General features: G+C 43.8%; 2 protein-coding genes across 3 annotated transcripts; both read left to right on the plus strand.

Moving 5' to 3' along the window:
- Positions 1-4097: 4097 nt before the first annotated feature.
- Positions 4098-45742, plus strand: mta1 (metastasis associated 1). Its single transcript, XM_066674600.1, has 18 exons — positions 4098-4425; positions 17723-17790; positions 18145-18238; positions 28146-28272; positions 30689-30752; positions 31984-32101; positions 33684-33786; positions 34037-34136; positions 37012-37200; positions 38095-38169; positions 38275-38333; positions 38465-38592; positions 39697-39848; positions 40596-40785; positions 41933-42022; positions 42739-42891; positions 44595-44752; positions 44856-45742. Exons 1-17 carry the CDS (start codon positions 4398-4400, stop codon positions 44705-44707), a joined length of 1851 nt encoding a protein of 616 aa, XP_066530697.1. The 5' UTR covers positions 4098-4397; the 3' UTR covers positions 44708-44752; positions 44856-45742.
- A 1894-nt stretch (positions 45743-47636) lies between these two features.
- On the plus strand, positions 47637-58965 carry tmem229b (transmembrane protein 229B). 2 transcript variants are annotated; one of them, XM_066684587.1, is made up of 3 exons: positions 47637-47807; positions 50596-50698; positions 56766-58965. In XM_066684587.1, the coding sequence occupies exons 2-3, from the start codon at positions 50692-50694 to the stop codon at positions 57368-57370; spliced, it is 612 nt and encodes a 203-aa protein (XP_066540684.1). In that variant the 5' UTR covers positions 47637-47807; positions 50596-50691; the 3' UTR covers positions 57371-58965. The 2 variants fall into 2 exon arrangements, with proteins under 2 accessions (XP_066540684.1, XP_066540693.1); XM_066684596.1 differs by lacking the exon at positions 50596-50698.
- Positions 58966-72089: the final 13124 nt, after the last annotated feature.

The raw sequence follows: 72089 nt of genomic DNA on the forward strand, positions 1-72089 counted from the left end.
TACCAACAAGTCATACTTTTCACATTGTTATTCTTTAACTGTTTGACATGAACGTGTAAACTGAGTCTTAGCCAAGACCCTGGTCACTTTGCTGAGACTTTACAGTAATGCTAGGATCCAGCGCCCTATCTAAATACAGTGATGTAGAGCTTGGTTAGTGATGGGCTTGACCAGCTAAACCCCCCACCATATCTTCAGTTTGATTATTTGATAGGAAATAAGCTCTACCTGAAACACTCTCCAGATCCAAAATGAGTGGGTTAGTTCCACATAAGCACTACAGTAAAGTGCCTATAACTACACTATATATCCTGCTCTTACACAATGTGCATAAAAGGGAGGCCTTCTGCTTGAATAAACAGCAAGAATTTTGTCCAAATGAAGGGCACACACACATATACATGCACACTCAAACACAGATCAGCAGTATGGAATTGGCTTCATTTTGAGCGTGCACAGACGGTAGGTCAAAGCCTGCCATTGGCTGAGGCTTATCACATGACTGCAGATTACAGCTGGAGGCAGAGCTGTGTTGGTTGGGGTTTCATATGGTGTAGATCAGACGCACACCACAGCATTCCTCTTGGCCCTCACCAATGATAACCATTGAACGAGCCCTTCTGCCTCTAAACCAGGACCCTCGCTTTAACGCTCCAGATGAAGTCCTTAGCACCCTAAGGCCTAGCAATATCAAGCAGCTTTAACTTATGAGCAAATACAGTAGATAACAGACATCACAGGTTTTTATATCTATTAAAATATGAATCCTTTTATCAAGTGGCATTAGATATGACATGCTTTTGCATTAGGAGAGTATTTAATGTGTATGTGTTGTTGGTAAAGCCTGTGTCTATGCAGTTCGTTAAAGAAAGTGGAGTAGCACTCTTCAGGCAGAATTCACTGAAATAAATTAAATTCACTGACCACAACTGGCCGCCCTTTGCTGGATGCTGGCCCTTCGCTCTGTAGCTACCCTCAGTGCTAATGTTGTTTCTGTCCATTGTGCTTAGAATCGCTAAGTGTTTCCTTCTGTCGCGCTGATCTCCTAGGGCTCAAATTATCCACATTCTGACTCACTCTTTACTGAACAAATCAGGCAACTTTACCACCCACAAAAAACTGATTCAGGTTTTCCTTTAACTGAACATTAGGTGTCTGGTCTGGGGATGTAAAGGTTAACATGTGATTATGATTAAATGCTCCAGTTTAATACAATTCTCCAATCTCACCTTCAATAACTATATTAAAGCTGCCACCGAATCAGGAGAAGCTCATCCATTCTTGCTTTTATCTCAAGTAGACTGAACTACTGTAATGACGTTTAAAATACTATTAAACATCTCCAGTTTGAACCAGAACCAAGAGAACAGAGCACATTGCTCCAGTTGTAGCCTCAGGTTCATTAAAAAACAGTGTTTAAAGTGCTGCTACTAGTCAAAAAAATCACCCAATGGTATCAGCCTGTAATACAACTCGGATATGTTTAAAAAATATAAAATATTAGATCCATTGACTCAGGTCAGCTAGTCAAACCCAGAGTCTAAAGCAGCATTTAGCCGTTATGCTACATATGTATAGCTGGAGCAGACTGGCAGAAGATCTAAGATCAAATGCAGAAACGCCGATCCAGTTCACGGTCACGGTGGGTCCAGAGCCTACCCAGAATCACTGGACGCAAGGTGGGAACACACCCTGGAGGGGGCGCCAGTCCTTCGCAGTGCGACACACTCATGTGAGGGACTCGAACCCCCAACCCTAGGATCCTGGATCTGTGTGACAGAGACACGACCTTCTTCGCCGTTGTGCTGCCCTGCACTGTCATTTCATGTCTTCATTTACAGTTAAATTAACATTTTGATTGTTATATAATTGTAATGTGCAAATGCCATTCTGTGGTCGTAGATCTCTGGAATGTTTCAATGTTTTTAATACATTTTTTTTGTTATAATAATTTTTTATTTGTTTTATTTCAGTTTTCTTATTTGTAAAACTCTTTGATCACAGTGTATGAAAGGTACTTAATAAATAACTAAGCCTTGCATTGCAGGTTAGAACTGTGCCCCTTTGGCTGAGCTGAACTACTTGAAGGTCAAGGCCTGTGTTTATAACAAAGACTGAGATGGGCTAGTCTTAATTCTGAGCACTGAATGTAGAGATGCAGAGGGTCAGTCAGTTGTGGCTGTGGTCATGTCCACAGCGCAGTGACCAACTGCCTCTGACTGGTCTAAGTCTGTTATATTAAATGTCTGCATTTAAAATATTGTAAGAGTGTGCTGCTGATAACACGGGCTACAATTAAACTGCAGTTCAGTGATACGAAAACAGCCTTATTTCAAACTGGGATTTCAATATAAACTAAGCATTATAGCTCTAGCAAACCTAGCTTTTTAGCTGTTGTTTTAGTGCTAGTGCTACCACTTCATGCAAGTTTTCTCTGTAAAGTGAACAAATATTATCAGGTCAGGCATCAGGTGGTCTACAGCAACATCTATCATAGTCCTATTAGCTCTTGTACATATGCTCTGCCTGTTGCCCCTGCTCTGTGTGTGTGTGTGTGTTTATTTGGCCTCGAGTGGTTTTTAATTAAAAGCTTCATTTATTATTCTGCCCCTGTTAGTTTACAAAAATCGAGCTGGACTTCAGCAGATTTCTGGCAAAAGACTTTGCCGTGTAGACATGAAGTAGCTAGAACACAATCCCCCACCAGTATTCCTTGACATTAATGCTGTTATTTTATTTGAGTCCCTATATCCCACTGTCCCCTATGGTTTTTGACATGGTTTTTCTCACTGAAAACTCCCTAATGCTTTAAAAGTGCAGTATGTCATTAGTCCCCCCTCTATTTCCACCCTCCCCTCCATTCACTCGGCTGCAGGTCAACAACCACACCCCAGTTGATGGGATTGGTTCTTTAGGTGTGTGAGGTATGAAACCCTGTCTGTCTGAATCCGTGTTTTTGAGACTGTCTCTGGGAAGCTGCAATTTCAAAGTGGAAATGATAAGCTACGACACTGAGCGCTTATACACTCAAGATATGACTTCTAACGTAAAAAACACCACACACATTAATGACTACACACCACATACACACATGCTAACAAGACTAAACACTACACACACACACTAAAATGAACACCACCACACGCTAACAAGACTAAACACTACACACACACACTAAAAGGAAAACCACCACATGCTAACAAGTCCAAACACCACACACACACACTAAAATGAACACCACCACACGCTAACAAGACTAAACACTACACACACACACACACACTAAAATGAACACCACCACATGCTAACAAGATTAAACACTACACACACACACACTAAAATGAACACCACCACACGCTAACAAGACAAAACACTACACACACACTAAAATGAACACCACACACCCATGAAAAGAAACACCACCACACACCAACAAGACTAAACACCACACACACACTAACAAGACTAAACAACATACACATACTCTAAAAGGAACACCACCACACGCTAACAAGACTAAACACTACACACACACTAAAATGAACATAACACACACATTAAAAGAAACACCACCACACGCCAACAAGACTAAACACTACACACACACTAAAATGAACACCACCACACACTAACAAGTCCAAACACCACACACACACTCACACTAGAAGGAACAGCACTACATGCTAACAATTCTAAACACCGCATACACACACAATAACAGGACTAAACCCAACCACACACACACACACTAACGAGCCAAATCCCTGGATTTATGTTGGAACACCTGCTAGCTTATAAAAGGGCTGTTAGCCAGATAACTTAAGCCCAGCAGACAAGGGGTTCGGTTTTGGGTTTAAGTTTAATCTTTCCAAACTTAAAAGTCCTGCACGTATAGATATGGATCTCCTTTGCCTTTGTTCAAAGTGTGTGTTTCCAATCTGAGAGCAACAGTTGTTTACTCTGTTGTTTTGCCTCTAGTGGGTCTGAAGTAGCACAACAGGGATTGTTTGGGTCTTTCTGAAGGAGGCGGAGACTGAGTTGGACGGTGATGCTCCCTCTCTCTCCTCTCTCCTCCTTCCTTCTCCTCTCCTCCTCCCTCCTAACCCCAGTTTCTCTCTCCTTCTTTTTCTCGTCCCCCTCCTCTCATTCTTTCTGGCCACCCGGCTTTGTTCCCTTCCTTCTCGCTTCCCCGCGACCTCCTGAAACTAACCGCGCAGAGAGGACCGAGAAGGAGGGAGGTGGGGGGGGACGTTTCAGAAATGGGCGCCTGTCTCTTTAAGACCCGTTGACTGCTCCGTATTGATCAGTCCTCCATTTTCCAGCGCTTGGTGCTCAGTGTTGTCGGCGGCGGAGGAGAGAGAGAGCCGTTCACCTGGAGCTCCAGAGCGGGGGCGGACATGGCAGCCAACATGTACCGGGTCGGAGGTACTCAGCGCCTTTTTTGCTTTCCCTCTCGCTGTCTATCTCTCTCTTTCCCCTCCCTTCGCCTCGGCCTCATTTACGTTATTTTGTTGCGCTGAGCACTAGCCCGCCTGCTCTGTCCTTCCTCTTCATTTCTTAAAGCTCAGTTGCCTCATGAGCGAGAGCCTGAGGAAGATGATGGTGAGGAGCGGGGTGAAGACCCAGGACCCCACTTTCCAGACCCCTCCGAGGCTTATTCCGGACACTTTCTCCGTGCTCGTGTGCGTTAGCGCTTCTCTGTAGCTGCTCTGTGGTCTCGTTCAGGTTTAAGGAATCGGCGTTTACTTATTTTATGGCGTTTTCAAGCTTTATAAAGTTAAAGAACGATGTTACTCCGCCTCGGAGAGCGCCTCGCCGTTCCTCCGGTGAATAAACACGAGCCGAGCTGCCTTCAGGGAGGTTTGTAAATACTCTTAAAATGTCTTACGCCTCTCCCCAGGTGGCACTTCTCAATGACGTGAAGTAACTTTAAGTTCAAGTTAAAGAAAAGTTGGATAGAAGTGGTTTCCACCGCGGGGAGTAAGATGAGGCTAAGTCAGCCTTTTGGAGTATATTCCTAAGCAACAATCAACCATAGCATCACACTTATTGTCCATTTGATTTGCTCCACTGACCATACAGGTGCACTTTAGTTCCTCAATTACAGAATGTAGACCCTCTTTGGTTCTGTGTACTTTCTAAGCCCATTTTCTCCCTGTTTTTTGATACTTTAGGCTATGATTTCAGAGGTGGAGCATTCTCAGCGCTGCAGTGACACTGATGTGGTGGTGGTGTGTTAGTGTGTGTTGTGCTGTTGCGAGTGGATCAGACACAGCAGTGGCTGCTGGAGCTTTTAAACCTTGTGTCCACTCACTGTCCACTCTGTGAGACACTCCTCCCTCATTGGTCCACCTTGTAGATGTAAAGTCAGAGGCAGTAGCTCATCTGTCGCTACATAGTGTGTGTCGGTCGTCCTCTAGTCCTTCATCAGTGACACAGGACGCTGTCGGCTGGATGTTTTTGGTCGGAGGGCTGTTCTCAGTCCAGACACAGAGGGGTTTAAAAAATCCAGCAGCACTGCTGTGTCTGATCCACTCGCACCAGCACAACACACACTAACACACCACCGTCACGTCAGTCCAGCACCCAATCATGACCACTGAAGTACAACATGAACGTGGGCAAGTAGAGTATGCAGATCAACAGAAGTACTACTGTCTGTGATTATAGAGTGACAAAGTGCTTGTTTGGTCAGAGGAGCTGATAAACTAGACAGTGATTATAGAAACAAGGAGGTAATTCTAATGTTTCGGCTGTTGTTTGTGTATCCTTTCCCTCCACAATATAACTTCGTAAAGACTCACCCAACGTTCTCCTGCTTCTGTGTGTGCTGCGCTAAAACCAACTGGACAGTGTTGCACTTCAGCGCAGAATGGTTCCCACTCAGAAACAGTATAAAAGTTCAGGGTAAAAGTCACTTTCAGTTTTGTATTTTCTTTTATTTCTGTGCAGTTGCCCCCCTTTTCAAAATCCCCATTATCTTAGAGTGATTCACTCTTTCCAGACAGAGCTGCTCAACGACTCTACTGGAAATCCCTGTAGTTTTTCATATTGCAATATATGACTACGTGCAGCTTTAACCCTGTGTTCATCTGAGCAGAATGTAGATAGGGTCAGTACTTAAAGAACACTGACCAACTGCGTGTGCCGTTATGAAGAGAACGTGATCAGTCGTGGGTAATTGGTTGAAATGCACGGATGTTGATTTTTTTTGGGGCTGATATGACTAACCAATAATGAGCACTTTGGTGTAGCTGATACTGATATTAATTATATCATTTTATCTACGTACTTTAGATTAAAACAAAACAAATCTTTTTATTATGCGTTTTCATAGGACAACCCTTTTCTTCAGTATTTGTACAGTTCTGTACATTTTTAATTTTATATTTAAGTTAATTAGGAGTAGTTCATTGATACTTTAATACAAGATTATTTGACGGTTCCACATGAATAGTTTCCAGAGGGGCGCTAATTAGAGCAGCACCATTCCCTGTAGTTTAACCTGCAGTGTGCATGTGTTTTTTACCCCGCTCTTTGAAAATCAGACACTTCGCATTAGTTTTACCCTCAAACCGGCAACAAATACCAACATCCTTTGTAGCAAAGGAGAGATTTACTCCCAGAGCTTGTTCTCTACAGAAACGTCCACACGGCAGGCATAGCTGTGTAGTTACAGGTATCAGTGCATATGCGCAGTTGTCAGTTGTAATATATATCGGCAAATAACATATCAGTCAAGGATATATTGTGCATTGAATGCTCTGAATGATACACATCCAAAGACAGTACCATGTTCTGTATTGACTTCTTTACCAAAGGATAGAAATGCTATTAAACTAACTTGGTTGCCTTAGTCAGCCTAACTAGACTAACTAAATCTAACTTGTTGCTTTAGCCAGCTCTCTCTCTCTCTCTCTCTCTCTCTCTCTCTCTCTCTCTCTCTCTCTCTCTCTCTCACACACACACACACAGGGCATGTCCCACAGTTAGTCTGTGAAAGCTACAACAAACCGCTTCCATTAAAGTTGAGTAAAAACTGTTTAAAATTTGAGCTAACGTGAATAAAGCCTTCATAAAATACCCCTCATACGTGGTACTTGGCAGCACCGTAAAATGTGACACACTGTACGCATATACACTCCAAACGGGGCCGGGGACACAGATCGGGTAGCGACACAGTGTATTAAATATTGAACGTCATTGCACACATGGGTTTTGATGGTAGGTTAGATGGTAGGCTAGCAGCGGGGCTAATGCTGACTGAACTGTTTTCCTGATTCGCACATTTATAAACAAATGGATGTACACCACTGACAGTCAGTCAAAATGCAGTTAATACTTTGGAGAATATGACTTACCTGTAACATAAGCGAGTTTCACTTCAGACTCGGGTGAGACCACAGCACTTCCATCTGCTGCCTGTCTTCGTCTCAGGACTGATGTACGTACTTGCTCCCTGTCTCAGTTTTTATAATGAGTGTGTTGTGTTATGAGTGTTGGTGTGATGAAGCAGGGACAGAAATAAATGAACCCCATTGAGATGCAAATGTATTTTGGAACTTTTACACAGCATGGTACCTGTTCTATTCAACTCTACTCGGCTCTACTGGCTTTTTTGGGACTTGGTCCCTGGCATTGCAGTGTTTCCATTGCAGTGTTGCCAGTGTAGCTAGTGACGGCACAAATCTCTAAAAGGAACAGCGGGCTTTGTAAAACCACAACAGAGAAAACGTTGAGCATTGTTTACTCATGGTGTATTGGCGTGTTGTTGTTGTTTGGGACTGAACACAGCTCCGTCATCAGTTCTGACAGATCAGTTAAGTTTGTCCTTCCTTGTTGCAATGTCCAGCTCTTGCTGGATTCTTTTGATCCAAAGAGCGTTTAACCCTCTTCAAAAGACCACGGCGTAATTTTACGAGCTGCCGTCGTGAGTTGGATAAAAACAAACGTGATCTCTGCTGCAGCTGGAGTTTTTTTTGGAGAGTTGGTGCTGGTCGTCTGCGTTGCGTGGCGTAGAGTGACGAATCTCTGGGGACAATCAGCGCTCTGCAAGGTTTACACACCACGGTTTAGTCCCTACTCTGAGTTGCTAACAAAAAAAAAGTTACCCTTACCCCTCACACTAACTCTAACCGTGTAAAGTTGAGGTGAATAGCGACCATAAGTGCCATAAGTTTTCAAAAAGTGCCATTTGAAAGTAAGGTTTGAATGACTTTTGGTCTGTGTACTGTTTTTCTGCCCGACAGAATTACACAGCATCACATCCTCAGAAATAAGGCGCGATGGTGTTCAGTGCTGTGTAGCGTTCTCTTCAATACTTTCAACTGTAAATTCATCTAAATGGCTTCAGATATTTTCATACTACCTTTTCATCTAGAATATCCAAAAGCCCATATACACTAGCTGCATCTAGGTGTGATTCTGATATCAAAGCCATTAACAGGGAATATCTATCACTTTGCTGCAGTATCAGTCCCTACTCCTGGGTATTGGAGTGTTACTGAGCTCAGGTGCGATTTTGTTCTTCGTTGGCAGCACTTCAGCTCGCCCCAAACGTCTTTAATTGTGCGCCTTCACTACGACAAATTATCACAATTGAACCCCAGTGTCAGCAATGGGCTCATCATAAATGAATGCCTGGAGATGTTTGGATTTAGAGCATAGATTAATGGTTTCATGGTGGATGTCTATCACTGTGACTTTGACCGTATGTGAATATCATCACTGTCCAATGGAAAATATGTATCTCCAAAACAGTAAATTTACAGGAGGTATGAACCTTAACTTTCAGTGGAAGTTCAAGTAAGTTTGGAGCATTTCTATTGGTCCGTTCAATATCATGAAATTGTCACACAGTGTGTAGGAAATCTGCTGTGTTCAAATGATGTAGTAAATTAAAAGTTGACAATAATGGAGATGCATGTTTTTCATCGGACAGCGGTGATTATATATATATTTCAGTGAAGGCTTGGAAAAGGATCATGTTGTGGCTTGGGACTGCACTTGCACTCTTCTTTCCAGTATTTGCACCATCCTGTGCAGCTGAGGCTGAAAATGGCCTCAGGCTCTCAGACCAGCAGAGAACCTCTATGGACTTCTGTACCTTCAGCCTCTGCAACACCTGATACATATCGACGTCTTCTGTCCCGCTTCTGCCTGGATGCTTTTTCCTACACCAGTGCAGCATTGTACTAACAAGGTCTTCAGATTTCAGTAGTAAACCACAGTGAAGACCAGTAAAATCATGCTTAAACACTATAAACTATGTATTACCATATTATTAGCGCTCATGGTACTCATTACAGTAGAACATAATATGCAAATGAGCTGTAATCCAGATATTCATTGCCAAATGTTTGATGTGGCTTGGAAAAATCACTTGTTCAGTGTGTGTTCACGTTAATGTGTGAATCTAGAGCCCACCAGCCCACACACTGTGAAACAAGGCTCCCTCCCCCCACCCAAATCAATTTCTGTGCGCTGCCTAAGTCAGAAAACATGGGGTAGAACGAGTCGTTCTGTTTGTTCTCCACTTCTGACGTCGAGTGACTTTAGAATTGCCCCGCTCCCTCGCTGGACCCGCGTTTATGTGAGAGCGCAAAGATGAGGTCAAACACAGCAAAACGGACACAAAGAGCGCAGAGAAATAAGGGAACCAAGCGAGAGTGTCTAAAAACCAGAGCTTCTGCTCCTCACTGCTGTGCGCTCAGGGTCGGGGTGAACAGCGAGCGGCTCATTATCATTTAAAGGAACAGCCGCTGAAAATGGCGTTCTGAACAGGGCTGTTTACACAGGGGGAGAACACTGCTGTGGGGTTTGAACCGGCTCTGGAACCCTTTTTTGAATATGTTTCCTTTAAAATAGCATTAATAAGGCCTACACATTAGGCATTCTCTGTAGTATTTCACGCCCATTTACAGAGGACGTGCTGTGGATGCGCCTGCTGTGTGTCAAACTGCAGAGCGATCATAGGATTTCATACTGTTTCTAGGAAAGTGTGGGTCCGAACATCGGTGCTGGTTTCTTAAAAACTCAGACGCTGTGCTTGTGAGTAATGTTGTTTACCACTACTACAAACGCTTGATTTTGATGCAGTGGGTGTACAACTAAATGGATGCATTAATTACCACCTTTTGAGATTAGCATATTGCAGAGCCCAAAATTGCTAATAATGATTAATATACCACTAATTGTAGAGCTGAGCTGAAGTGAGGGAGTGAGTGAGTGCTTTATTCTTGAAAAAAGCATTGTTGTGGTTGCCTCCACCCTCGATGCTGAGTTAGTGGAGATGCCCAAGGTAGATCTGAGCCACACAAAGCCACACTTCTCCTCCTGAATGTTGAAGCTTTGCGTTTGAATGCAGAGCAAGCATTGGAAAAACAATGCCTTGTGGAGTGGAGACAAAGCCTGTCTGAGTGCTCTCTGTTCTTCTTTGTCTTCCCTGCACACCATGGCAAAGGTAGCCTGGCGGAATTTCCTCTCGCAGCCCTCATTGTGCTTTCTTGGCTTTGTTTGCCTTCTCTCTAGAGTCGAAGCTCTTCTCAAAACTCCAGAGCAGAGTTGACTGTGTCAAAATAAAGCCCCAAGGAGACCACCGTGGTAAAATGCAGAAATAATTGAAGTGTGCAGGATTGCAGTTCACAGACCTGTGGTGGGGAGTGGAGTGTTGGGCCACATGCAACTTTGGGCCAGTGGAAAATGAGAAGTGTTTGCAGCTGCAGACTGTTCTCTGCTCATGAGACCGTCCTGTTCATTGTTCACCTGCTGACCCTGAAAGCTGTAAAAATGAGAGTAGCTTACCACCTGCCTAGCCGTCCTATCGGTGTTGAATTGTCTGTGCAATATTCTCTTTCTCTCTCTCTCTCTCTCTCTCTCTACTCCTTAGACTCTATTTACACCTGGTCAATTCGCAGGGTTAATACCTGTAATGCAGCTGGGGGAGGGGAGCATGGCTAATTGCATGGTCTAGGCCTGTGTTTACAGCAAACACGAAGGAGATCTGGCTGTAATTCTGAGCACAGAATGTAAAGCACCGGATGGTCACTCAGTTGTGGCTATGGTCATATCCTTGTTGCAGGGTCTGGCTGCCTCTGATTGGTCCGTTGAGATGTTAACATTGTTGATAATGTAAGAACAAAAACTGCAGCACGGGGATTTGAAACTTACCTTTAACTCAAAAAGGTGCATTTATTCTAGTCCTTAAATGCAGTACGTCTCTTCTTGACTATGTACTTCGAGTCGTACAACAACCAATTGCTCGAGTTTTCCTGTGCATTCTAATAAATATGGTGTATATAATTGTTAATAACTTTGCATACCACAAGTCATCTTTAAGATCTTTTTAGATACTTAGCAAATAAAAGATTCCAGTTATATCAAAGCTAACTGTAGTATTATGATGAATAATGACAAAATGAGTTGGAGAGGGACTGAAATCACCATCTTAAAATACTTTTGGATACAGTTATTATCCCCAAGAACAAGCTGTCGCTGTGCTTTTTTTTCCTGAGGGAACTCGAACACAGTGACCGATAAATTCTTTTTACTTTTAGATTATTTCTTTGTTGGATAAAATAATGTATACCATTTTTTAATGGTATACAACAGCTACCACAGGACAGCACAGCTCCAGGGACCTGGTGGTTGTGGGTTCGAGTCCCGCTCCGGGTGACTGTCTGTGAGGTGTGTTCTCCCTGTGTCTGCATGGGTTTACTCTGAGAGCTCCGGTTTCCTCGCACGCTCCAAAAACACATGTTGGCGACACAAATGTGTCCATAGGTGTGAGTGCATGTTCTGAATTGCCCTATGAAGGACTGGCGCCCCTCCAGAGTATGTTCGTGCATTGTGCCCAGTGATGCTTACAGACAATGAACAGTTACCATAAAATGGCAAAAAGAGTAGGAGAATGTTTGCATTTTGAATTCAAATTCTATGTAAGAGATGCTTTAAAATGTATTTGTATACCTCACATAACACATGGTTAAAATGAGTTTGGCTCACCTCCTGAACTTTTAGATTTCTGTTTTTAAAAAAAATAAATAATAAAATAACACAGGGAGGTGTTGGATTCACAGAGAAGCTGTTGATTTGAGAGGTCCAGCAGCACAGATCATTGGGTTGTCGGGTTTTTCTCTTTTGCTTTTCCCAGTTCCAGCTGTTTGACAATTTGTTTATGGTACAACAAAACAGCTATTTGTCCTGCAGTGTTTCCAGTAATGTACGGTGGTCTGCTGGAGGATGATGACTGTGTATCACATGAACGTAGTAGTGTGTATTTGTCAGGTCAGTTTTGTTTGGTTTTGCTTTGTTTTGTTTCTCTTTTTTAGTAAAAATCATGTCGCTCGTTTGTAGCCAACCCTGTTGAAGACTAATGATCGCATCCCTTGTGCGTGTGAGGATTTTCAGAGGTCTGACGAGTGCAAGGGTGACGATTGGCATGCTGCGTGCGAAATTGCAGGCTGCTGACTGCCAAATGGAGCATCAGGGCCAGGATGCTCTGCCCAGTGCCCACCCTTCCCACAGCCCCTCCCTAACAGCAGTTATCTCACCAGTACACTTGGGTGATTGACAGTTGAAACAGCATCTTTATCATTTATTCAATAGTTCTTGTGCTGGCAGAGACTCTTAATAAGTCGATTTGGCCCTTGATAATCCGAGGCTGTCAGTTTAAGTTTCCACTTGTTCATATCATATCGGCTCATGTAGTTCCCCCATCCCACTACTTTTTGTTTTTGTACTTCGAGATCTACTGTATGTGCAACGGTGAGAGCATGCGTCAGGGTGTGTGTGTGTGTGCGTGTGTGTGGGGAATACAGTGTTGACTAAATACTCAGCTTGTGGTTTAACAGGGTGAAGAGTGAGGAGGGTGAAGCAACTAATGGAGTGTAGGGATGTTTTAAAGAAGAAGAGGAGAGTGTAAGAGAAACCCTAAAAGTTTATATATATATGGGAACATAAGCTTAAATTAGCTGATTACCATTGTAATGGATGTCCTGAAGTGGGTATTGAACGCAGTATGTTCACTTAGACCTGTGCAGTCTGTGGCCAGGCCAGGGAAGTGTTGATGTCTGTCTGTGTCTCTGTCGTTCTCTCTCTTTCTCTCTGTTTGTGTCTCTATCTGTCTCACTCTCTCTCTCTGTGCCTGTCTTTGTCTCTCTCTCTCTTTCTGTGTTTCTATCTCTCTGTCTCTTTCTGTATCTCTCTCTCACTCTCTCTGTGTCTCTGTCTTTGTCTGTCTGTCTCTCTCTCTCTCTCTCTCTGTGTCTCTATCTCTGTATCTCTATATTTCTGTCTCTCTCTCACTCTGTATCTCTGTCTTTGTGTCTCTATCTCGGTCTCTTTCTGTATCTCTCTCTCTCTTTCTCTGTACCTCTGTCTCTTTGTGTATGTCTCTGTGTCTGTCTCTCTCTCTCTTTGTGTCTGTCTGTGTCTCTATCTCTCTCTTTCTGTATCACTCTCTCTCTCTGTCTCTGTTTCTCTCTCTCTCTGTGTATTACTCTCTATCTCTGTCTTTCTCTCTGTATCTCTTGGTCTCTTTGTCTCAGTTTCTCTCTCTCTCTCTCAGTTCAGTTCAGCTTGGTTTATTGACATGACTGTTTTAGTAACTGATGCCGAACTAAACATATTTTTATATATTTTGGAAAACAATTAATTAATGGAGTAATTATGTAATTAAGCATATTATCACCAATTAATCAACCAAATAAAATAAATATAAAATGATAATAGATAATAATAAAATCAGACAATCAAATAAAAAAAGCAATGATAAAATATTATTGAATAAATGTTATTGAATAAATATTATTAAATAAATTCGTGAAGTATTAAGTGAATACGTTACTAAGTATTTACATTCTTATTTAGAGTGTTAAAGGTGGGGGGATAGTTCTGTGTGTGTGTGTGGGGTGGTGGTAGTGTGTGTGTGTGTGGGGGGGGGGTGTTGCTCACTGTCTTTTGGCGGCGAGAGGCGCTGTGTGTCCTTTGCTGAGTAGGATTTGTAATAATTCTGATTGAGTCAGAATTTCCAGATTTGGTGGATGGTTTTTAAGTTTTTGGGTGAAATTTTCATGAATAATTCAGAATTTTTGGCAGTGGAGGAGAAGGTGCAGTTCTCTCTCTGTCTCTCTCCATCAATATTCTGTTTTGTTGTGCCTCAGGCACTGCGTCTTCCCCCTCTTTTTATGTCCAAATCTCTGTGTTTGAATAAAGTTTATTTATTTATTTTATTTATTTATTTAAATGTTTTTTCTCCACTCATTCTACAGATGTCGCACCATGTTGATGTGTCTCCCTTCCATTGTGTCTTTCTCTTCCTCTGCCCTGGCTATACTCAGTCTGTCGGTCTCTCCGTCAGCGGCTCAGCAACGTGCTTAGATTGGATCACAGGAAATTCGACTGCACTCTGACGTCACAGGCTGTGGTTTGTGCTGATTGGTTGTGCCCGGCAGTGGTGGGGGGTTGAGGGGGGGGGGGGGGTGTGGAGTGGAGCTATGTGGGCGCAGGCAGACAGACAGACAGACAGGCAGGGACTGTGGGAGGGCTGGCATGGAAAGCCATGAGAGACAGAGTGGCATTGCCTCCGGGTCTTCTGTAGCTCCTCAGCATGTGCCACACAGGCCTCTGGAGACTCTTGCGCTCACACTAGTCCATGTCGGGTTTTGCTCGAGTCCTCGAGGCCTAGGGTAGAAGTTGTGCTCATTAAAAAAAAGCAGCAGAGAGGTGCCGTCTGCACAGTGTCTCAGTCTCGAACTCTCTGGACCGCCATTTGAGGCAAAACAGACCTTTTGAGTTCATGTTGATGCATATCCTCTGTGTGCACATGTTTTCGTTTGTTGTAAATGTTCATTTGGTCATAGTCTGTAACCACTGTGTGCCACTATAGCTTTTGTTTTTTAAATTTATTTTCTCAAAATATACAAGCGCAGTAACTTTAAAATAGAATTTGTTTGACATTACAAGTGTCCCTTGTGTTTCGTATAGAGAGTTAAAGTGAGTTGATGTGCAAATGGTGCCTATGTCTGTACTGCTTTTGTGCTTCAGAGGTACAGAATATTTAAGGTGATTTTGGGCTACTTTGTTTCAGTCATTTTATATATGTTTGTAAACATGGACCAGCCCAGGACCGTGACCCTAACCAGAATAAATCAGTTATAGAAATGGGGATATTTTTTTTAAACCTAAAATACTGGAGCAAAGCTCGTTTCTAAGCAATGCTAAACCAGATAGAGGGGGGGTGGGTATTCTCCATCAGCATCAGTTCCGAATTTCCGTGTGTGTGTAGAACCTAGGTGTAGGAATATACACAATCTCATTTAAAGGGGACATATGAAAAAAAAACTCAGTTGTTCATTGGAAGTACACATAAATTAGAGGATCTGGAGCCCACCAACACACACACTGTTAAACAAGACCACCCAGTTGGTTTTCTGTGCGCTGCGTAAGTCTGAAACCATGGGGTAAAACGAGCCGTTCTGATTCTGCTCCACTTCTGACGTCAAGTGTGGAAACTTTAGAATCGCCCCGCCCCCTTGTCTGAGTCTGTCCAATCACAGCGCTGGACCCACGAGCAGAGAGACATAGGAGCACTGAGTAAAAACTGAGAAAACAAGAACGGAGAAGAAAAAAAATGAGCAAAAACGTCTAAAAACGCTCTTCACTGCCGTGCACTCGGGGTCGGGGCGAACAGCGAGCGGCTCATTTTCATTTAAAGGAACAGGCGCTGAAAGTGGGCGTTCTGAACAGGGCTGTTTAGACAGGGGGAGAACGCTGCTGGGGGGTTTGGACCAAAGCAGGTCACAGACGTTTCATTAAGAACCAGAACTGTGTTCCACTGTGGTAAAGGCTGAGAATGTCTTCTTCAAAGATTAAAAAAAGAGGAAAATAAACAATATTTCACTGATATCAGCTTTGGATGTCTGCTCTATGCAATGTAAATATCACTCTCACATTTGAATGCAGCATCTGTTTCCTGCTTGTATAGGCTTTGATTAAAACTACACTCAGTAAACCTGACGCACCCATCAGTGCTGCTTTGTCTTCTGCCACAGGAACATGGAGGGTGTTTTGCAGGATTTCACAGTTTAGCCTGATAACTAAAGCCTCAAGTCAAAAGCTTTCTGTAAGAAAAGAGCTGAGGGATTTTACTATTGGACAGTCCTCAATTCTGGGCTTTGGTTATGTATCTAACTCATAAATCCTGCTTTATGGGACAGCCCCCCCCCCACCTCCCCGATCGACTGCTAACAGCATAAAGTGACTTAAATTCCCCCGTCATAGACCGTTTTCCTTGGAAGCATGAAAAGACCGATTCGAGCGATCATCCAGGCGGACGTAGTGTTTGGATGTGTGTGGATATGTTTATTTGGCCGCGTCCCCAGGCTCATTTCTCTGTCTCGGAGGGTGAACGTTACTACCGAGAGGTGCAGGGTACGTGCGCATGTGCGAATGCATGCAGCCCACCATGTGTGGGGTGTAATCTGCCAGAGGCCCTGGCTCACACAGGGTTAAGACCAGGCACCCCACCAAGCCTGAGGCCTGCAGGGACGTCCCACTGAGCCGTAAGCCTGCACTCAGCCCACACGGCCTGGAGCGAGGCCAGGAGCGCGCACACATGCTCAGAGACGAGGGGAAAGGGGAGCAGAAATGAGAATGAAGGTTGAAAGAGGAGTACAAGAGAACGAGGTGTTCGTGGAGCCTAATGGTTACAAATGGATTCTAGCACATGCTGTTGGTTCTTATATCACTCATCAGATATTCTCTGTAACTGTGGTCACGACTTGATGTGCATTTTGAATATTTAGTGCTTCTCTTTTCTTATACTCTCAGGCAAACTCACTGTGGTGGGACCCTCAAAGGGATATATTCAGTACTTTTAGTTAAGCTTTATAAATGTACTATTTATTTTCTACATTAATTGTAGATTTGTAGTTCTGTAATGAAGGCTTAAATATATTCACTTTTCCTTCAGTAGGGGAGAATGTAATGTACTTTCAGAGATCACAACTGGACTTTAAAACCACTGCTGTACATTTTATTACAAGTAAATTTATAACGTTCTTAAATATAGTGGACAATATTGTACTAGAGCTGGACGATACGACCGAAATTTATATCACAATATATTTTTAAACGCGGGACAGTTGGCGACTCTAATCACGTGCCCTCACGCTCCAGCTCTGAATCTGACTCGTGGGTGTTTGCGGAACAGGAGTGCGTGTCCGCTACGGTGGCCAGCAGAGTCAGATCACGGCATCGTTTACGAAGCGTGCTGCAGGAAGAGGCGGGAGTGTGAACTTGTCGCCTTCAGATCGAGCTCAATACAGCTGATACGGATCAGTAAAATAAAATTTTGTGTGTTTTAAGGCACCTAGAATATCCTTGGAGTCTCTGAACTCAAGTAACTTGCTTGACCGATGTGTGCAAGACGTTTTAAATGTAGGAGTGCAGCTATGTTGCCGCTTTGAGAGCTGCTGCTTGCAGATAATGTCATACAGCTCGAATCTGAACTGGAGTCACAGTGGTAGAGTTCGGTTTGGTGCTGCTCGCTTCAGGAGCACAGGCCAGTGCAGCCATTATGTTGATAATTGTAAAGAATTTGTGGATCGAATCCACGTCTGTCACAGAAAATTGCCTGCAGCTCTCAGCAGGAGAAACTGCAAAGTTCTGGTGAGCTGCCTGTGCACTGTCACTGATGACTGTTCTCTTTCTCTCCCCACAGATTATGTTTACTTTGAAAACTCTTCCAGTAACCCACTGCTGATCAGGAGAATAGAAGAACTCAACAAGGTGAGGGATGAAAATCTGTTGGGCTGTGCAGAAGAGAATATGTTGCCAGACTTTCTACAGAACGTTTGCCCAATGCTTTGTGCATCATGCTTTCTACCTGCTTCTACTTCAAACGCTGCCAGGGCTGAAATGTTCCAGCTTTTATTTTGTCCTCCTTTGAGTCCTGTCTTTTATCCATACCTCGCTGTCCTCTACGTTTACCTTCACTCGGCTTAATTATGTTACTAGCTTGCTGGTCACTTTTAGTCTGCTTCGTATCATTCAGGAGCAGCAGAAATATTTTATATCTGCGATATAATGTCATTTAAATATTAGTGGCAGGCATATGCTGACACCTATATCTCTTATTTACAGACAGCAAATGGTAACGTGGAGGCTAAAGTGGTATGTTTCTATAGACGCAGAGACATCTCCGCCACACTCATCGCACTGGCAGACAAACATGCGCGTAAGTACTGAAAAAGGCCAATGACTGCAGTGTTCACAGTTCACACAGATGGCAACAGAAATCGTCAGTCGCTGGCAGCAGAAATGTAGTGGTTTTCAAACCTACAGTAAAAAAAATTAATGAAAGAGATTAATGGAGAAAACAAGCATTCAAGACCTCCACCTAAACATACACGACCATCAGACTGTTCCTAATGCTTTCATCTTTAGAAGATCAAACACGATCCTGTTCATCTCGTTTCAGACGTATGGGTCTGAAAGGATATGTAGGTAACAGAAACAGATGACTCCAGACCGCCCCGTCTCTGAAGTTGCTGAGGGTTGCTGGAATCCATGCATAACCCTGCATATGTCTTCAAGGATCTTAAAGCAACTCTCTGAAAAAGAGGAGGAGTTGCATTAAAGACATAGTTTGAAATATTCTGTTAGATACTGTGTTTTCTACCTGTTTTTACTGACCACACCCCCAAAAATGTGAGTAGAAATATGGCTTTGACATTTATTTATTCATTAAATTTGTTGCAAAAAATCTAGAAAGCAATGATTTGTGATCAAGGATGGTTGGAAATTGACAGGGAATCAGTTTGTTAATTATACATTTTGCACTGATACAGTAGAATGGTCTGGTGTCGGCACAGAAGGATTTTAATTGGATTGGGGTTATTTTTTTTTTTTTTTTTTAAGAATTCTTTTGTGAATTTTAAGCACAATCTCTAAAATGTAAAAATGATAATTCTGAGTGATCCCATATCCTTCAAATGTCTTTTAGAGATTAAATGTCTTTTAGGAATAGTGCTGGACAATATTACAATATCGATATATATCGCAATAAAAATGTTTATATAACAATGATATGACTTTTAAACCCATTTTTAGTATTTCAGTACACGTTATTTACAACATCTCTCACAGAACGACGCTCATTGTTCATCACAATTGCGCACAGTGGCGCAGCAGGTAGTGTCGCAGTCACACAGCTCCAGGGACCTGGAGGTTGTGGGTTCGATTCCCCCTTCAAGTGACTGTCTGTGAGGAGTTGGTGTGTTCTCACTGTGTCCGTGTGGGTTTCCTCCCACAGTCCAAAAACACATGTTGGTAGGTGGTTTGGCGACTCAAAAAGTGTGTGTGTGTTGCCCTGTGAAGGACTGGCGCCCCTTCCAGGGTGTATTCCCGCCTTGCGCCCAATGATTCCAGGTAGGACCCACCACGACCCTGAACTGGATAAGGGTTACAGACAATTAATGAGTTAATGATTGAAATATTAATAGGTTATAGGGTCATATTTGATGTCATATTTCTTGTTTGTTTATCAGTGGATTTATACTGTTCATATCGATATCGGGATCATATTAAGAAATATATTGTGATATAAATTTTGGCCGTATCGTCCAGCCCTATTTAGGAACATATGAAAGTTAAAGTAAAGCTTCTTAAAAGTTAAAGCTTCTTAGTTTCAGTAAAGACTTTAAATATCATCTCTAATGACAAACTCATTCTTGCAAAGTACTTATGTCCATCTTATGGCAGAGGGTTTACTTTTTAAAACCATTGTGTAGCTTTGTGTTAGTCAAATCTGTCCCGACGTGTGGCGAAGTGTGAATGTGATGTAATCATGGTGGTAGCTGCGAGACTGCTGGGATTATCCAGCCGTTCTTGCTTTAAGCAGGGCCTGTCTCCAAAATGGCTGCTGTAAAATCATCGTGTTCGCCAGCGTGTGGTTCGTATGTGTGGGGGTTAGGCGAGCTGTGAGTGGCTGTGAGCGGCACTAGTGGGAAAGCAGGGAGTCAGCGCGTGAATGTAGAATGTATGTGTGCGTATATAAGTCAGAGAGAAGAGCGAGTGTGTGACTGACTGCGTGACTGCGCACATATGAGCACTTCTCCCGTAGCCCACACTGCAACCTAGTCTGATCCTGAGGCGCTGGAGATGTTTGTTCATGTGGACCACACAGAAGCAGTTAGGAGGACCGTGGTATGTGTGGTGGTGGTGGTGCTGCTGTGGGTGTATGCTGCTTTGTGTGTGGATATATGTGTGTTTGTGGATTGTGGGCCTCTCTGCAGTGCCAGCAGTCCCTCCGTGGACTTTCAGACATTTGCAATATGTGAAAAATGCACGGCGGGAATGGCTGTGGACCGCATGGGTGTGGGCTACATCCTGACTGCTTTGGAACAGAAAGAAGAAAAGAGGAGAGGAGAGGAAAAGCAGAAAAGAGGAGGGGAGAAGCAGAGAGGAATGTGAGGACATGCAGCAGAAAGGGGAGGCGAGTCACAGGGCAGGAAGGGGGGGAACAGTCATGGAAAAAGTAGGAAAAGTGAAGATGGAGGGGGGAAATGGGGAGCGGAGAGAGAGAATTCCTTCTGAGCCTGTAGATGCTGAAGAAGTTTGAACAAGTGATGCTCCAGTTGGACATTGTGGATCACTGATTCTGACCTTAGTGTCTGTAAGGAATGACTGATCCACTTTTCTAGAAACACTGTCCTGTGTAGAATTGCGAAAGTGAGACTGTATTTATCTATTTTTAGAGCATTTTTACACACAACCTATTCCATCCAGCCCCAAACCCCATATGACCATCTCCCAATCAGAAGACTACAGTTCATCAACATACAGAATACATTAATAAAGACCTGTTCACACCAAGCCCAATATGTTTTGAAAAGTGTGTGTGTGTTATTATATATATCTGAAACTGACGGGGGGGCGGCACGGTGGCGCAGCAGGTAGTGTCGCAGTCACACAGCTCCAGGGGCCTGGAGGTTGTGGTTTCGATTCCCGCTCCGGGTGACTGTCTGTGCGGAGTGTGGTGTGTTCTCCCTGTGTCTGCGTGGGTTTCCTCCCACAGTCCAAAAACACTTGGTAGGTGGATTGGTGACTCAAAAGTGTCTGTAGGTGTGAGTGAATGTGTGTGTGTGTGTCTGTGTTGCCCTGTGAAGGACTGGTGCCTCCTGCCTTGCGCCCAATGATTCCAGGTAGGCTCTGGACCCACCACGACCCTGAACTGGATAAGGGTTACAGATAATGAATGAATGACTGTGACGCTGCATCAGTTTTTCAATTAGAACCTCTTTATGTTCTGCATTGTACGGATGGGCTAAAATCAGGCCATCAACAAGATTATTCGTAGCAGAAGACAATTATTTATGTAAAACAACAACACGCTGACTATAAAAACCTTGACCACCTGAAAGTGGTGCAGGAACTCTTGTTTTTCGGGACAATGGGGAGAGTTCAGTGTGTGTCGTTTTAGTTTCAGTGCTTTAAAATAAATAAATGGATTTTCACTCCTACTCAAGGAGTCAATTTCCTTTTCACCATCCTCCTGTAATTTGAGTGTTGAGACAAAAACGCATCTGACTTGTGTTAACGGTGTTAAAAAAGGTGAAAATAATCATATTCGGTGTGAATAGGCCTTAAGTGGCCAGATATTCAAACTTTCAAGGATGGTGGTGCGCTCTTCCGTTCACTGTGGATGGTTTTTCTAGAGTGCGTTGGGCACCACACTCTGGAGTCTGGGTGTCCTGTGTTTCGTCCTTGCCTCAGTGTTTTCTCCCTGTGTCTGCCACTCAGCCAGTGGGGGTTGTACTGGCCAGTGCCCTGTTAGTGCCTGGGTGGTGCCACTGCGCGAATGGGATCAACTCTTTATAGCTTTAGCTGGCTGTAGAGTAGTCTTTGCACACTGTGGTTTTACACTATTAAAGTTAAAGTTTAAGGATACATCATTTGGATATCTTACAAGATTTCAATGTCCGGGCTGTTAGTGGTTACTAAACTGCCCCAACGGCACAGTGGTGCAGCAGGTAGTGTCGCAGTCACACAGCTCCAGGGACCTGGAGGTTGTGGGTTCGATTCCCGCTCCGGGTGACTGTCTATGAGGAGTTGTGTTCTCCCTCTGTCCGCGTGGGTTTCCTCTGGGTGCTCCAGTTTCCTCCTACATTGGTAGGTGGATTGGCTACTCAAAAGTGTCCGTAGGTGTGAGTGAATGTGTGTGTCTGTGTTGCCCTGTGAAGGACTGGCGCCCCCTCCAGGGTGTATTCTCGCCTTGTGCCCAATGATTCCAGGTAGGCTCTGGACCCACCGCGACCCTGAACTGGAAAAGGGTTACAGATAATGAATGAATGAATGAATGAATAAACTGCCTCAACACATTTACGACACACAGGTCTATTGCTTTTAAGCACAACAAACTGTTTAGCTGGTGAATGTTCGTAAATGTAAGAGTGTAATGAGTGTAAAGAAATGTAATGATTTAGAGATACAAAATCTTTAAAATGCTCGGCCTTAGAGATTAATCATCAGAGATAATCACAGTCGCTTTCAACTGGTGTGGAGAAATGAAGCTAATAATCTGTACTTTTCTTTTTCAAAATAACATTTTGCAATGCTGTTTTCAATTTTCTCCTCGTTCATGTTGTCTAACAACTGTCTGGCTGTTTCAAACAGCTCCTTTGGTCAAAACTGCATTGTAGAGAGCTGACTAGAGGCAATGGTGTGGGTCACAGAACACAGGCCACAGTCAGCCACCAATGCTCACTTTCAGTCTTATTGTCTGTGTGTTTGTTGTGGAGAAGTTGAAGAAGGCTTGAGGGTTAGAGTGAGTCCCTTTTTTTTATTATTTTTAAGCCCTGCCCCTTGGAACTGATTTAGAAGTTTTAGTGGTTAAAATCTTTCCTTAAGAAAAGGGACGACCATTCAAGGGCCTGATGTCAGGTCTTCTGGACTTTAGCGTAGTTAAATTAAAGGTCATTACGTAGCGTGACCAGATCTGAGATGGTGAAAAAGAGGACACATCTTAGGGGTGGTGGTGGGGGGGTGATGAGGACATGCCCCTCACTGCCGTTGTTTGCTATGTGTGCTTTTAGGTCCTTTACACCTTTATTTCCTACACAAAACATGGGAATTTCTTTTTTAATTCACCCGAGAACTTACATTTACGTTTCGGCATAGCTGCTCGAGAAGAGGGTAGGTACATGAGCTTTGCCTGACGTAAACAAGGACTACTGACGTGCAGACTGACCGATTAAATGTTTACAGAGAAGGTTATCGACCAATAACGGTAGCTCTACAGTCAGACCGTCCAATCAGAAGATTTTAGGCTACTTCACCACGCCCCCTTCTCACTCAAGCGAACCAAGCGGAGTAGGGGAGGGAGGGACTAGTTTGTGAACGAAACTTCTCGAAATTCTATGTAAGCTCTAGAAAAACAAAATCCCGGATGTTTGTGAAATTCCTGGAAAAAATTGTTGGTAAACGAGGACATCTGGTCACCCTAGCATTACGCCTACAAAAAGCATTCCACAATCATGTATTGTCAATTCAGCCTGCTTATACATGGACTTCTAGTTCCACCTTAAATGCGGCTGTAGCCACAGACACTAGACTGTAATAGCTTCAGCATTTTAGTTGGAACTGGAAATTCTGAGATAATACTAAGCTGAGACTAATAACTAAGTTATCGTAGTATTTTTAAAAAGAAAATACTGACGTTTATGGCTTTCTTTGGAGGCTGTCGACGCCAACTTGCTGGTGATTCACAAGGCATTCATAACCCTTTGTTTGAAGCGTGCGCCTCGGTTTGAAAGCTTATAGTCCTCCCCTCGGCCCTACTCCTGTTTCCCAAGAAGAATTGAGAAGGCTAAACGGAGGGGTAGGGCTGAGGGGTGATACCCAATCGGCAATGGCAGACTGTAGTCCATCTGTTGCTCTGCATACTGACCTGCTGGTGGTGTGTTAGTGTGTGTTGTGCTGGTACGAGTGGATCAGACACAGCAGTGCTCAGTGTCACTGCAGGACTGAGAATGATCCTCCAAGCTAACAGCATCCTGCGAGTAGCGTCCTATGCCCACTGCTAAAGGGCTAGAGGACGATCAACACAGACTGTGGACAATGAGTATATAAACAAGGTGTTTTAATGTTATGGCTGATGGGTGTATACGCTTTACTAGTAAATGAAATGAATGCCAGAACAGAAGACTAGTAACAGATGGGGCCTCCTTGTGGCCTGGTGCAGAGATTTTGGATCTTCTCTTTAGGATCATGGGAGAAAAGGTATGAGTTTGACCTGTACATTTCAGTCAGGCTGAGGATATCTGGCATAATCTTTCCTCTGTCCCTTGTTAAAGCTTGTTTGTAGACTCAGTCAGCAGTGTGTTTGCTTGAGTGTATGTACAGAGACACACACAATTGCATGTGTGTGTCTGTGGTGAGTCACAGATTAAATATTTTGTTCTCTGTGATGCTGGCTCCTCCTTGCTGGGGCTTAAAGCTTTTTGAACTGTACATCCGCCATGTTTTCACGTGTGCGGAGGCAGAGAAGGAGAGGGACTTGGCCCTGGACTGAACTGACCACTCCCTGTAGCCTCCACCCTCACTCTGACGGAGTGTTGCATGCAATTTCTGCGTAGAGTCAGGCTTGATTTCTCAGTTCGGGGAGATCCCACTCTAACTAAACATCTCCGGACCTTTTCAGAATGAGTCCTCTTGAGTGGGTCTTAAAGACAGATGATCTCCTTGAAGCAGATGTAGTGCTTTATGGAGCTTAACTGACATAAGTGTTTGAAATCTGTACTTGTCACAGTAAACAAAGAAACCTTATATTCATATTCGTTATTTAATAAATGTGTATTTTAATTGAGGTGTGGCATGGTGGCACTGTGTGGGGGCTTGGGGTCCTGGGATGCATCCTCTCCTCGGGTCACCCTCTGCGGAGAGCGTGGCGTGTTTTCCCTGTGTCTGCGTGGGTTCCCGCCGGACGCCCCGATCTAAGGTGGATTGACTGCAACACCCACCGCAGCCCTGATCAGGAAAAAGTGCTTATTCAAAATAAATAAATTAATGAATAGCCGTTAATACAACTTTCTCAAATTTAAGTTTTCAAATGTCAGAGGTGGGCTTTTGGTGAATTAGGTCAAAAGTGAACCAGGCAAAGGTAATCGCAGCCAGAGTCATCAGACTTGCGTAATCTCAGACTCTCTTTAAAGCCACTAATCACAGAGCATTCTCCCCCAGAGTCACTGTCCATTTAGCCAACTTTCATCCTGTTCTTCAATGGTCAGAACAGCCACAGTGCAGGCAGACTATTATTAGGTTATTCTCAGTGCTGCAGTGACAGTGACATGCTCGTATGAGTGGATCAGACACAGCAGTGCGGCTGAAGTTTAAAGCTCTCAGTGTCCCTGCTGGACTGAGAACAGTCCACCGACCAAAATCATCCAGCCGACAGTGTCCTGTGTCCTGTGATGAAGGACTAGAGGACGACCGACACACACTGTGCAGCGACAGATGAGCTACTGCCTCTGACTTTACAGCTACAACGTGGACCAACGAGGGAGGAGTGTCTCACAGAGTGGACAGTAAGTGGACACAGGGTTTAAAAACTCCAGCAGCCACTGCTGTGTCTGATCCACTCTACACCAGCACAACACACACTAACACACCACCACATCAGTGTCACTGCAGCGCTGAGAATGATCCACCACCACATCACACCTGCTCTGTGGGGGCCCTGAGCGCTGAAGAACAGGGGGAAAGGGAACTAACAAAAAAAGTATACTGAGAAATTTGTATTTATGGCTTTGATTCGAAATTGGATTTTTAGTTTTAGATTGTGCTTCATATGAGAACCTTAAGTTGAGGTTAGGTTGTATTGATTGTGTCTGTGTTTGTAACAGTAAAGCTGTCTGCGTGTTGGAGAGAGACTGTATGTAAAAGTGTAACAACAGACTACCTTCGAGCTACGCTGCACTGTTCTCAGATTCCAGCTCTGCAGGATTTAGTGCTCTCCTTGATTCAACTCATCAGCTAATTACCCAGCCCTTTTTAGCTCATTTGCATGTAATAGAGCAGATAAACTGCAGTGCTGTCATGCTCCAAGATGCTGGTAGATTCTGATACAATTTAGTATCATGATGTTTCCTAAATGCATTGTTGGTTTAAAGAATAAAAGTGTATTTTGCATGTAATCTTTAGGATCTTTAGTCGTGGGAAATATATCTCTCTACATTACACAAACGAATAAAGTGTGTGCGAGCGTCTAAGGGTGGAAGGCCTCTATAAGGGGCCTAGCGCATTGCCTGTGGTGCTATTACACATTGTCACATTCCAATAAAAACGGGTTTTATTTTCTACATCATTTGAACAGCAGCTGTCCTTCACATTGTTTGAAAATTTCATGATGAATGGACCAACACAGATGCTTCAAAGTGGGTCTAAATTAAATCTTTTTACATTGACTTCCAATTAAAAATGGTACAGTTACTATTTTGGACAGTGCCAATATGTTTGTGAAGTTGCGGTGGAAAACTGAATTCACCACCTCTCCCTGTTCCCTTCCACTGTCTCCTGAACCTCCACCTCTCTCTTTGGAGTCAAGGGGCAGGTCCTCCTTCCTCTTCTCCTCTCCTCTTCCTCCTCTGCCTGCATGGTAAGGTGACTCATTCATCAATGATTGATAATTGCTTGGGACAGGTGAGATGGAGAGGCAATTTGTGGAGAGTATAGGCTGGGTGCAGTGCCAGTAGATAGGCTGCGGTGTTCTGTTCTCTCACTCTCTCTCTCTCTGTCTCTGTCTCTGTGGACTGTGGCTATAGGTGAGTGAGCTGTGCCTGGTCTCACTAATTTTCTCAAGGACGCAGCAGGCCGCTCATAACCATAGGGTCCGCACTTATCCCAGCATTCTGCTCTCTTAGACTTGCTTCATTCAGTCTCTCTCTCTCTCTTTCTCTCTCTCTCTCTCTCTCTCTCTCTCTCTCTCTCTCTCTATACCACTCTATATTTGATGTCAATACTCCACATGTAGCCAAAACTGAGCAAGGTACTGCATGGTGTAGCTGTTGATTTCTGAGGCTTATGTTATGTGTGTTTTTTGCAAAGAAAGATAAAATTGAAGATAAGGGGGAAAAAAAGCAAGAGCCCAGAGTGTGTGCTCAGAATGCTAGAGTGAGGAAGAGGAGCTAGTACATATTGATTTTAGACACACCTTTTTTTTTTCCCTTTCCCCTCCCCTGAAAATCCCTTGATTGCTTTTGTTCTTCTTTTCTCTTGCTCAATCTCTCTCCCCTGTGCTCATGCGCGCACTCTCTCTCTCTGGCTCACTCTGGCTCTCTAATGAAACTCTAAATGAATTGGAGCACGCTCACTCACCCCTCTCTCTCTCTCTCTCTCTCTCCACTCTCCCCTGGCTTTCCCTCCTGCTCCTCAGTCTCTCTTCCACTTATCATTCTCCACTCAGCACCCGCACTCCATGCACCTCATGTATGTAGCACTGTGTAAGAGTGACGTGTTCTCACTGCTCCTCTAAAACAGAGATTACTGGAGAGCGGAGCTGAAGTTTGTGGATGTGAACTGAACGAGGAAGTGGCTCTTACGTTCATATGAGTTTATGCGTCTAATTTATTTGAACACCACTGGAATCGCATTCAGAATCATCTTATATGCTGATGGGGACTGCAGGGACTTGAGTTGGGTTTTTGGCTGCAGATATGTTAAACTCCGCCTCTGAATATACTGATCCATTAAGCGCCATGTGAAATCCCTTCTGCTGATGTTTTCTTTTGTGCATTTCTAAATTTAATCCAAGTTGTCGTTATTGCTAAAACACATTGAGACATTGAGATTGACTGTGTGTAATTGGACACAAATTCCTTAGTCCAGTCAGTAGTTTGGATCTTAAATGTTCAGTAGACTCTGAGATGTTTGGTAATGATTAATATTTAATGGAAAAAAAAAGTAACCATTCTTTACATTTTCTTGAAGGGAATGGTGTGAAGTGAAAGTGTTAACTCTTTATTGAATGTAATCGTGCCGCCATTCACATGGTGTTGGAAAGTCAAGAAGTCTTGCTGTCACACCTTTGCCCTCAATGTGAGTTTCCTGATGTCTTAAAGAAGTTGTGCCTGGCTTCTAACCCTCAGGGGAGTTGGAGGAGGAGATGGAGAACCCCGAGATGGCAGACCTGCCGGAAAAACAGAAGCATCAGCTGAGACACCGAGAGCTCTTCCTCTCTAGACAGCTGGAGTCTCTGCCGGCTACACACATCAGGTAAAAACACTAACACACACCGTCTGACCTCTGTGTCGGCACACTTTCAGATGACTTGTGAAGCTCTTTGATCGCTGTCACTGCTGAGGTTTTGTTCTGTATGCGAGCGAAAGGCTCCGCAGGTGGCCGCTCCAAGCAGCCGACGTGTCTGAGACGGTTTATTATTTTCCCACATGTCAGAAGTCGCTGTCGGGGATCCTCTGGTGTAAACAGTGTTGTGTTGTGAAATGACACATCCCACAATGATGGGGACAGATATCTGGAGAGATCTTAACCTGTCACACTGAGGGATGATTTGGAATCGGACTCATATTCGGATCATTTTTAACCATTTTTGTTGTTGTTTTATTTGTTATTATTTTTTACTTTTTTTTATTATTAATTTCAAAATGACAATATCAAAGACAAGTGAAGTCATCTTGTATTATCTCGTACAATATGCAAAGTCATGTATAAATTAGTACATAGGATCTGATAGGGCTGGGTGATATGACCATAATTTATATCACGATATATTTCTTAATTTTGGTCAAAACGATATAATCCCAATATCAACATAAACTATACAAAAGCTACAGAAAAACTGACAAGAGCAAGAAACATGACATCCTTAATAAAAACATTAACCTCGCTAACTTAAATTTACATGAATAATAAATCCTCGAATATATTGAGGAAAAATAAAGGAACAAATTATTCACTAATAAATGAATGAAACTCTAATTACAGAATGGTATCAGAACACATGGTGATTATCAACAATGACTTGGTACCTTTCTAATTCAACCTGCTCATGTTCACCTCTGTAAAGCCTTGGGTTGTGGTGGGTATCGCACAGTTCCTGATGGATCTCTGCTGATTTATATGGTGCTCATCACACAGTGAACAACTGAGTACTGGTAATGTCCAGTGGCATTCACACATGGCTTGAAACTCTTCGTAAAAGAGGTGATGTCCTGGGCAGAGAATACACTTTTCTAAGTGTACTCCAAAGTCCAAAAACATATGTTTGTAGTAGGGCTGTCCCGAATACCATTTTTTGGGCTTCGGAGCTTCCTCCGGGATGTTCTGCGAATATTAGAATACTCTGGGTGTGGGGTGGTGTATATTGTTGTCATTAACCAAATCTACTTCCGACCCCTGTTTTAATATCCCTCTCTCCTGGCTGCGCCGTGGCTCAAAGTACAGCTTCACTCGCTAGCTCGCTAACTAAGGCCACAGAGTATACACAGTTTAACCAGTTTGAGCAGAGGTGCTCTAATTTCAGGTACAAAGCTCACAAAATGAACTGTGGCATCCCTCGCTTTGTTGTGTTGTTCTATCATATTAGGCTGTTTTTATATGAGTTTTGGGCTTCACTTGCACAAAGACTTTTATGTTGATGTGCCTGAATATGGGTGGAGTGGGGAGAGCATTGTTTTTACTGCTGGATCCTGAATGTGTGTTGTGTGGAGAGTTGCCTTTATCAATAACCACATTTATCCAAAAAACTGAATATCCGAATCTCAAAATTGGAAACTGAATACATACCCAACAAAATAATATCTGAATACCCGAACACCTGGGGCCAGCTATTGTTCAGAAAATCGTCGCTCAGCGCCTGCTTTAAAATTAAGGCTGCACTGCGGTTCCCAGCATGGCTCCGCTCGCCGAGTCGTTCGCTAACTCGTGCATAAACGGTGCCACTAAGGGTACAATAAAATAAATAAACCAGAGCTTCATGGAGGTGTTCTAATTTGAGGTGTAAAGCTGACAAAATGAACTGTTGCTTTGCCATGCTTTGTTGTAAGTAGGTTGCTGTCGTGTTAGGCTGTTTTAGGCTTCATTTAAGACTTTTATGTTGACAAGGCTGAATACACATGGAGTGGAGGGTTGCCTTCATTGCCACATTTATCCCAAAAAACGAAAATTTGATTCTCGAAATTATAAACCGAATTCATACCCATCGAGCAAATATTCGGGGCCAGCCCTAGTTTGTAGGTGGAGTCAATGTGTGAAATTGTCCACAGGGTGTGTGATGTCCAGGGTGTGATACTTGGTAGGCTCTGGACCCACCGTGTCCCTAAACATGATGAAGTTCTTATAAAAGATGAATGAATGTGCTTCTCTCAACCGATCCAGGATCTATCCAGGGTAATTTACTAGGTCTGATCATTAACTTAACCAAGACTCCATTTAACACTTACCACCTTCCTGTTTTTTTTTTTAGTATTCACTACAGCTGGTAGAAATCCAATGTGTGTAAGAGACTTTTGAGCCTGTGACTGATAATCACGTACATTCCACATCCCATAAAGGATTGCTCATGGGTTACGACACTGCGAAGCCACATTCTTTGGTGATTTGGCTTTAACTGTGGCTAAGATTTGGTAATGGCCATTGTTTACTGATGGGTGTGTTTTATAATTGTTTTCAGAGGAAAGTGCTGTGTGACACTTCTCAATGAGACAGAAACCCTCAAGTCTTACCTGGACAGAGAGGTGAGTGAAGTAGAACCTATCTTAGCTATGGTAACAGCCTCCAGTGACAGTAAAAACTCATGTACTGCTTGTACTACATGTAAACCATGGACCTGGAGGTTGTGGGTTCAAGTCCCGCTCCAGGTGACTGTGGTGTGTTCTCCCTGTGTCTGCGTGGGTTTCCTCCAGGTGCTCTGGTTTCCTCCCATGCTCCAAAAACACAGGTTGGTAGGTGGATTGGAGACTCCAAAGTGTCTGTAGGTGTGAGTGAATGTGTGAGTGTGTGTCGCCCTGTTAAGGACTGGCACCCCCTCCAGGGTGTATTCCCACCTTGCACCCAGTGATTCCAGGTAGGCTCTGGAACCACCGCTGCCCTGAACTGGATAAGTGGTTAGAGATAATGAATGTAAACCATAGGAAGATACCCATTTTACAACATAGAAATGTAACTGAACCAGTAAATGTGTTTAGTGAATTGATAAACTACATTTTGATGATATTGGATGATGCTGTGGCTGAGCATATGAAACGATGCAGGCGAATATCTCACTATTACATTTTAAGACGTCACAGCATCAGTTTGAGGCATCAGACAAAACAAGTTTGGTCTTGCAAAAAAACCTGTGACGGTAGAAAAGGGCCATTTCAAACAGCCTAAAGGGAAATGGCTTCAGAGAAGGGCAAACTCTTGCTACCTCTGACCATAATGTCTGTGTGACATTGAGAGTTCTGATATTTAATACTGGATTAAATACAGTGCTGTGGCTGAATTTGATCAAAATCATGAAAAAGACAACTTTTCCTGAACTGCGCTTTCAATTTGGGTTTAACTCAGATGCTATCACTTCTCGCGTTCACTTCAGTGCCAGGACCATCACTATTGCCTGACTAATAATAATAGTAACAATAACACAAGCAGGGTACACTGTTTAGACTGTTGTTCTATAAGTGTGTGTGTGTGTGTGTGTATTGCTTCTAGAACTAGAGATGAATGTGTTTATCTGACGTGTGTATGAGAGCTAGTTTTGAGCTCCATTCTGAATGAATTATTCAGTGTGTTGACCCAGAATGTTCTCCTCGCATTTGGTAATGAGGAGAGTGGAGACTCCACTCAATGCCATGCTGAACACACACACACACACACACACACACAAAAGTATAAATACAGCCCTCTATCAGTGCATGAGGCTGCGTCTTTGTTTCTGTGTGTGTATCTGACTTGCTCTTTGTGTATGTTGTCTTTTGGCTGCAGGATGCGTTCTTCTACTCACTGGTGTATGACCCTCAGCAGAAGACTCTCCTGGCCGATAAGGGGGAGATCAGAGTGGGGAATAAGTACCAGGCGGAAATTACTGACCTTCTCAAAGAGGGTAGGTCTACGTTTTTAAACTGCGTTGGCGCAGACCCGACCCGGCAAAGGTCCGATGGAGTTTCACAGCTACAGAGTTTACGTTCTCAGCTCTCAGTTATTTCCAGGACTCATGTAGCCACTGATTGTTCTTATGTTACATGTCCCACCTATATTCCTTACAGCATATCACATGTTTACTTAAAGGATACGTGGATACACTTCTGATTTACATTCCTAAAGTGGATTTTACATTAGACATTAACATATATTGGTAAGTGAACTGGCTATGCAAAAGTGCCCATGGGTATAAGTGTGTACATGACTGGGTGTTTATGTGGGGGGGGGGGGGGGGGGGGGTTGTCCATAGGTGTGACATGGTGAGTGAAAGGTGTGTGTGAAATTTATTGTCGCTGAAGAAGCACCCTGAGATACACAAACCGTGTTTTAGGACAGTGTTCTTCAAACTACGGCCCGTGGGCCATGTACGGCCTGCTGCTTTCATTTGACCGGCCCCTTTAACTACAGCAGCATACATATAAAGGCATAAAGATGGGTAGAAAAGGTATGGACATGTCTCTAAACCAATCAAGCCACTACTGAATTGTCCCTAACAATCTTTTCAATCAGAAAATTAAAATACAACGGTCCGTCAGTGTCTAGTCTGTGTATTTTTTTACATACAGTTAAGATCTCGCTCTCTACTCCCGAGTCCCGCCTCCCAAACCCACACTACTAACTGGACTGGCTTTGCCGTTTCTCCGTAACGTGTGACAGGCTGTTGGTGTAAGGAGACAAAGCGCTGTAAACATGCAGCTGCGAGAGGGATGCCGTCCACATTGTGTCTCGTATTGATTAAGGGACAGTGCCACCAGCTACAATCATGTATTAAGGCCACTTATATAGTTATAAAGTTTTTTTTTAGACGTTTTCTTCTCTGGCTGCAGTCCAGCCCTGTGATTTTAGGGTGAATTGCATACAATTAAAAACGACAAATGTCATTTTATTCATTAAAAGTAACCTAAGTATTAAGTAGTTTGAGAATGACGAGTGAGAAGAGTTTATTGGGCGCTGCATTCGTTATGAGCTCCATCAGGAAGAAAGCGCTGTAGGAGACTGTGATGGATTTGTTGTGTACTTGGGGATAAAGTACGTGCGAGTTTTGTTTAGACGATATAAAGATGGGGATTTTGATGTTAGCGTGCTCGAGAATGTTAATACTTCCTTTAGGTTATTATTTTTCTATAAAATGACAGGTGTCATATTTAATACCACACAACATTTACCATAAAATGAAAAGAATTGTAATTATGTTACACAAAATGCTTTAATGCTTCTTTGTACACCTGATATTACACTGTGCTGCAGTCTCTAGCACAGTCCACACTACAGCATGTCTCTTGGAGTTAATGCTAGTTTGGCTCTTGAGTCATTTGGCAGACATTGCTGCCTCCATGGAGTGTAGATGAGCAGCTTAAGCTTCATCCCTCAGCGGTTGGACTCCACACGGAGTCGTGTTTGTAGCAATGTAGGAGGGTGATCTTGATCTCCAGTCGTGTTCCTCAGCTCTCTGCTGTGTGTGTGTGCGCTTTTTGATTTCTCAGGCGAGGAGGATGACAGGGAGCTGGCCAAACTGGAGGAGAAGGTGTGGGACCCCAGCAGCCCCATCACAGAGAAACAGATCGACCAGTTCCTCGTAGTGGCTCGGTAAGCACCTCAACTACTAAAGGTTTCGCTTCATTGATGTTTTCGCCCTGAGGCTGGAGGACCAGCACTGAGATGGTTAACTGCATTCAGGGCTCTGTATGTTTACTGTGGAGGTATTGATCATGTGTGAACAGTTTCTTTTATAATGGAAAGCCACTAACACAGTTAATTTTTTTTCCTTATACTCTCTCTCTCTCTCCTTCACCCTGTGTCTTTCTGTTTCCTACATCTTCCCTCCCTCCTCCCGCAGTTCTGTGGGTACGTTTGCGCGGGCTTTGGATTGCAGCAGCTCAGTTCGGCAGCCCAGTCTGCATATGAGCGCTGCAGCAGCCTCCAGAGACATCACGCTGGTATAGCACCACCTACACTCACTACACGCTACATCCTGCTTCAGCACAACTTCACACTTGGGTTTGGCTTGTAAAACACACTGTAAAAATGACTTGTGCTTTGCTGTTTGTCTGTGCAGAATGGTGTTTAGCATAATGGGTGTTTTAAAAGAATGTAAGCAAAGTTCATGTTTTTTATTAAAGAAAATAGTGCTAGGGTTAGGGTTGTATTTTATGGACAGTTTGTGCCTTCACTGAGAATCAAGATAGACATTATACACAATTACATTTTAATTCCATTGCAGCTCCAAATACACCATCAGCAGCAAGGCAGCAGTTCTGTATTTACTGAATTTTCAGAGTGTCAGATTTAATAAAATGAAACACAGTTCTTGTAGATCTGACAAGGAGTCACTAGAGCTTCTGCCACCGGGATGTGACGGTCTGCAAGGCTTTTGGTTTCATGATCATTAGCGCTACAGTAAAAACGTTTTTGTTTTACAACGGTCCCTTCCTACTGTCACTGACAGCCGGTTAACCATGTCAAAGTCTGTGAGGTGTGCTGAACGTCTTTACAATAAAACCTGGGAGGTAGATTACATGTAATCCTGAGTTTGTGTGTCATAGAGGAGGACAATCATAGAGGACCCTATCTGACAGTGCTACAGGAAAGTGTTCACATCCATGACCAAAGATGGCGCTGAGCAATTAGGGTCTGGTCGAGCCAGTAACGAACAACATAAGTTTTGACATTTCTGGGTTGATAACTTTTGAACCACAGGAGATATTGCAAATCTGATGGTGGCAGTCAATTTCTGAGACAATGCTGGTCTTCTCTGATGTGCTACATGACCACCTTCCCATTGGAGGGGAAAAACGCTCTTGATCCAATATGGCGGCTTTAAAGATGTTCTGGATGTAGCCTAAAAATAGGCCCCTCACCCAGTACTCGCTGGGGTTTTCAGATACGTCATTCTCCCTTTCGTTTCTGCTTTTTGACTCACACTGTATGTGCACAAAGACAAGAATGTGGGTCCAGAATCTACCTGGAATCATTGGGCAGGAATACACCCAGAAGGGGGCACCAGTCCTTCACAGGGCGACACACACACATTCACTCACACACTCACACCTACGGACACTTTTGAGTCGCCAATCCACCTACCAATGTGTGTTTTTGGAGCGTGGGAGGAAACCGGAACACCCGGAGGAAACCCACGCAGACACAGAGAGAACACACCACACTCCTCACAGACAAGTCACCCGGAGGAAACCCACTCGGACACAGGGAGAACACCACACTCCTCACAGGCAGTCACCCGGAGGAAACCCACATGGACACAGGGAGAACACACCACACTCCTCACAGACAGTCACCCGGAGGAAACCCACACAGACACAGGGAGAACACACCACACTCCTCACAGACAGTCACCCGGAGCGGGACTTGAACCCACATCCTCCAGGTCCCTGGAGCTATGACAGAGACACTGCCTGCTGCACCACTGTGCTGCCATTATTATACATTATAAAAGATGCTCTGTGTTAGACACTGGTAAATCTGTAATTACCTGCATTTTACTTCTTTCTGTTGTTTAGCATTAGTTCCCTTGTACTTTATACCTGTTTTTATTGTTGTAAGTAGATTGTCATTGGTTTGTTATTCTAAATGCTCTTACAACATTTGTTGTGCTTTTTATTGATTCTTATCCCCCCCTTCTTTAGTATTTTTGAGTCCTCTCAAGACTCTGCCTCTGGCTAATAGAGTTGTTCCTGTCATTGTTGTGCTTGGCTCACTCACTAGGGGCTTGGATCCAGATTTCTGTGACGTTGCTTTGTGTTTGTGCCTTTGTGGCAATGTAGTAAATAGCGCTACACAAGTTTATTGTAGTTGAATTAAATTTAAATTATATCTGACAAGGAGTGCCATATAAACCGAGTCAACTGTAGTGCAGTATTAACATTCATAGTGCCATAACATTTATATGTTTATCCTTACTTATTTATTACGTTCTTCACACATTGTTTTGTACTTTTGCTTAAGGGGACCAGCCTAATTTAGATTTATTTCAGTTCTGCTTTCCGTATGAATGTAATCCTGATTTTGACTATGACCCAGCAGTGTTATTATCCTCATCATGGAAATATAGCAGTATATGAGCAATAAAGGGATACAAGATCCAGATATATCCCCAGTCTTAAGTAAGGAAGCCTAACATCTCAAGGCACAAGTCTTATCAGCCACAGCCTCACGGAGAGCTACGAGCACACAGTGTTCTGGGTGGAACAAAAACAGGTTGCAGCCCTCATTTTGCCTCTGGGCCCTAGTGGAGTTAGAACAGAAGAGAGTAGGAATGATGTTCAACCAGAACCACCCTCTGCCTGACTCTGCCCCTCATTTATAAAACATAGCACTCAGGAGCCAGGGGCACCAGACACATGCTTAGAGACACACACTGGACCACTGGGACACACACACTATGGTTGTGTGTGTGTGCTGGTATTGAAAATGAAATGGCATTTTTTTTAAAAATACATATGAACGTTTTGATGGTTTATTTTGTGCAGGCGTCCTGAGAGATCTGTGCTGAAAACACAGTGTAGTTTGATAAACGAGGGACTTGCATCTGCCCTCATTGTACGACAAAGAAGTATCACACCTGACAAATACACTATCTGCCATAACATTAAAACCACTTCCTTGATTCTACACACACACACACACACGTTGTCTATTTTCTCAGCTCCTCTGACCATATCAGTGAAATTGTAGTTCTGCAGTTGTTGGCTGTAGTCCATCTGTTGCTCTGCAAACACTGTTAGCCCCCTATCATCCTGTTTTTAAATGTTTAGGACCACCACAGTGTTGACGTATTGTTCCCTGCTTTGTTTCCAGTTCCACGCTATGGACACGCTGCATAAAAACGGCTACGACATGACCCGGGCTATCGCCGCTCTGGTGCCACAGGGTGGTCCTGTGCTCTGCAGAGACGAAATGGAAGAGTGGAGCGCCTCAGAAGCCAACTTGTTTGAGGAAGCGCTTGAGAAATATGGCAAGGACTTCACCGACATCCAGCAGGACTTTGTGAGTTTTTTAGACAAGCAAAGCATCTACAGAGAGGACAGGAATAACAACAAGGGACGTGCAAAGGATTTAAAAAGCTCTGCAATAAAGATCATGATTAGAATCCAGTAAAAATAGATAGTCCAGACACACTTTACAGCAAAAGACAATGTTCAACTCTGCCACCTGCTGATGGTTTAGTGTATGTGTGTGCTGTTGTAGCTTAGGACATAACCCAAAGAGCCCAGCCCAGAGAATCGAGGAGGAGCAACTTGTGGAAAACATCCACTCCTACTTTTACAGAAGGAGCACAGACGTATTTAATGAGACAGAAGAAGAATGACGTGTTTTTATTTGTACATTGTTTTTACATCTGGTCTGTTACAGTGTGAGCGGAAGGGGATAATCTTAATGAATACCTTTTGACATGTTTGAGGTAGTGAAGTCTACACTGTAAATAAAACAATTTTAACTGACCATTGAACGCACACATGGCTTTTGAGGTTTAACTTATTAAATTGTTCATTTTAGGTCTCGTCTTCAGAGCCTTCAAAACATGCTTGTGACCATTTGATGCAATAATTTAACACTGAAGTAGGACATTTATTTTAGAAGTGTATGTCTTGAAATAGTTTAATTGATATATCATTTTTATTTTCACTGTAGAAGCACAGATTAATACTCTTTACATTTCAACTAATCTTTATGTCTAATGATATGAATTAAATAAACAGATGTACCTCGTTAAATACTTAAATCCTCCCACAAAAAATACTCTGTATCCTATGTTTCCTTTCATAACCAGAATAGATTTACTTATGATGTTTGAACAGGATGGAATTGCCCTTCAATACGGTGTACATTCTGAATTTAACACACACTTGTTTTCTTTTTTTTCCCCTTTTTCTTCTTCAGCTGCCTTGGAAGTCTCTGACCAGCATAATTGAGTATTACTACATGTGGAAAACCACAGACAGATATGTTCAGCAGGTGAGGTTGTCTGCTTAATGCTTTTGTTAACCAATGAATAATATATTTCAGAAAAGTTCGGAAATTGTTTACTTAAGCATTTCCTGCGCTTTTTCCCTGGTACAGAAACGGTTAAAGGCAGCAGAGGCGGAGAGCAAACTGAAGCAGGTTTACATCCCTAACTAGTGAGTATCCTGGCACAGGTCTGTGAGTGGCACAGGATTTACTTACACTTTATCCTAAGCCTTCAGTAAATTGCTGTTTGATCATGTGTAATCCTGTGGCCACCTTTGACCCTCGTGCTCTGTGCCTGCAGTAACAAGCCCAATCCCAACCAGCTGAGTATGAACAGTGTAAAGCCGGGGCTGGTGAACGGGGCTGGGGTGTTGCCAGGGTCGACAGGCCAGCCAGCCGGACTGGGCCGAGCCTGCGAGAGCTGCTACAGTGAGTTTGCCCAGCTTCAGTCCATTGAAACACTCTATATCTGCCGTTCGTTCTGTAGTGGAAGACTACTGTGTAAAGAAAGAATTAGGGATGTCTTCAGCTAAGGAGTGTCTTACTTAACAAAATCACACTTTTCACTTCCTGAAAACATACAAGTAAATACGTAGGTGTTATGTTGACAGCCCTTTTATTCGTATCATCATTAGGTGTGTGATGAGGGCAACGTCCAGTGACGCTGACTCTGATTATGTTATATATTACACCGCAGCAAGGGGCAGCAGGTAGTGTCGCAGTCACACAGCTCCAGGGGCCTGGAGGTTGTGGGTTCGATTCCCGCTCCGGGTGACTGCCTGTGAGGAGTGTGGTGTGTTCTCTCAGTGTCTGCGTGGGTTTCCTCTAGGTGCTCCGGTTTCCTCCCACAGTCCAAATCACACGTTGGTAGGTGGATTGGCAACTCAAAAGTGTCCGTAGCGGTGCGTGTGTGAGTGAATGTGTGTGTCTGTGTTGCCCTGTGAAGGACTGGCGCCCCCTCCAGGGTGTATTCCCTCCTTGTGCCCAATGATTCCAGGTAAATGAATTACACCACAGCATGTTCAGAGAATGTTTTGGGCTGTATTAGGTTTCGGACTGGGTTTTCTCTGTTTCACTGGAGAAGTTGAGTGTTTAATGGACTCAGAACGGTTAAATGTGTTCTAGGAACAGCCGAGTGTGTGAGGAGAGAGAGACTGAGAAGACATGAGCTGTTCGAATTTTTTCAAAAATCTCCTCCACTCAAAAACACAATTAGAAACCTCCTCAACCCCTCGGAGTTGTGTATGTTTCAGATGAGACGCAACAGCGCCACTCTGTGGCTTTTAGTTTTTAGCCAGATTTTTGGAAATGGTCAATTGGAATCAGGGAAAAGATCACCCACTTATTATGTAGCACATCTGATGTAAAGTATAATGCACTTTGCAGATTCTAAATTGCAGTCACCTTGATCTTCTATATTAGGTGCATTGTGTGAGAGATTCACATGAACATTTTGCTCATGCATTATTTAATTTATGATTTCAGGTGGTAATTCAAATATAAATGTGTGTGTGTGTGTGTGTGTGTGTGTAGCCACCAGCTCATACCAGTGGTACTCATGGGGTCCATCCAATATGCAGTGCAGGCTCTGCGCCTCCTGCTGGACGTATTGGAAGAAATACGGAGGCCTGAAGATGCCCACAAGGCTGGATGGAGAGCGCCCTGGGCCCAATCGCAACAACATGGTGGGAATATTTCCAACATAGGACTCCTCCTTTTTGGATCTGATAGCATATATGTGCGCAGATTTGCAAAAGTGAATTCACATTCTGATCACTGGATATTGATCCACGTTTATCACTTCTTAGCAAATGAACACATGGCAGATCTGACACAAAGCGATTCTAGTTTAATAGCTGGTAAATTAAATTAAAAATCAATCAATGGTGTATATCTTTCCAGAGCAAATTGAGGGAAAGAAAAGTAATCACTTGATGCTGAGGGAGAAATAAAGGCTTCACTTATTAAAAAATAAATAAATACAAAATATGACATCATATGTTTTATTAAAAGAGCAAGAAAGCACTTATTTTGTTTTTTTTTTTATATTGTTTTATTTTATTTATTATTTAGATTAGCCTTTAATATTTTGCTGTACTTTAGGTGTGTTTTATTAAGCCTAGTATTCAGGTATTAAACTGACAGTGTTTAGTTTTGTGTCAGATTACTTTATATCCTGTAAAGGACCATAAATTAAAGCTGTTCCAACCTTTAAAGGTGAAAGTAACCTTTGAGGAATCCTATCATATCTGATATATAATCTCTCCTTGGTTTATGTCGCTGTATTTTATTGGATGGATTGTGTTTAGTTGGAGTAGAATTTGTATCATAACAGAACACCTACTGTCTCCATTCTTCAGCTAACAGTGTGTTTATGAGAACTGTTATCACAGACCCTGGCACGTTAACTCTGATCTCCTTCCGTATGGTAGAGTCCTCACGGCTTGCCGATGAGACACAGCGGGAGTCCAAAGTTTGCGGTGAAGACCAGGCAGGCGTTCTACCTGCAGACCACCCAGCTGACCAGAGCAGCCCGTCGAATCTGCCAGGACCTGCTCAGGTCCCGCTACCTGGCCAGGCACCCATACACACCTGTCAACACAGCAGCCATCAAAGCAGAGTGTAAGAGACTAGAAACCACACACACACACATTCAGAAAGCTAAATACCACACACACATACACTAACAAGACTAAACACCAACACAAAGCTAAACACCCCCACACACACAAACACACATTAAGAAAGCTAAATACCACACACACATACACTAACATGACTAAACACCAACACACACATTTCCATTAAGGAAGCTAAACACCACACACTAACAACACCAACACAAAGCTAAACACCCCCCCACACACACAAGGCTAAACTCCACCACACACAAGCACTAACAAGGCTAAACACCAACACATACACACATTAAGGAAGCTAAATACCAAACACACACACACTAAGACTAACAAGACTTAACAACAACACAAAGCTAAACACCCCCTCCACCCTCCCACACACACAAGGCTAAACTCCACCACACACAAGCACTAACAAGGCTAAACACCAACACACACACACACACACACACACACATTAAGGAAGCTAAATACCAAACACACACACACTAAGACTAACAAGACTTAACACCAACACAACGCTAAACACCCCCCCCCACGCACACACAAGGCTAAATTCCACCACACACAAGCACTAACAAGGCTAAACACCAACACACACACACACACACACACATTAAGGAAGCTAAATACCAAACACACACACACTAAGACTAACAAGACTTAACACCAACACAACGCTAACCCCCCCCCCCCCCCCCCCCCCCCACACACACACATACACAAGGCTAAACTCCATCACACACACTATGAAAGCGACATACCACACACACACACACTAAGAAAGCGAAATACCACCCACATTAATAAAAGCTAAATACCACACACACACAAGGTTAAATTCCATCACACACACAAGCATTAACAAGACTAAACACTATATACAAACACAGGTAACAAGATTAAACAGCACACACACTCACTGAGATAAACAAGACTAACACTCCCCCCACCCCCCTCTCTCTGTCTCTCTCTCTCTCACACACACACACATTTAACAAGGCTAAACAGTGGGTTAACAGGGGGCCTTTAACATGACCAGTTGAGGTTAGTCATACATACTGTTGTTTTGAGTATTTTTGCATAAATTATGGGTTTGAAATGCAATGAAATTTCTTTTTGTTTTAAAGGTGCTTTGCGGTTGCCAGATGGTTCCAAAAAGCCTGCATCTTTGAAACAGGCAGCACGGAAGCCTCTAGAGTCTGTGGTCAGATATCTTGGTGAGTGGAAATGACATCTGCACCTCGTTTTTTTTTTTTTTTATCGCCTTCATTTTCAAATGTATGTTGCAAACTCACTCTTGGTGCCTTGAAACATTCTGGACATGGTCAGTTCAGAGAGTTTTGGAAACTGCCTGCAGTGCTCTGGAGGGGTTAGATGTGGGTAGCTCAAGATGTCAAATGGCGAGGATGGATATAAGCTGCAGGAAAAAGAACAGAACAACAAAGTCTGCATTTGTGGATTGGCGGTTCTCTCCGAAGCTGTGAGGGTGATTAATGTGATGAAATAGAATTCGTATGATATTTTTGTGGATGTGTCTGTTGTTCAGTCATACACCCATAGGATGTAATTTCCATTAAGAGCCCCAGAGTAATTAACAAATGCATTCACAGTGTAGCCAGTTTCTACACTAGGAGCAGCCCTGTTGTTATTTAGATCCTTCATTTTTAATCAGACTTTAAAGGAACGCTACGTAATATTTTATTTAATTTTTTTTGTAACCTTAAAATCACAGCTTAAGTCATTGTGATGCTTCACCGAGCTGTTACAGGAAGAATAGAGCTTCTCTTATTGCTACACTGGTTTCAACACTGCAGAAACTGCACTTTATAACTTCTGGAGGCAGGTCTCCTTATTTATTTCAGTATAGTGCTTTAAAAATGATTAAATACTAGTCGTGTCGAATTTTTAACCCCTTTACTTTGTCTTTTTCTAGAGGCCCATCCGTGCCCTCCTAAACCAGACCCCCCTCGAGGAGCTTCAATTTCCACAGGCAGTTTGACGCCCATCAAGTCGTCCCCCATTCTCAATAACGGCTCACCCACCATTCTGGGCAAACGCACCTATGAGCAGCACAATGGCCTGGAAGGTGAGAGAGATCTGTGATGAGAGATGTGTGAAGGCGTGGGATTAAGACATGAATCTGTTTACTTGTCTGTCTACTACAGTTTGTATCAGGCCATTTCTTCCATGCACCCCTCACAACTGTCTCTGCTTTCTTTCCTGTGTCCCATCTACTCCCCAATCTTATTTTCTCTCTCTCTCTCTCTCTCTCTCTCTCATGGTGCTCTCCCTCACTCTCATACTCTTGGTCTCTAATCTCTGAATGACTGCCAGTGTTGTCATGGTAACCGATCAGCAGTGTCTTGCATGGATCTCTTGCAGGATCAGACCCCGAAAAGAAACACACATCAACAAGCAACACAGTCAATATCATGGTTTTCCTGATCAGAGCTAAACACACACACACACACACACACAAACACACGGTCTGTATGCTTGACAAGCTGGTAGCACTGGGTTTGCTGGCTGTGTGCTCCATCCTATTCTGCTGTGGTAAGGATCTGGAAACCTGGCCTCCACTATAAGAAAAACTCTCAGTACCTTTTAGTTTGGCAACATGATTGTACCATATTCTTCATTAATTGTAATTGATTTTTAAGTTGCATTGATTTCATATACTGCATTTCATCTCTAGGACTTTATTTTACACAGTCCTCCAATGAAAACTTACAAATTCACCTCTCCTTCACTTTAAACACAAATGGACTTTAAACCCACTGTTTGTACCTTTTAGAGAACAATGAGATTCCTGTGTTCTGACAGTGTACAGGAGCTTTAATTACATCCCTTTTTAAATCCGTAGCCACAGTTTGCTCCCCCTTTTGCATCTATAACAGCGTCCACTTTTCTGGGAAGGCTTTCTTCTGCTTTCCTTTTCTTCTTCAGCTCTTAGCTGTTCGTTTGATAATGGCCCTAGATTCATCTTAATGGAGAAACAAAACATTAGCGTTCAATGTTAGTGAGAATGGAGTACTTTTTACAGCCAGTAGGGGGCTATGGTTAGCTATAATAATGGGTGTTTTCAAACCATGGCACTACTAAATTATGACTAGTTTTAAACTGATCAATAATTTGAGCATCAGCACTTCAGCATGCAACCACTTTAGTCTTGTTAGACGGGACATCTGAGGGAAACTCATCATGAACCGTACTCTCTCTCTCTGTGTGTGTGTGTGTGTGTGTGTGTGTGTGTGGGATGTATCACTACATGTTTATTTTATGAGAAAATTTGGCCTGGCCAATAACCCCCCCCCCCCAAAAAAAAAATAAAACCCTACATTCATTATCCATCTGAGTAGCATCAATGCATTTTGTAGTAATACAGACAGACTGTTGCTCTGCATACTTTGTTAGCCCCCTTTAGATCCAGTTCTTCAAATCTCTGGGAGCCCACAGAGCAGGTATGATGTCAGCATTGGATCGTTCTCAGCACTGCAGTAATGCTGACGTGGTGGTGGTGTGTTGGTGTGTGTTGTGCTGGTGCGAGTGGATCAGACACAGCAGTGGCTGCTGGAGTTTTGCTTCCCATTGTCACTGAAAACAGCCCACCAAATAAAAAAATATCCAACCAACAGTGTCCACTGATGAAGGACTAGAGTACAAAACTGTCTGATCCACTTTTGTGAGGCCCACAAAAACAGATGCCAAATGCAGTCTCAGAGAATGATGATTCTGGTTGTTTTTCCATGTAATACGTATTGTCCTGCACTCTGTCTCCATTTTCTTCAGTGTCCAAACCCAAAGTCCTTGGGCCACAGTGGGACATCATGGCCAAGCGTGTGTCCGAGCACAGCCGTCCTCCCTCCACCATCCAGGATAACGAAGTTCATGAACTTGACTGACCCTTTCTGTGGTTTCTGCCTACTAAACCATAGCATGGAGAACAGGTACAGCTGGATGTTAAGGCACCGCTTGAACAGTGTGATGTGCTTAAAATTTTAAACTTATCGCAAAGCAGTTCAAGAAATTAAACTGATGTTAAATTTGCAGGTGAAGATGGAGGCGTTTCCCCAACTCTCAGTGATGGAAGGACCTATGAAGAGGATCTGTACTCAGCCCGGGCTACAGTAGATCTGATGTCATTCAAAAACTTGAAAGACGCAGGAGGTTCATGGGCTTTGGCCAATGATAGGACTGACCTGATTGTACAGGACTGCATTCAATAATTACCATTTAGTGACACTTCTGTTTGTTATTATTATTATTGTTATTATTATTATTATTATTACTATTAAGTCTTGTTGCTATTCTTTATTTGTGTTTTTTTTTAACCAAATGTAATCATTTTTTGTTAAATGTTGATAAAGCCGGGAAACTAAAGTAGTTCTTGTAACAACATGCTCTCAGCCCCTGAGGGGGAAATGAAACCTGACTCTTGTACTGGCTTCTTGCATCAAAATGGTTCTGAAAAAGAGAGACATGTCGTTAGGTATCATTTTTAATTCTGTTTGTTTGGATGCTTGTAGGATTTTTTTTCTTTTTAAGTCCGTCCTGACACCATAGACATTTAACTTATTGATAAATATGACGGAACATGCTCTTTTTCTACCTTTTTCCACTAGTATTGCATCTACGCTTCTATTGTGTAATTACAGAAGTTGTTTTTCTCTTTTGTGAATATGTAAATGAAAACATTCTGGAGGCGTTATTGTACAGTGGTGCATTTTGGGCCTCTGGTGTTTATCAATGCTTGTTATAATGAATTTGTCATGTACAGCATATTCTTTTTTTGTAAACTCTTGCATAAATGGAGAACTGTTAATGGAGATGATGGAAATTCTGAAAGTGTACTGCTCCATGAATACAATGCACCTTCTTAAGAATGAAACCACATACGTGTTGCATATATTTCTTCACTCTTGCTCACATCCTACTTAGGAACGCATGGACAATCAGCTTCTCAGCAGGTGATATTAGATATGCTTGGGTTTACGCCATGGCTCGCTTATTAAATATTAATATCTTTAGGGAGCAAGAGGTAATGGAAGTCCTCCTGTCACATTCTTCTCTCTTATTTAAAGCTGCATGTTTGTTAATCAGCCTTTTTCCGGGTCTTTTCTCCGATGAGTGTGACACACCTGCTCCCTGCTCATAAACTTTTGCAGGTCAAATCTGGATGCCAGTGACCAACTCGTAAGTGGTTTGTTGGGGTAAAATTAAATGAATCGCACTGTAAAATGCATTACCAATTCTCCTCAAAATTACAGACAAAACAGTGTGCTGAATATCTTGATATTGGGTCTACTGGCTTACTCATTCATTCATTCATTTAGTGGAATCGCTTCATCCTGCTCAGGGTTGTTGTGGCCAGAGCCTGAATCACTGTGTGAAAACAGGAACACACACATAGCCCCTTACACACCCATCACTTTATCCCAACTAATTCACCTACCAACGTGTGGTTGGACTGGGGGCAGAATCCCACACAGACACTGGGAGAACACAAAAGTCACCACAGACAGTGACTCGAGGAGTGGACCCCACCCCAGGACCCTGAGACCCTGGAGCATCATAGCATCAGTGACAGAGATTTCTCACATTAACCCACTCATGTCTAAAAACTAAATTCAGTATAATGAATACTGGAGACCCCTCTGGTGGATATGTGTTACTGCATGCAATGTGGAAAAGAACTTTCTCCTCTCTCCCTGGCTTGCTTCCTTCGGCCAGTGCTGACACAAATCCTGTGGTTCCTCAGTACCGTCACACACTACAGTTTTGTCACCAGTCATCTCTCAGATCTCGTACACTGCTGCGTTGTCCAAATCCAGGCTAGACTCAGTATTTCTGCAGTGCAACAAAAAAATACAGAAAATGACATATACAGGAGGTCATCGGGTTACGTCAGTCCCGGGTTACAATGTTTCGTGGTTATGACACATCTCCCATTTATTGTATAAAGCCTTGTTTCGACTTGTGGTTTTGCGTTGTAAACGTTGTAACGCGAACTTCGTGTTTGGTGTGCGCGGCGGAAAAATACACAGTTACACGGCTCGGGACCGAGGAGGATAGGTGTTAGGATAGGATAAGTGCTTACAGTATGTTATTTAAGTACAGTATGTACGTATGTTCCGACTAACACCGAAAATCAGTTTACGACGCGACATACGTCGGATCAACGTCGTAAGTCGAGGACCTCCTGTATTTGAATTCAGACTGGAATGTCATTATCTGCCAGGCACTAACATGGCTGATCCAGCAGGAAATAAAACACTGAGCTGGACCCCAGGACCCATGCAGGCTACATTAATCCCATATTGGAATAAGTCTACTGATGCAAAATGCACCACACTTGAGTGCTACTAGCGCCCCTTGTGGCCAATCTCAAACCTGCTAAACGTGGCTGAGACTTATTTGTGGTCTGCCCGAAATTTAGTTCCAACACCTGTCCTACCTCTGTCCTGGAGGAACTGTCCCTGTTACTGTCCAGGGAAGTGTAGACTGTAATCATCTGCCCACTTGCCCACCTGCCCACCAGAAGAATGAGTCCATCAAATGAAGTAATGAAACAAACAAAAAAAAAATCTTCCTATGTTCCATGATCCAAATGGCCACTAAAATGATTACATCCTAATTACTCCGGTCTTACTGTCCACAGAAGTGGAGGGGCTTTGCCTCTGAGGCACGAGTGAAAACAAACTGAGACCAGAAATGAAAGAGTTAACCCCGGCTGACAGTGCTGGATGCCCGAGCTCTGAGCATGTGCTGTTACTGCGGCAGTGAAGTAAAATGTGTCAGTTGCCATTGGAGAGAGAGAGAGGTTGACCAGAGAGAGAGAGAGAGAGAGAGAGAGAGAGAGAGAGAGAGATTGACCAGGGAAATGCAGAGTGAGACGGCACCGGTGCGACGGTGTTCCTGATCTGAATCCTCATCTTCCACAAGTAACAATGCATTTCCAGAGGCCGGATCCCAGCCACTCGACGCCCGAACAGTAAACACAGGGTAAGGCGCTTTCAGGATGTTGATGCAGCGTCTCTCTCTCTCTCTCTCTTTCTTTCTTCCTCTCCTCAGGGTGACCGACGGGATTTCACCTACGCTTCACCCATTTCTCGTTTCTCGACAGTGTAAATTGTCTAGCCCTGTTTTCATTCCCGAGCTTCAGCGCCTTTAAAGGGCTCAGGTGTTTTTGCCCTCCGGCATTTTCTTTGTTTGGCTTCTCTTCTGCTCCACTTCGCACGGTTTCGTTCCTTTGGACACACTCAAGACATGAGCCAAGATGTTATGTGTTGTGTCAGGAGACCTGAATTTAAACTGAGCTAAACTGCTCTGTAATTACAGTAGTATAACTACGGAGTCCGGCTGAAAGTGTTTTAACGTTTGCTCTAGGGGACAGAGGCGATGCAGTAGCTCCGTTTAGGACTGTGGATGATGAGAGGATGGAGGGGTGAAGGTAACGGCTGAGTGGGCTTCGGGACGAGAGAGAGAGAGAGAGAGAGAGAGAGAGAGAGAGAGAGAGACCGGTGCAGTGTCTATGGAAGTTGGCTGCTTATTCCAATGTTCCCTTCCACCTCAAATGAACGGTGCTGAAGTTCGCTCGTTATTACATTTCTGAATTCCACCTTAAATGATTGGTTCTTAAGTTGGGCTCTCATTCGGCTTCACAATTCCATTTTAAATGAATGTTTCTGAAGGTGACTTCTCATTCACATTCTCCGTTCCACCTTTAATGAGGGGTGCTGCAGTTGAACCCTCATTCAAATTTCTGCTCCACCTTAAGTAACTGACGCTGAAGAGGGCTTCTTAATCTGAATGGTTCTGAAGTTGGATGTTTTTTTCAAATTTTTCGTTTCACCTTAAAAGAATGTTGGTGAAGTAGACTTATTTGAATTATGTGCTCCACCTTAAATAGTACTGTATGTACGTTCAGGTTTCTGGGTTTACAAGCGGAGAATTCGAATGATAAATCAACGTCAGCATATTTAAGGTGGAATGGAGAAGTAAGGCAATGAGCCAAATTTAGAGCCATTTATTTAAAATAGTGCTATGGGGAATTCCAGTTATAAGCCCATTTCCAGCCATTCTTATTAGGTAGAATGGGGAATCCTAACATGAAGCTGGGACATGATAATTTAAGGTGGAATGTGGAATTCAAATGATAAACCAACTTGAGCCAGATTAATTTAATGTGGATTGACGTATTAAAAGGAGAAGTTGTAACTACAGGTTCATGCGTGGTGAATGAACCAGGGCCTGAACCTGTGCTGGAGAGCTGTAATAATGTAAAGCAAAGCAGATTCACGTCGGCACATCCCATAGGTTGAATGCTTTGTTAAAGCTGCACAGGATGGTTTTATTAAGTCCATATTTGGAGACAGTCTGCATCAGCTTCCAGGCTTGGAAAGCCTCAGCAAAAATGTTTTAGATTCTCCACAGAAAAGTGCGCGCGAGACAGATTGCGTGATGGTGTAGAGGTCGTCTGAGGATCTTTTTTGTCCCTTGTGCTCTGTAGTCCCCCTACGCCAGAGAGAACACCAGATGAAACACAAGCTGATCCTCAGAGCACAGTTGATTAAAACTAGGGATTTGGTGAATGCGGAGGGACTTCCACTGCATTGCAGGCCATGCCACGGGTCCACATCCATGTCTAGTGTCCCTTACTGTCCACAGTTGTATTGAGGACACTTTATGATAATTTCCACAACACTGCACAACTGCAGTCTGTATTTGCGTCCCTGATATTGTAACCAAACTTGGTTTTGTGGAAGATGACACTGTGAATCTCTGCAATACATTCTCTTTACAGCATTTTAAGAAGGACATATTCTCCTTCTTCCTCACGAGTGAACAGAGTCTGTGACCTGCTTCGGTCAAAACCCCACGAGCCCCACAGCAGTGTCCCCCCCCCCGTCTAAACAGCCCTGTTCAGAACGCCCGCTTTCAGCACCTGTTCCTTTAAATGATATTGAGCCGCTCGCTGTTCACCCCGACCCTGAGCACACAGCAGTGAGGAGCGAGGAGCAGATGCTCTGGTTCGGTTCTCTTTCATCTCCATTCTCAATTTCTCTGTTTTTACTCAGTGCTCTTATTTCTCTGCGCTTGTTGTGTCTGTTTTGTTTGCGTTTAACCTCGTCTTTGCGCTCTCACATAAATGCGGGTAAAGGGTGGTCTTGTTTGATTGGGGGTTGTGGGTTGGTGGGCTCCATATCCCCAAAGAAAATAGCTTGAAATAACATTATATTCCCTTTGTTTATCATTTTCTAGTGGTACATCCTAATCTGTCCAGACCATTGTAGAATATCTTTGAAAGAGGAGGGTAGAGGAGGGTAAAAAAGCACCCCCCCCACCCCCCCTCCCCCGTGAAGTGAGCACTCTGCAACTGTAGGGTGAACCCAGGAGCAAAAATATCAGAACCTACCTAGTGCTTCTTTAATTTAATACATTTTTAGGAGGAATGAAGCATTGTTTCAAACAGCTGTAATGATACCAACTATGTGTGTAATTGTATTTTGGTGTCCTTGTATACGGGTAAGGATGATATATCACTCTGTACAGAACCACAAAAAGACACTGGAGAACCTGCACTCACCGTGAAATTTAGTCTTTGCCTGGCCTTTAATTTGTGCCCGTAGTGAAACCACTTCAGTGGACTGTGTAGTGGTCACACAGCAGGCCGAGGTCATTACAGTGCACTGATGCTCCGCAAGGATTCTCCTGAAGCTGCAATTTCATGCTGCTTTCTTTATTACGTGGCTCATCACAGCCACGTTGTTAACTCCTGTCTTTTTTTAAGCTTCACAAGGTCCTAATCCCCATGTGGTATGCAGCCTGGAGGGCTTAGAGCATTCCCAGGACCTGTCTTTCTCATGTAGGAGACTGAAGACCACTAATGTCTTGTAAGTAAGGTTGTTCAGCTTTGAGTTATTTGAATTTTCCGTCTTGTGTATCACAGATCAGATTGGTGTGATTTTACCTGATTGTGATTTACCAATAAAAAACAAACATAAACTATAGCTTATTTAAACTAGTTTTTCTATAATATCTTAAAAAGTATAAAGTGTAGATATGGAAAATCACAACCGCGATTGATTTAATTTTCTACGTTAAGCTGTTTTTGAGTTATTGATCCCAGAATAATAATAATAATAATAATAATAATAAGAAGAAGAAGAAGAAGAAGAAGAAAAAGTAAAGACGTTTCCATACCGTCTAAATAAACTGATCACACTGATCGTTCAGCTCTGCCTCTTCCACAGGCCATCATATAATCCACTGCAGTGTGTCACGCAGAAAAGAGCCGATGCTTTCACACAAGACTCAGCTTTATGTTTTTTAGCTGCTGTGGGCCAGTCATGCCGTATACACCCAGAGTCTCACTCTAAGAGCCCGCACTCACTTCGGATCACTGTCTTGTATATTTTCTGTTTCCATGCTTTTGAGACACACTGTATAATCAGAGACAGGATCAATGAATATCACATCAGTGTAAGATTGCGTAGAGATGATCTAATCATCCACACACACCTTAACAGAAGTAGTCACAGAAAAAAACATAAGCAACAGCTAAAGTAGAATTTAGCTTACAGCCCTGCCTTGAAGGTTGAGACCTATCGTTAGGTCGCGAGATGGAAATAAAAATCTCAGTTAAAGCGAGATGTTATTGAAGACTAACCCACACATTTTGGCTCACCCACAGTCACGGAGATGGTAGATGACACAACGTGAGGGTGGAAGTGAGATTGCTGTAGAGGCCTCAAGTGCCTTGATCCCTTCCTGCTTCTCAGAGCCCCTCAGAAATAGCATCCTTTTTTTGTAAGAGGCATCTTGTGCTGTAGCTCTACATATAACTTTCTCATCCAAGAAATGTTTTATTTAAAAAAAAAAAACTCCAGACGTGGACAGCGTTACAGCAAGCAAGAACAACAGAGCAGGTGGAGCACTCTCAGAGCTGGTGCGAGTGGATCAGACACAGCAGTGCTGCTGGAGTTTTTAAACCCTGTGTCCATCTACCTTGTAGATGTAAAGTCAGAGATGTAAAGTCCAGCAGCACTGCTGTGTCTGATCCACTCGCACCAGCACAACACACACTAACACACCACCACCACCACGTCAGTGTCACTGCAGCGCTGAGAATGATCCACCAACACATCACACCTGCTCTGAGGGGGTTAAAAAAGTGTTCTGTTCTGAATGACATTGAGGGAGAGTCATCGACCCAGAGGCGCAAAACAATGGACTGTCTTGTAGGGTGATATTTCTCACCGGACTGGGTGATATGAGATACTGATATGTATGTGAGAATGAAAGCACATTTGAAACATCATCCTAGATCCTAGCTCCCTACTCCAGAGACCTGTTGTACCTGAAGCCAGGAATGAAGGCTCCTTTGGCTGGAGAGCCAAGATGCTGCTCTTATGTAACCGAGCTGTCTCCATTATTGATCCACTGCCATTTATTTCGTGCAGAGTGGAGTGACCTCATGGCAAGGACCCAGCGCTTCCATCAGCCACCTCCAGAAAAAGGGGGAGTGAGAGTCTGTAGTCAATATTTTCAATGTTACAAAGCAGTGAGGGGAGGTTTCTTTCAGAGAAGTGGAGCTAAGTTGGTGAAGGTATCCCTTACGCGAATCATTTTCATCACATGTCCTCTAAACAAATGACATTCTGAAAAGACCGGTCTGCAGTCCTCCTGGGGGTGAAAACGAACCATATTAGTGGGAAGAGGTTGAACTCTGATTAAATCTAAGCCATCATGAATAAGTAAAACACAGTGCCATGATATTATACCATATACCTGCATCAACAGAGTCCATCCTCCCAGCTCCACTCTGATGACAGACTGTAGTCCATCTGTTGCTCTTTGTTTTTTGTTAGTACCCTCTCACCCTGTTCTTCAGCGCTCAGGACCCCCACAGAGCAGGTGTGATGTGGTGGTGGGTCATTCTCAGCGCTGCAGTGACAGTGACGTGGTGGTGGTGTGTTAGTGTTGCGCTGGTGCGAGTGGATCAGACACAGCAGTGCTGCTGGAGTTTTTAAACACAGTGTCCGCTCAGGGTTGCACTCTATTAGAGGCCCCAAACTCATTGTCCAGTGGTCCCAGGATGCTGCTGACTGGATATTTGTGGTTGGTGAAAATCACTGTCACTGGAGCACTGACAATAACTCACTACCCATATCATTGTTGCCCTGTGGTGGTCCTGACCATGGAAGGACAGAGTGAAAAAGAGGTAATAAGGTATGCAGAGCAACAGATGGAGTGCCTTCTGCAATTGTAGAGCTACAAAGTGCACCGGTAAAAAGAGTATATACATGCAAGTGATTTTAATGTTATGGCTGATCTGCGTATACAATCATGTAATAATATGTCATTGTAATTCCCACTCCTGTTTTATTTTAAATTAAATTAAATTCTTCAAATGCACTCCAGCTGTGTCCTCTGAAAGTGTTTTCTCAATTTCTAAATGTTAGCATTATTTAATACTTCAGAGCTGTTTGGCATTAAAGTAACGGTTAAGGCTAAAGGTAACTAAAACTCTAAACACGTGGTGGGCTTGAAGCTTTTCTGGCAGCAGGAATGTGGATTAGGAAATGATGCCCAAATAGAGAAGACCTAGACCTCAAACACACTCCCGTTAAAGGTGAATTAATCTGTAGCATCACTTTTCTAAGCTCAGTGTCTTTTGTAAAGCTTGTTATGGAGGCTGCAGGATGTGCACTCATCGTATTGGTTTTGCTGAATTTAACCTTGTCTTTGTGCTTTCACAGGTCCAGCGCTGTGATTGGAAAGACTCAGATGAGGGTGTTTGACAAATCTATTGAGTCTGCACTTGATGTCAGAAGCATAGCTGAATCAGAACTTTTTCCCCCCTGTTTTCCGACTTTAGCAGCCCACAGAAACCTGAGTGTGTTCTTGTTTGACACTGTTTATATGGGTAGGCACTCCAGGTTCCTAAATGTCTGTGCTTATACACTTAAACAATGGGTTTTCCATACTCCCCTTCAATCCTATGGAAACATGAGCATCTTAAATCAATTGCTGGATGCTAAGCTATAAATTCAATTTATTACCATAACCTAAAGCATAAGTGGTAATATTTTAAAACTGTGCACTCTGTGAAAATATAATGTTGCTATAAATAATTCCCTTTTGATTTTCCCATTCTTGTCGTCAGGAACAGACAATATTACTGAAAGGAAGCATGTACCGGATGGAAGACGTGATGGTGTCTGACTTAAAACATGTTGGGACAGCTGCCTGCGCTAAGGACATTTTGACATTGTCTGAAAGGACATCAGTCAGCTGATGAACACCTTCCTTACCAGGGTAGTGTCAGGGCCAGCAGCTTTGTGTATATTCTCCTCATCAGGGTTGTCTTTACATTAGCTGGAGGCACATGCCTCTTTTCCACTGCATAGCACCTACTCTGCTCAACTGTACACAGCTCTACTCGCTTTTTGGTACCTGGTACCTGGTTTGTTTTCCACTAGCAAAGTTCTCTCCCGAAATAAAGCCAGTGTCGTCTCAAAACTCGTCTCTAACAGTAGCAGCAGGCTTTAGAAAACGCAACAATAGCGACAGTAACGTTAAGTGTTGTTTACTCATGGTGTATTGGCATGTTGTTGTTGTTTGGGACTGAACACCTCTTCGTCATCAGTTCAGACAGTAGAGCTTGGAGATTTTACAAACACCTAGTTAGTGCTGGAAGTCTGCATTTCATCATGACTGACAGATCTCTCAGGCCACTCAGCGCTCTGAACCAGGAAAGAGCAGGTACCTATTTTACCTAATGGATAAGCAAAAAAGCAGAGTTGAGCCAAGCCAAGCCAAGCTGAGTTGAGTAGGTATCATAAAGTGGAAAAAGCACCAGTCGATCATCAATCATCAAGAAACTTGAGACCGCTGTTGCAGAATCATCAGTCAGTGTGACGATAGTACCAGGCACCATGAGCCTGCATGGCTAGCTGGCTTCGGGGTGCCTACTCAGCAGCCGCTGCTGTGGTTGAGAGAGTACGCTCATATCTGACACGGGTCAGTTTGGGTTTCCAGGAGGGTCAATAGAAGTCTAACTGGGTACAGATCAATAGCGATACTGCACGAACAGCAAACAGCTGGGGGAGGGGATTGTAGAACAACACACTGAGGCAAACAGGCAGAGATTTAAACCATCACCCATAACACTGAAGCCATCTCTACATTTCTGTATTCATTTATCTGTTTAATCAGCTTCACTGACCTAATGGATCAGACACATCAGTGTTGCTGGAGTTTTTAAACAGTGTCCACCAACTGTCCACTCTGTGAGACACTCTAACAACGTTGGTCCACCTTGTAGATGTAAAGTTCGCGACAGTAGCTCATCTGTTGGCACAGGCAAACTCTCATGACTTTCAGACTGAATTAAAGTCCTCTTTAGTTAAGGGTTATCCAGTATCAACCCCTCTCCTCCTCATTTTGCATCTCACCCAAATGTAACACTATGCTCAGGACAGACAGACAGACAGACAGACAGCTGGCGTGAGGTGAGAGTGTGGGTGGCGATTGTTTTTGAAGCTGTTTTCCCAAGCTGAGGCTCAGTGAAGAGGTCCTGGTGGCTCGCCTGTTTCCAGAAACCCTTGTTCACAAAGGTGCTCAGAGCACACAGTTCTGTTTCTAGTAGTGGGAACTGTGAGCCTGTCACCACACTCTGCTCTAATGTCATTCAGCAGACATCCCTGGAGAGCTGAATGCGTAATTGTCTCCTGAAACTCAGTTAGCATTGATGGAAAATGGCTGAAGAGATCCTGTGCTGTGGCAGGCTTTGAGGTGTCTGAAGGACATGGCCTTCTACTGGCCTCCTGACATATGATGGATTGACGTGGGGGTGTGGAAGGGATTTCTGTCAGTCTTTTTTTTCTGTCTCAGAACCATTTTGTTGTATATTCCCTGTATATATCACAGCAGGGGTATTTCCATGCACCAACACCCACCCACCAACAAATCTTATTTATATGTGGAGAGTGTGACATTATTATAATTACACTGTCACCTATTTGAGATCATTTCTGAGCTTGTCACAGCTTTAATCAACATTTAAACGGGCACTGACTCCATGTTTCTTTACAAAGACAGCATAATAAGACATGTTTAATTGGACTAATTGTAGAAAACTATGTGAAATATTAAAGTTTTCTTTTAATGTTTGGTTGTAGTTGATATTGCTAATAAGAGACATAACAAGGCTATTCTGAACACATGCCCAGCAGGACCAAAATTGGAGAACCCTGTTTTCTAGGAATATATTATGAAAAAACATCCCACGTTCAGTCCATGTACACATTAACATGTGGATCTGGAGCCCACCAACCCACACACTGTGAAACAAGACCAACCAGTCAGTTTCCTGTGGGCTGCCTAAGTCTGAAAACACGGCATAAAACGAGCTATTCTGATTTTGTGCAAAGATTTGGAATTGCCCCGCCCCCTCATCTGAGTCTATCCAATCACAGCCCTGGATCCGCGTTCATGTGACAGCGCAAAGATGAGGTTAAATGCAGCAAGAGTGCAGAGAAATAAGAGCACTGAATAAAAATGGGGAAGAAAGAGAACCAAGCAAAAACAGCTAAAAACAAGAGTTTCTGCTTCTCGCTGCTCACTGCTGGGCACTTGGGGTCAGGGTGAACAGCGAGCAGCTCATTATCATTTAAAGGAGCTGGCGCTGAATGCAGCCATTCGAAACTGGGCTGTTTAGACAGAGGGAGAACGCTGCTGTGTTTTGTCTGTTTTGTCCAAAGCAGATGTTTCAGACCCAGTAGTACATTCCCAAGTGGAAGCAGTGAAGTATTTCTGTTAAGTGGTTCAGGGCTTCATCTGTAAACTCTTGTCTGTAAACTTTGATTTGAGCTGAACATTGTGCAGCTAGAGATTCAAGGTTGTACATACACAGCTTACTTTCTTTCTCTCACTATTCTCTCCTTCTCCATTCAGACTCCCCCACGGTTTGGAAGAGAGCGCCTGGGATGGTCACCATGGCAACTCCTGAGCCGCTGACCGCCCTGTCACGATGGTACCTGTATGCCATCCACGGCTACTTCTGTGAAGTCATGTTCACGGCAGCTTGGGAGTTTGTGGTCAACTGCAACTGGAAGTTTCCTGGCGTGACCAGCGTGTGGGCTCTCTTCATCTACGGCACGTGCATCCTCATTGTGGAGCGCATGTACCTGTGCCTGCGGGGCCGCTGTAACGTCTTGCTGCGCTGCATCATCTACACGCTGTGGACCTACTTGTGGGAGTTCGGCACGGGCCTCCTGCTCCGTCAGTTCAACGCCTGCCCGTGGGACTACTCCGAGTTTAAATACAACTTCATGGGGCTGATCACGGCGGAGTACGCCGTGCCTTGGTTCTGCGCCTCCTTCATTGTGGAGCGCCTGGTTATCCGCAACACGCTGCGGCTGCGTTTCGATGAGGGGGCAGAGCCTGTCTGGACTGGAGGACAGTCTGACGGCAGTGGAAGAGGAGCAGGTGGAGGTCGGAGAGCAAGAGGAGCCAGAGGATTGGCCACTAATGCCAACGGCTACGTCAAGGTGGACTAATAGAAGGGTGTCGTCTTTCCCTTCTCTGTCTCAAAGATATATTTGCCCCAGATCTATCCCCTTTACCCTCTGCTTTTTCCAGACCTCCGTCCAGCTCCCTCCTGCATCACCACCAGGGAGGAAGATCTTGGGGCGCAGTTATTGCGAATCGATAGAACCACAGCTGTGGAGAGGAGAAGTGTGTGGTATTATTGTTACACAAAGAAAGCATGCAGCCTCTCCGCTAGTGGCCAACTTCTCATGACCCTCATCTCCCAGCAGCTGTTTAGACCAGGGATGATACATGAGACACGTATGCTAGGGCACGTGGTGGTATTATCTTCCTCTCATCAGTGTACAACACCTCCCAGACCTGTTAATCCACCTCAGACTCTGGGGGGAAGAGAAAGACAACAGCAAGGACACGTGTTTCACTGGGGAGATTGATGCCACCTTAAAAGATGAAGAATAGCAACACAGTCGTAAAAAATATCAAAAGCTATTCTAAGGATCTTTGGTTGACGTTATTAATGAAGTCAACAGTGTGTAGAAGCAAAAGCAAAGAACTGTTAGAATGAAAACACAGTACTGTGCAAAGGTTTTACACGCCTAAGAAAATAAGATATTAAAAGCTACTTATTAGAGCAGTAGGTCTTTATTTGCTCAAAATATTGATTAAAAAACCCCCAGAAATGATATTATTCCAGTAAATGTGTTAGTGTGTGTGAATGTGTTGTCCACGTCTCTCCTCATGACTATTATTTGAGGTTATCGTTAATAAATATCTGGAAACACACTCATAACACATGCAATCCTTTACTTTTACTGTATTTATGTTTTTGTGTGTGTGTGTATAAAGTTATATAAGCACCGTGCTAATTGAAATCATTTTAAATGATAATAATAATAATACTCTTTGATGCCTAAGACTTTTGCACAGTGCTGTACCTCTTGAAGTTTGTTAATATTTATCTAAAAGGTAGTAAAGCAACTTAAGCATAAAATAGGCTGAGACAATATCATGTACTGTGCCCTAAAGCAATGCATTACTTGTACTTGAATCTGTTGTTTTTATACAGAACAAATCCCCAGAGCTTGAACATGCATGAAGAGCGTCTTCCAGGTTTTTTCATACAGAGTCAGATCTGAAATGTATTCTGTAAAAAGAACTGAGTGTTTTATTTTTATTTAACCACACGGACTTTCAGAGGAACACTGTTTTGTTTTCTCTTGTACTGTAGCCGTGAAATCTGCTGCTGATTTTTAGGACGGAGATCTGGGTAGGTCCAAATATCCTGTGAATTCACTGGAGAGAGTGTTTAGCGAAGTGTGGAATATTGTGATCTGGTGCTATGTTCTCACTCCAGCCACAAAAAAAAAAAAAATGTCTATGGATTTTAAAGAGTTTGGTTTGGCAAGAGCACCGTGTTAACAGGTCACGTTTCTGTCCCTTGATTAAAGACTTGTGCAATGTGCATGGAAAAATATGGATGACAAATCACAGAGCTTGGAGCATCTGTTTCTCATTATGATTATCTTGGAAATGATAGGGTGATGATAGGCCCACATTTCGTATTAAAATCTGAATGCCCCATCTGTTCAATAAAGCCATTATACACTGGTTTGGAGATTATTTATGTGCAGCACATACAAATCTGCTCCATAATCATGTGCCTCTGTCTTTAATAAGAAATCCCTAGCTCCTGAATCACACTTCTTTGTTAAATACATGGGATTTCCACTGGTATTTCCAGAGAAACATGCACCAAAACACTTAATAACCTGCAAGATTACAAGGTAGAGACTTAGGTCTGGTGTCTAAAGCACTGGTGGCGAAAGGGTTTGGTTCTCGTTTATATCTCAATGATTAAATCATGCATATTTTTTAAGAAGTGAAATTCCCCTTTAATAAATAAATTAAGTAACATTTCGCTATGTTCATTACTGCCCCCTGGTGGACGTACTGTGGCGGTACTGCTTTCGACGTCACCTCAGCAGCAGGTCGAGTGACGTGTATCGGTCCACTGGTATAAAAACGCTGGCACAGCACTGACTGTAGACCACTGCTGGTCCACTATCGGACCGCTCAGATTACTGTCCTGTACAGGATATGACTAATTTATAATCTCCTCAAACAGATTTTACATTCACAGAGACTTTTATTTTGGAAAACAAGCTAATACAAATATTACCAACAACTATGAGAGGTATAATAATGAGTATAACCCTGATATAAAATGATTAAATGCTAAAAACGTTGACACTGTGCTGGATTAACATTATTTACTAATCTTATTAATAAAGATTAACAAAAGAACCTAATGAAGGGGAAAAAATGTAAATTGGACTGTGAGGGGGAAAGTGCTAATGTGGCATTTTATCTAAAATTCTGTTTAATCACCAGCGGTCTGCCCAGAAAACGTTCAACTGTTTCAAAACACTAGTGGACCTCTAAGTTTGCCCTCAGTGGGTCAACAGTGGTCTGCCATCTTCTTGCTCTCAGGAATAGAGATTTAAAAGTAGCTTAGATTTAGATTTGCAAACCCATTAGCAATTACCATTAGCCATTAGGGTAATTACTTGAGAGCTGAGGTAATGTAGGTGACTGAGAGCCTTTATTAAAATAAAGAGATTAAAGAAGTGGGTTGTAAATGTGATAAACAGCAACAGGTTATTAATACACCATACAGACACACAACGTATGTACGTAGCAAACTGGACATTCTCTCAAGCTTTAAACTAAACATTTATAGGTTTTCGAGTGGAACTACTGTTCGTCGTTCGCGTGAAATAACCAGACTTATTTGCGGTGAGGCCTTGAGTGTTTTTAAAAAATATACCTCACGGTGCAGTGTCGGCTTTTGTCCACAAGGTGTCATCATCTCCCCGCCAAAAAATAAAAAATAAAATAAAAATCAAGGTAAGCCTCTGAGGCCTCGGGAAACTCCGTGCTGAAACAGTTTAGTTGTTGTATGTTTAGATATTATTGTTTCAACTTTTACAGATCGGGACAGGGTGTAGTTTTATGGCCTGTGGACACCACATGTGAAATGTGCTTTCTTTGTCAAAAAACAGTAGTACGGCGAAATTGTGCCTGTGGGCATCCAGGGCAGTTAAGATAAATACACACTAGTGCTCTAGGAACAGTGAGCACACACACACACAGCAGAAACCGCCTCAGCGACCGGGGAGCAACTGAGGTAAGCTTAGCTGCCCTGTCCAAGGGCAATTCACCCATGGATGCTGGAGGAGCAGCACGGTGGCACAGCAGGTAGTGTTGCCGTCACACAGCTCCAGGGTCTGTGAGGAGTGTGGTGTGTTCTCCCTGTGTCTGCCTGGGTGTCCTCCAGGTGACTGTCTGTGAGGAGTGTGGTGTGTTCTCCCTGTGTCTGCGTGGGTTTCCTCCGGGTGACTGTGAGGAGTGTGGTGTGTTCTCCCTGTGTCTGTGTGGGTTTCCTCCGGGTGACTGTCTGTGAGGAGTGTGGTGTGTTCTCCTTGTGTCTGCCTGGGTGTCCTCCAGGTGACTGTCTGTGAGGAGTGTGGTGTGTTCTCCCTGTGTCTGCGTGGGTTTCCTCTGGGTGACTGTGAGGAGTGTGGTGTGTTCTCCCTGTGTCTGTGTGGGTTTCCTCCGGGTGACTGTCTGTGAGGAGTGTGGTGTGTTCCCCCTGTGTCTGCCTGGGTGTCCTCCAGGTGACTGTCTGTGAGGAGTGTGGTGTGTTCTCCCTGTGTCTGCGTGGGTTTCCTCCGGGTGACTGTGAGGAGTGTGGTGTGTTCTCCTTGTGTCTGCCTGGGTGTCCTCCAGGTGACTGTCTGTGAGGAGTGTGGTGTGTTCTCCCTGTGTCTGCGTGGGTTTCCTCTGGGTGACTGTGAGGAGTGTGGTCTGTTCTCCCTGTGTCTGTGTGGGTTTCCTCCGGGTGACTGTCTGTGAGGAGTGTGGTGTGTTCCCCCTGTGTCTGCCTGGGTGTCCTCCAGGTGACTGTCTGTGAGGAGTGTGGTGTGTTCTCCCTGTGTCTGCGTGGGTTTCCTCCGGGTGACTGTGAGGAGTGTGGTGTGTTCTCCCTGTGTCTGTGTGGGTTTCCTCCGGGTGCTCCAGTTTCCTCCCACGCTCCAAAAACACACGTTGGTAGGTGGATTGGTGACTCAAAAGTGTCCATAGGTGTGAGAATGTGTGAGTGTGTGCCACCCTGTGAAGGACTGGCGCCCACTCCAGGGTGTGTTCCCAGCGGGTAGGCTCCGGACCCACCGCGACTCTGAACTGGATAAGCGGTAACAGACAATGGATGAATGTATGTTGAGGAAGGGGAAATAACCATTCCTTTACTTATTACACCCCCCACATTTTTTGGGGGGATAGATCCAACTGTGAATTTTCCAGTCTTAAGCCTGCTTCTCTAACCATTAGACCACAGCTGCTGCCACAATTCATTTTAGGGCCTTCATCATCTTACCCTGCCTTACTTCAAAAGTTACATAGTGCCATATCTGCAGTGATGAGCCTGGAGTAGCAATGACAGAGGCCTAGAGTTAGACCTAGAGTTCCTTTATTAAGTCATCCTCTATGTACCAGTGATTATACTCGAGTTAAAACATTACACAACACTGACACCTACTTTAATTTGAACTTTTTAAACGTCATCCCTACACAGTGCAGGAGCTCAGTCGGGACACGTGAGAATATCTGTCACTTTCTTCTGCCTTTCTTTTCAGGGACTTTCTTCACAGCCTCAAATTATTTTTAATCACTCGGATTTCCTTTCCTTCCATCGGCTCCTGTTCTTTTCTCTCTCTGTCCGGTTTCTTATGTGGGTCAGTGGCTGTTAGTGTTAATCCTTTAACTGCTAATGGCACTGCTCCTTTCTGGTTGCTTTGTTATTGTATGAGCTCACCTTTCTGTGGGCGTGGCTCTGTACGCAACAGCACCTGAGAAAAGTCCTTAGAAGTGTAGCAGCCTATCAGGTGCCAGCACTCCTTATAAGGAGAAGCTGCGCTCTCATAACATAACAGAGCTTGAAACATAGATGGCACTCCCAGAGGGGACATTTTATTGTTCCGCGACAAAGGTGTGTATGTGTGTGTGTGTTTGTTTGTGTTAAAACGTGTGTGTGTGTGTGTGCTCACGCGTTTGAGCATGTGTGTCAGCTTGAGTGTAGATGTTTTTCCCCCTCTCTAGATTCTTTGCTTTTCTTGAATCCATTCCAGCGTAATGAAGCAGCAATGAAACACACAATTGGAGACGCTAGCCCGAGCCAGAGCCAGCGCGGACGTTTCTGCTGAACCGCAAGGGGTTCTGGAGGCCGTGAATGAAGAGAATAGAGCCACATGAGAACAGTCTACATGTGTGTCTTTGGGTTGGGGCCTGGTAGAGTTTGGGGGGGTACACAGTGCTCTTAAAAGGTGTCAGTCAGCAGAGCTGTCATCTTGTCAGAGTGAGGCAGTCGAGCAGAGGATGGCGTCATGCTGCATTTGAGGGGTGTGTCGAGTAGGACAAGGTGAATGGTTTCGAGCCTCAAGGCCTGGGGCTACTGAATAGCCCCTTGAAATCTGTTCAAAAGGACACCGTGAAAAGGAGACACACAAATGGACAGAACTTGCTTGATTGGCAGGCTGACACCACAAGGCAGTGGAGACATAGATCAGCGGCCAGAGGGGGCACCGGAAAACGGCACCGCACCGAGTCTCATTTTATTCCAAATGTATGGTCAGGCATTAAAGGAACAATAGGTAGAATTTTGACCTTCTAATTACAGCTTCAAAATTATTGTGATGTTCCACTGAGCTGTAATAGGGGGAACAGAGTCTCTGTTGTTGCTTCTCTAAGCTTAGCACTGCACAAACTGCACTATGTAATGTTTGGAAGAGGGTAGGAAACCACTCCACTTCCCCTTGATTTCAGGGCAGTTTTAGGGCTAGTGTTCCTTTAAGAGCCCTCTTTGCAAAGTGGCCTCCTTCAAGTAAATCTTTTTAAATGTGACATAGATCTGATTTTTTCCAGGGCTTTGAAAACATGTCAAATCCCATCTTTTTAAATCAGATTTGAATCACTTTCAAAAGTCGTCCTAGATCAGATACATATCAGATTTGTAGGTGTGCACATAAAAGTGAACAGTCAGTTCAGATTTCATGCCTCTTTTTTCCTGTACCCATGCACATATTTCTGTGGTCATCAGCCAGCAGCAGCATCAGCAGCTGAGTCTCAAACGGTTCCATGCTCCCTACTTAGTGCACTTTGTAGGTGATTAAATTGCAGCATTTGTACCACAATAAAGCACTGAATGTGAGCCATGTCGGTGTGAACGGAATATAATTAGATTTGTATTCGATTTATTGTGCAGTGCCTGGGTGTAGAAGCTGTTATTTATGGCATAGGGATTAGGGGCACATTTACGACAGAGCAGTATCATTGTGCACATGTGTGCTGTTTCAGAAACATATACTCTCTCATTACAGACAGATACAGATCACATATATTCATGAATGTGAGCCGTCAAGATAACCAAATCTAAACACAAATCAGGATTGGTGGATGACGCTTGTAACATGAACGCAGTGTACGGTGTCTAGCCGGTTCTCAGTTATCATGATTGTGCTGGTTTTTAGCATCTTAGTTGGACTTGCAAGGTTATGTTAGTTTAAAGTTAATTTCATAATGGTGTTACCATAACTTTCCTTGGACTTAATACCAACTACGGTGGCCGTGGCCCAAATACAGGCATTTGAATGTTGTAAATAATCTCAGTAATGTATCCTTCTGTTTTGAACGTAGCGAATTCGCAGAGTCCTTCAGTTAATATCACAGTAATTTTAAATAAAAGGAATGTGTCTATTCTCTTTTAGCAATACACACAAAACATACTTGATGGTGGAGAAAAATAATATCCCATCAAACAGCAGGATAGTGTTTATACCACCTGTCATGAGTTGACGGTGGTCTCTCAGGTTTGCACGTTGGTTCCACATAGTGCAAGGCATTCCCTTGCTTAAGGGCAAGGCCTCCCGGTTGGAGTTACTCTTCATCAGAGGTGCGCACCACGCCAGATTCTGAGGTGAGTTAGTCCTTTTTACAAAACCATAAAAGATTTTTAGGTTTGTTTACAAGCGTCGGGGGGAAGAGGATGAGTCGTTTCCCTGTATAAACACACAAACAGGAACAGTTGGGTACGTTTCTGGTTTTATGATCCCCCTCCCCCAGCTGTCTCCCGCTTGAATCCAGCAGGTATTTCCATTGGTGCATTTTCCAGCTCGTCGTACATAGTGGCAATACATTTCCCCCCAACAATCCTATTATCAAAAGCCAAAACAAACACCGGCCTGCTGGAGGGTGTGAGTTACAACAGTTTAAAAAAACGGTGGACAGCTGTACCTTGCGCCCGTGGAGGATGCTGCCGTTATGTAAACGGCTGTGGCTTATCTCTAGAACAGCTTTGCATAACGAGATGTGAAGGTTCCCATACTGCTTTGCATTTTTACAGGAGCGTTTGAGGCAGGCTCTCCTCGTATTTGGAGTAGATAAGGAGGTTGTTTTCCCGCCATTTTCTGTCATTTAGGTTTGTTCAGTTATGGACTGTGGACAAATCTCTCTCTCTCACACACACACACACATACACACACTAATCACATGCATTGCCTCTGCACAGGTGAACACACCACATAAGCTAGCAAAGCAGTATAAGTAACAACGACATTTGTAGTCTCCATACATGCTGATTGCTAACTCTTTCTCTCTCTCTCTCTCTCTCTCTCTCTGTTCCCCCTCCACCCCCCTCGCTCTTCCCTTCTGAAACACATCCAGGGGTTTTACAGCACACCATAGCCAGGTACTGTGCAGAGTGTGGTTCCTGGCAGGAGAGAAAATAAGTGCACTTATTAAAATTAATGACCGCTGCTCGTCTTGCGGTCCAGCCCCCAGGCAGGGGAGTATAGGGTGGAGGGCCAGACCTCATGGATCCCCTCCCTTGCTCCACCAGAACCTTCATGAGTGTGTACGAGATACGTTTGTGTGTGCACCTTTATCTTCCAGTTACATTTCACAGTTCCTCTCTTGCCTTTGGATGGTTTGGCCCGGTGCGCTGGCACGATGAGGCCGTGTGCCAGGCACTTGACAACCATTTGAGGTTTCTGGCCCTCACATCTTTAACTAGGTCCACAGGGCTGCAGACAGACATGCCTCAGTTCTGCAGTTCCGTCCTCTAACTCTACGCTTTGAAGTGGGAATCCTAGTTCTCCACGGGCTCTGACGTAAGAGCCGCTTCTGACGGGACCCAAAGGCCAAGCCGTGCTCTGTAGCCCAGTCTTATTGGCCTGTATAGACATCCACACAAGCACTTCTTTCTCCTCCCATTTCCAGCTCCTGTCACACTCCAGTTCTCTCACCTTAATGACTGATTCAACCCACAAAGTCTGTCTCCGCTTAGCCCTCCGTTTACAGCAGCTGGGGGATTGAGGAAGGCCTATCAAATTGGTTTATTCAGTTTGTCCATTGCAGCCTATAAAACACCTATAAAGGGCAGGGTATAGACTAGCCAAGCACTGTGATTTTGCTACTAGAATGTGCTCTTTGTTGGTTCAAGCACAGCTGTAGACGTTAACTCACCTTCGGTGCACAACATATATTAGCTTCTGCTTACTGGGAATGGATACGTTGCATAATTTGATTTTCAACACCAATTTTCAGAAAGAACGTGTGTTCTTTGATAAAAGGGTTGTCCAACTGCTTTAGTGATACAGTACGTGTGGTTGGAAAGCTTTACCCATGTTACATCAGTTAGCAGCAGGTTTTTACACCAGTCCATGTGTAAGTCTGTTTACCACAGACTGAATGCAGGTCACTGTCACTGTCACACAATCAATATAAGCTTACAGTCAGAGGCCTATCTTATAGTGTACCCTGCTGCTTTCATGATCAGCCAGATTGGGGATAATCATAGTTACCACAATGGAGATTTTCAATGTAACGTCTATAAGCGTTTATCCAGTTCAGAGCGGCAGCGAGTCCGGAGCCTACCCGGGCGCATGGCAGGAGCACACCCTGCAGGGGGCGCCAGTCTTTCTCAGGGCAACACACACTCACACCTATGGACACTTTTTTTTTTTGAGTCGCCTACCAACATGTGTTTTTGGACTGTGAGAGGAAACCGGAGCACCCGGGGGAAACCCACACGGACACAGGGAGAACACACCAACCCACTCGAACCCACTGCCCCAGGGCTTTGATTTCATATTCTTCATAAATATGGAGGATGAACTTGAACCTATCTCAGTAATCCAGGCCACAGATCCTCACCTGGTGGACTCAAGTGGCCAGTGGCTCTTATATATCCGTCCACTGTGGCCATTAATTCTGTACCAAAAGCCATGCAGAACATTTGTAGCAACAGGCATCTCCCAGCAGCAGCAGCTGGGTTTATGATCTTTATTATAAGTGAGTGCTGCGTTGAGCTGTGTGTGTGTGGGTTTCATTTAATAAGGAGTTTTGGCTGCCGAAGAATGACTAACTGTTGTGAGACGTGTATGTGTTTCAATGGGCTCCAAAGAGACAGTGGCTTTATCCTCTGAGGTCATTAGCTTAGCTGTATATCTTGCTTGTTATCTACAGTGTGTGAACATGTGTATGGGCTGCATCTGCTTTATCCCAGTCGTCTGTAACTCCATTTCTCAGCGCTGTTTTATGAATGATTTACTCCAGATTGGAGCTGCTTTGGTTGGGCAGGCCGTGTGTTTCTGCGTGTCAGTCTGAGCCGTGGTGTTTGGTGAAAGAGCGCTCCGCTGGGGTACACAGAACAGTGTGACCTGTGTTATTGCAGGTGTGTGCAATATTACGTCTGATTATGAAATATGTGAGACATTTACTACTTTTATTTTCTCAACCGCTCAGATGGTGTTAGAGTGGCCGTCTGAGGTTTTAGCAAAACAGTGTGATTTCCTGGGGAGAGAGAGAGAGAGAGGGGGGGGGGGGGTCATGGGGGGTGGGAGTAAAAGATGTTTAACTTTATTTAAAGAAATGTTAAAGAAAGGTACGCTGAGCAATGGCTTTTGCACTGAGTGGGGTTTGCAAGTCACAGAGAATTTATACACAATAACTGAGAAACACGTGGAAACTGAATCATGGCTAGATAGGTTTGATTAAAGGTAGCATAGGCGATTCTGGACAACTACTGTTCTCACAGCAAAACAAACTCCACCTTCCCGTTCGTGTTCATTCTGCAACTTCACTACTTTTAAGGTGGAACTGTGTGTTTGAGTATGAATCTGACTGTAGCTTGTTTGTGGTTGATGTTTAACTTGTCAAAGTTATTTTTCACTGTTTGAATTCATTCATTCATTCATTATCTGTAACCCTTATCCTGTTCAGGGTCGCGGTGGGTCCAGAGCCTACCTGGAATCATGGGACACAAGGCGGGAATACACCCTGGAGGGGGTGCCAGTCCTTCACAGGGCAACACACACACACACGGACACTTTTGAGTCGCCAATCCACCTACCAACGTGTGTTTTTGGACTGTGCTAGGAAACCGGAGCACCCGGAGGAAACCCACGCTGACACAGGGAGAACACACCACACTTCTCACAGACAGTCACCCGGAGTGGGACTCGAACCCACAACGTCCAGGTCCCTGGAGCTGTGTGAATTGCCAAAACAGTGGCACGTTTTCCTCACTTTTTGCTGTTCCCGAGTTCGTTTGTGTGTTGGAAACCAGTCTAATGTGTTTACGAAGCCCCAGTGTCTGTAAATACGTAAAAAAACAAACTGGCACGGTGTGATATGCTAGCACTCTGTGTCTCGGCTCATGGCAGAGGCATCTGGAGTTTTTTAAGTCAGCAAAGACAACTCCAAATGTTGAAATGCACAAACTGAGATGAGGATATTGCCCTATTCCAGCTCCACAGGTGAGTAAAATGTACTTATTTTTGCTGTTACAGATCACTTAGAAATGTAGAAATGTCTCCAAAGACGGCTAACTGCATTACAGACAGTGCTACAAAACTAAACAGCTCGAGTTACAAATGAGTTTCACTTCAGACACTGACAAACAACAGTTGTTATATTCCCTCAGACATACTGTTCCACCTTAAAAAACGTGGAGCTTAGAGCTACGTTTTTCCCTTTAAGTAATTTATCTTAAACAGCAAAAATACACCAATAATGCCCGCATATGGAGCAGGAATAAAGCAACATCCTCATCTATTTTCATGTTTTTCATCAATCTGAGGTTTCTCCTCAGCAACAAGGTCTTGCCCAGCTTCCACAGGCTCTTTGAGTTTCTTCCCCAGGTCCCAAGAGCCCAGACTTGGGGACAGCTTCCAGTGTTCCCTGTGGACCCGTAAAAAGCAGTGGAACCGTATAAGCCAAAGCACGAAGCCCATTTGTGTTTCTATAAAAAGAGCGGGATAGCAAAAAACACACTTTAGTGGGGAAATCGGGCATGTTGTTTTTGGATCCATGCTCAGGCAGAGTTTTGAAAAGGAGCTGCGGCCCCTGGTCTGCTTATTTTCCTCAGGGGAGAGTCTTTCAACTCCTTCGTTTTGATTCTCATGAAGGCGTTTGACATAATGTCTGCGCTCCGAATCATTTCAGCCCCCGCTCGTGTTGTTTTAGAAAGCAGAGGCTGCTGCAGTCATATGTAAACGCGCGATAGCAGTGTAAGTGATTGCCGAATAGTCACGGATCCACACCCATGTTGTGCAGCTTTGTGGAGGTGGGAGATATGCTGACGCGGTGACTATTCAATTCTGAGACAGATAACTGACTCATCAGCCTCTTAATGAACCACATTTCACTCCCATCTGATTGATATATGAGATTTGTTTAAACCCAGTGAAGCTGCTTGGGGCAAGTCTGAGCTGAGAGTTCATGAAAAAAAGGTCTAATGTAAAAACTGCTCCAGGGAATGAAACGGCTCAGAGCCCTGGTGGTTAACTGCAAGAACTTGTAGTAAACAAGGAAGTAGTGTAGTGTGTTCTAGCATTATAATGTGTGTAACAGGTGGCGTACAACAGAATTTCAACCTGTGAGGAGTATGGTGTGTTCTCCCTGTGTATGTGTGGGTTTCCTGCCACAGTCCATTGGATTAGTTATTCCAAACTGTCCACACTGTGAATGTGTGATGCCCTCTGATGAACTGGTGGTCAGGAAGACTCTGGACCCACCATCATCCTGAACAGAATAAAGTAATTGACAAACAGTTTAAAACATGCATTCAATAACATGCTCTGGTTTCCTCCCACGCTCCAAAAACACACGTTGGTGGGTGGATTGGAGACTCAAAAGTTTCCTAGGTGTGAGTGTGTGAGTGAATGTGTGAGTGTGTGTCGCCCTTTGAAGGACTGGCGCCCCCTCCAGGGTGTGTTCCCACTTTGCGCCCAGTGATTTAGGGAAAGCTCCGTACACACCACAGCCCTGAATTGGATAAGGGTTACAGACAATGAATGAATGAATTATTTCTTAATTTATTGTGTGGCATGGTGAAGCAAAATGTAGTGTCATTGTCACACAGCTACAAGGTCACCACCTTGGCTCTGGACAAGACAACAAGACAATTTTTTTAGAAAAGTAATCCATCTTGTGAGTTTGGACTGCGGGTGGACACTGAAGCACCTGGGGGAAACCCACGCAAACACTGAGATCACACAGGGTCCTGAGACCCTGGAGCTGTGTGGCAGCTTACCCCCCGGCACCATCATACCACCCCCAGGTAATAACCTGTATTTCACAATAGAAAGAGTGTGCTGTTTGTGCAGACGTGGCTTGGTCCTACAACCAATAGTTGAATGCAGAATGTAGAAGATGAAACTCACAAGTAGTTTCACACCTTTCTGAATTATAGCTCATTGAGCTCTGTCTTGTCTGACAAGGTTCATTGAGTGCGATTTTGATTGGCTGACAGCCAGTCACCAGATAGAGGGCAGAGCTTGGCAGTGCTGTGATGTAACTGCAGCTTTCCTTTCAGCGGACTTCCCCAAGGCTCTGTCTCAGTGATGTGTTGAAGAATATAAACACACACACACACACACACACACACACACACACACACACAGAGACATTCAGCACACCCTGTCATTACCTGCTTGTGTTTTTTCTGTACTTCTGACATGTCAATCAACTTCTCTTACGCCCCAGTGGCAGTGAAAGGAGCCTGGCTGAGCGGACAGGCCGGTTTAAGCACTTTAAGTCAACATTGGGCCAGAGCCAGAATCATCACATGTTAAAGTATCTGACCCTCCATTGCTGGCCCTATTGTGTTAAATCTCCTTCTTTAAGCCGTGACCTTTATGTAAATACTGATCTCTTTGACAGCTCAGAAAGAAGCGAGGTAATGAGAATGGCTGAAACTATTTGGTCATGGCTAAGTTACTGATTGACCCCGTTTCAGAGACAGCTAAGAGAAGTAGGTCAGATTTGCATTGTTTAATTGCTGCGTGAATCATTCATTGTCTTGTGGAAATACTTCACATTTATTTGCTGTTTATGTTTTGTTTGTGAAGAGCTCACCCTAGTAATTATCCAACTGTATGTGACCTCAACTCAATGGATGTTAACATTATGAAAAAATAAAAACTGTGCACATTAACATATGAATCCAGAGTCCACCAATGCACACACTGAAAGAACACCACCCAGTTCATTTTCAGTTGGCTGCAGAAAATATGATATAACAAGACGTTATGATTTTTCTCTGCTTCTGACGTCAAGTGCAGAGACTTTAAAATGGCTCCGCCCCCTCATCTGAGTCTGTCCAATCACAGCACTGGACCTGTGTTTATGTGAGAGCACAAACAGGAAGTTAAATGCAATACAAAAACACAATGAGTGCGGAGAAATAATAGCACTGAGTAAAAACAGAAAAAAGGAGAACTGCTAAAAACTGCTGTGCACTCAGGGTCGGGGTGAACAGCGGGTGGCTCATTATCATTTAAAGGAACAGGTGCTGAAAGTGGTTGGTCATTTCAGGGCTGTTTAGACAGGGGGGAAATATTACTAATTTAAAAATGAGCATTTGCACTAAATCAAAAATCCCTGCAATGCCTATTTGTGAATGTGAGACAAAGGTCAGTGTGTCACTGGTCCAACAGGAAAAGGCAGCTTGGTATTGCCCTTGACCTGCCGTGCTATGTGGCCACTGTCCCTGTGGCTCCCGTGAGAGTGTGTAACGGATCTGAGAGGCCGCCGCTGCGATCCAGCTCAGCAGCAGCTTGAGCACTGTGTGGCACACACAGTCGTATGCTATATCGGGTCACCCCAACACACCAGACCAGTCTGGCCTCTGTGTTTGATGTGGCCTCCTCAGTTTTCTTGACATTTGGTGCGTCTGTGCCCTCTGCGATCCACACATTCCTTGGTCACATATCGGACCACCCTGAGACGCATGCCTCGCCCTAAACCCCTTGCCCCCTGCTCTCAGGCCCATCTGGACTCTTCTTAACCTGCTGCGTTCCACAAGCAGTTACCGTATGCATCTGTGTGTGTGTGTGTGTGTGTGTGTGTGGCCAGATCCCTATCATACACCGGACACTGTATCTGTGCTATCTAGTATCTCCTGTCTGGATGAAGGGGGCTTGTGTAAGACATACAATATTCCCTTTTTCCTCATTAAAAGGGATCAGGACCCCCCTTTCATCCTGTGTAGGGTTCCAAACCTTAGCTTTCTAGCGCTAACGTTTGAGGTTCAGCTTCATAAAGGGTCTGTTATGATGGCCAGCACTGATTATACTTCTGGAAATGAATGGGAGGAAATGAATGAGTGAC

Source organism: Hoplias malabaricus, chromosome 1 (genome assembly GCF_029633855.1).
Source record: "Hoplias malabaricus isolate fHopMal1 chromosome 1, fHopMal1.hap1, whole genome shotgun sequence".
Taxonomy (NCBI): Eukaryota; Metazoa; Chordata; class Actinopteri; order Characiformes; family Erythrinidae; genus Hoplias; species Hoplias malabaricus.

Excerpts from the sequence above, each read along its gene's own strand:
- mta1 (XM_066674600.1), top strand. The coding sequence starts at position 4,398 with ATGGCAGCCAACATGTACCGGGTCGGAG. Across the intron at positions 40,786-41,932 it reads AGCAGCCATCAAAGCAGAGT|GTGCTTTGCGGTTGCCAGAT; the intron begins GTAAGAGACTAG and ends TTTGTTTTAAAG. Across the intron at positions 42,892-44,594 it reads GCAGCACAATGGCCTGGAAG|TGTCCAAACCCAAAGTCCTT; the intron begins GTGAGAGAGATC and ends CATTTTCTTCAG.